The 72,089-nt window shown below is 45.7% G+C and overlaps 1 long non-coding RNA gene and 1 other non-coding gene across 3 annotated transcripts; one reads left to right on the forward strand and one right to left on the reverse strand.

Moving 5' to 3' along the window:
- The first annotated feature begins 9,846 nt into the window (after positions 1-9,846).
- On the forward strand, positions 9,847-9,912 carry LOC149456225 (small nucleolar RNA SNORD82). The gene has a single exon (XR_016313942.1). It is a non-coding gene; the product is annotated as a small nucleolar RNA SNORD82 (small nucleolar RNA).
- Positions 9,913-14,227: 4,315 nt separating this feature from the next.
- LOC149456226 (uncharacterized) lies at positions 14,228-56,703 on the reverse strand. Of its 2 annotated transcripts, XR_016313935.1 has the most exons (7): positions 56,651-56,700; positions 53,427-53,632; positions 45,468-45,585; positions 36,353-36,449; positions 20,071-20,147; positions 17,440-17,529; positions 14,228-14,767 (listed from the first exon to the last, which is right to left on the reverse strand). It is a non-coding gene; the product is annotated as an uncharacterized LOC149456226 (long non-coding RNA). The 2 variants fall into 2 exon arrangements; XR_016313936.1 differs by lacking the exon at positions 53,427-53,632 and having other exon boundaries at positions 56,651-56,703.
- Positions 56,704-72,089: the final 15,386 nt, after the last annotated feature.

The following is a 72,089-nucleotide window of genomic DNA, read 5'->3' on the forward strand; positions in this document are numbered from 1 at the left end:
ATATATTATTTTAAAGCAGACACCCTAGTGAATAAAACGGTGGGTACTACAATTTATTATGGCACATAGTACTCGCGCAGCGATTTTTCAAATGCAAATAAAAGAAAAATACACTTTTTTTACTGTTAATGCACAAAAACACAATATATTGGCCAATTCTTTGGTAAAATATAAAAGATAAAAAAATGGTATGCTGAGTAAACAGATACCAAACATGACATGCTTTAAAACTGCGCATGCCCCGTGCAATGGCGACAAACTGCAAACATTTTTAATATCCATAGGCAACACTTTAAATGCCTTTAAAAGCTACCATTTTAGATTTACAGAGGAGGTCTAGTGTTAGAATTACTGCCCTTGATCTGACGTTCACGGCAATACCTCACATGCATGGTGCAACTGCTGTTTACATACCGGCACAGGGTCAAGGCTTGTGCACACAGGTGTGCGCGCATGGGAAGGGCGATTTTTTTTTTTCTTAGTTATTTTGATTTTTTTTTTATTATTTTCACATTGTACCTTTCATTTTTTTTTTTAGCACTTTTAATGCTATAACAGGGAATGCAAATATCCTCTATAACTTCAATGGGCATTGCCATAGATTCTTTTTTCAGAAATCTGGGGTCTATCAGACTCTGGATATCTCCTCTGCCCTTACATTATCTAATCAAACCAAAATCGGTGTGATCAGATGCTTTCCCAATTTACAAATGGCGCTGTTTATATCCTGCGAAACGGAAGTGATGAAATGCTTGTAGCTTCCGAATTGTTAGACTATAGAGATGATTGGCACCATTCTGGTCTCCAATAAGCTCTATGGTCAGCTGGCAGAAACACCGGCTGCGTTCTCAGGTTCCCCCGATGGCACGGGACTGCCCGAGAAGGCCCTGGAAGGCAGCAGGGGAGGGGGGCATCATCTCCCGCTGCTTGTAAAAGCAATCCTGCAGCTAATTAGCCACTAGGATTGCTTTTACATGAAAGCCGATCGCCGGCTGAAAAAAACGATACCAAGATGATGCCTGCAGCTGTAGGCATCATCCTGGTATAACCATTCAAAGTCCAGTGATGTACCAGTACGTCGCTAGTCCTTGTTGGGTATATATACTATGTTCTTTTTTTTTTGTATGTAGCCTGTGGACTGAATGAAAAAATGAGAAGAAATCTCTGCCAGAAAAAGTGTGTGGTATGCCCACCATTAGAATATACCGCCCTGCATCCACCCACTTCTAATGGTGGGCACACATTAGGTCACACTTTGCCACAAGTGCCAGTTCCAAGATTGAACAAATGTCTAAATAGTGGCACGCTTAAAAAAAAATTGTCCACGTACTGTATAAGTGGTACCCCATATGGAAAAAGGATGACAACTATCTTGTCACTGCTCCCCATGTAGTCTGGGCATCCAGGGGGCTCCATGTGACTATCTTTTCCCTCGTAAATCCAAAACTTATAAGTATAGCCTGTCGCCCTCTCACAGGTCTTCTACATCTTGACCCCATATCTGGCACGCTTGCTGGGGAGAAATTGTTTGACTGCAAGGCGGCCAGAAAAATGAACGAGGGACTCATCAACGCAGATGTTTTGCTGGGGAGTATAGACATCTGCAAATTTTTGGTTAAGGTGATTTGCGAGGGGCTGAATTTTGTGGAGCCGGTCAAATTCAGGGTTACCCCGAGGATGACAGAGTGTATTGTCGCTGAAATGCATAAAACACATTATACTCTCATATCTATGCCTGGCCATGGCAGCAGAGAACACGGCATATGATGAATCGGGTCTGCGGACCAATACAACTGCAATTCATTTCTTTTAGTAATGCCCATGTTGGCTAGGCCCCAAAAAAATGTAAATTCAAAAACCGTAATGAGTTTCCATGCGAATGGTCTGGCAAGGTTTGAATTTGGGTTGGCATCGATAAATTGTTGTGCATATAAATTGCTTTGATCCACAATCAACGCATACAGATATTCTGTGAAAAACAGCTCCAAAAATCACGGAGGTATGTGAAAGACCAGGATGTACTAGACCGCTGGTACTCGCCAGTTCACCAATAGGTAGCGTGGCACTACGACTGGCACTCTGCTGCATATGAGAGTCATCAAAATTTACCGGCAAGTGCTAACAGAGATCAGGCCTGATTCTGCGAACACTGCGGTTTTGTGTGCAATGTATCAAGTGACAGTGACCTACTGACACTGCACTTGCTGGGGGAGAAGGGGGGGTAAGCGTAGGGGCTAAACGCAGGTGTTGGCAGGTGCCGGGGCTGATCCCGCTAACGCTGCGTTTTTGGGGACGCTATACTAATGTGAATGCTGGTATAATGCTGATCTAATCAAAGATATTGACCCGTTCAGACACTATACTAGCAATGGAGGTTTATTGTGCATGAGTGTGCTCCTGGCAATCAAGGGGTTAAATGTGATGACTGGTGTACTGATGGGCAATCTGACGCTACCTGGGAGGGGCGTGAAATCCACGGGAGCACGAATCACGTATATATATTTGTGATTTTGCGCACCCATGCCGCACTGTAGTAGTATTTCTGCTATAGGGCGGTCACAGAAGCTGTTTGTGTTACGTTGTTGTGTTATTTTAACTGACAATTGCGCAGTCATGCAACACTGCACCCAAATTAAATTTACATCCTTTTTTCCCCACAAATTGAGCTTTCTTTGGGTGGTATTTCATCGCCTGTGCGTTTTTTATTTTTTGCGCTATAAAAAAAAAGGCTGACAATTTTGAGAAAAAAAAACAATGTTTTGGACTTTTTGCTATAAAACATGTCCAGTAAAAAATGTAAAAATCAAATTTAGTCATAAATTTGTGCCAAAATGTATTCTGCGACATGTCTCTGCTAAAAAAAAGTCCCAATATGTGTAAATTAATTGGTTTACGTGAAAGTTATAGCGTCTACAAATGGCGGGAAAGATACTGGGATTTTTTTTTTATTATACTAATAATGGCGATCAGAGACTTATGGTGGTGATCAGCAATTTATGACAGTGATCAGCGACCTACGGCGGGATTGCGGGACTGCGGCGGACATTTTGACACTGAGGGGGAATTGACTTGGGGTCACTGACATCCCCAGTGACACCAATACAGTGATCAGGGGGGGGGTGTTAGGATGCTTCACAGGACACTGATCTGGAGAGATAAACTCTTCTCTCAGGATCAGCTGTGTGCTCGGAACTGACAGATAGCAGACTTGCAGTGTAAACACTGCAGCCATGCTCTCTGTCAGTGATTGCCTGTAATCGCCGAGACTCGGAGGGTTGTGACCCGCCGAAACCCGGTGATGGAAACCACAATCAGCGAGGCGGGTAGGGTGGGCACGCGCCTTGTGCGGGCCCCCTACCTGTTTTGCAGAGCGCTGTTTTTAACGTCGCTCTGCGCAGAGGTGCCGCCTTGCCGCAGTAAAAACACTGTGGCTGGTCGGCAACCAGTTAAACCACAGATCACGGGTATATGATTTAATGTTAGCAGCTTCTCATAACAGGATATATATTTAAGATTAGGAGCGCAGGAGGTTCACACCACCACTTTTTGTGATTTTATACTCATTTTGTATCAGTTTGGACACTATTTTGCACTTATCACTTTAAGTTTGGTATATAATTTGTGATAGGGGTTGTTTAATCATTTATTGCACATATTAGTATTTATTGGAGAGTGAAATATATGTGTATATTTGGTATATACACATAATTTGGTCACTTTTTTTTGCACGTATCACTTTAAGTGTGATTTATGAAATTTATTTATGAAAATGATTTGATTGGTTTTGTATGTATTTGTAGGTTTGACACTATATGTTGGCGCACATTGTTGCACTTTTTATTATAAGGTTATGGTATATAGCACTTCACTACTGTCCTCCCCATGTTATGCCCCCCTCTCATGTCGCTGTCCTCCCCATGCCACTGACCCCCCCCAAATGTCACTGTCCTCCCCAGGTCACGGCCCCCACATATCACTGTCCTCCCCATGTCACTTCCCCCTCTCATGTCACTGACCCCACCACATGTCACTGTCCTCCCAATGTCACGCCCCCCCTGTCCTCCCCCCACATGTCACTGTCCTACCCATGTCATGCCCCCGTCCTCCCCCCACATGTCACTGTCCTCCCCATGCCAATTCACCCCCCTCATGTCACTGGCCCCCCACATGTCACTGTCCTCCGCATGTCATGCTCCCCCCCATTTCACTGCCCCTCCACACATGTTATGGCCCACACATGTCACTGATCCCCTCCACATGTCATTCACTCCCCCCATGTCACTGTACTCCTCACATGTGACTGTACTCCCCATGTAACAACCCCCCTCCCCAATGTAACTGCCCTCTCTCCGATCCTTGATGCTCCCCAATACGCAGCTTAGAACCATCTTGCGGGAGCGTCGTCGGCGCCTAGTGATCCGAGGGATCAGCTTCAGCGATGCGTGTAAGTGTAATCCAGCCTAAAACGGGTTAACTGTGGCAGCTCCGTACTACAGACCGCGATCGGCTTCTTATGCCTAAAACCGGGACATGAGCAGTTGCTTCATGGGAGACAGATCTTGCCGCTACAGTGGCACTCAGGCAGCTGTTTGCAGCGGCAGAGGTGAGACTCCGGTGTGGTAGACAGTGAATAGGGCGGTGCCCCCTCACTGCCCCTCCATTCTGTGTACACAGAGCCTTCTCCTGGAGGAAGCAGCATGTTCCCAGTGAAGGCGGAGCTCCTCATGCAGGGTATACTCTGTGACCTCTCACTAATTCCTCTCCCTCTCTCTCTGTCTCTAGAGATGTGTCTGGGGCTCCCCCTTCCTCCGGAGACCCCTGTCCTCCTCCGCGTTCCTCCTACAAGCTGCGGACAGTCAGGGGAGTGCACCGTACCGCAGGGGCGGAGCCCTGACACCTATAACCACCAATCAGGATGAACCCTTTCCCCCGCCGGAGCTGGATTTGCGTTTTAGTCCTGATAGGTCAGATGAAACCTCCCGCCATGATGTGTTTCCTGAAAGCAAAGACCTCGGAGAACAAGATGGCGGCCGATCCAAGTTTCTGCGTCCCACGACATTAGCGCAAAGCTAAAATTTCCATGAAAAATACAGTGAAGTTCAGTTTAGGGCGCGTACATGCAGCAAATTAACCCGTTAACTTCTTCCCGTCCGGACCATGTCCATAAACGACCAGATGGGAGCGCTGCCGGGAGTGAGCGGCACTGCGATCGCTGTATGGGATCTCTGTGTGATCATGTGATCAGTGAGTGGCAAATCAGTGATCAAATGCAGAGTAGTAAGCAAGATGTCACTTCTGACATTATTGCTTACTACGTGTGAAATCTGTGATGTATCACAGAGGTCACATGGTACAGGGCCATTCACAACAGCCTTGTACCATGTGACAAGCTGTGACCAATCACAGCGCACACAGCATTTCTCAATGGCTGCAGGAATGCAGCCAGAGAGGAGAAATGATTGCTTTTACAGATTTATGGGAGTAAGAGCATTCAGTGTAAAAAAAACAAAAAAAAACATCTTCATCACCCCCCACAAGTAGTACAGTGTCACCATGGTGACCCTGTACTGCTAGGGTGACAGTATGTAAATAATAAAAACAAAAATTAATTGAGAAAAATTATAATTTTTGGTTATAAACTAATTTGGGTTATTTTTTTTTGTTTTACTAAAAAGATAACGGAAGAAATTTTGGCCAAGATTTATGATGAAATATTTAATTGCAACATTTTATAAGAAAAACACTTTTTTTCAAAATTTTTGGACTTTTTCATTTATAGAGCAAAAAAATTAAAATCCCAGTGGTGAATAAATACCACCAAAATAAAGTTTTATCTGTCTAAAAAAATGCTACAATATTCATATGGGTACAGTGTTGCATGACCACGCAATTGTCATTCCAAGTGTGACAGCACTGAAAGCTGAAGATTGGGGGGGGGGAGTGTCCGGACTAGAAGGGGGACAAAGTGTCCGGACTTGCAGGGGGTGAAAGTGTCCGGACTGGAAGGGTTGAAAGTGTCCGGACTGGAAGGGTTGAAAGTGTCCGGACTGGGAGGGGGTGAAAGTGTCCGGACTGGAAAGGGGTGAAAGTGTCCGGACTGGAAAGGGGTGAAAGTGTCTGGAATGGAAGGGGGGGGGAAGTGTCCGGACTGGAAGGGGGGGAAAGTGTCCAGAGTGGAAGGGTGGTGAAATTGCCGGGACTGGAAGGGGGGGAAAGTGTCCGGAGTGGAAGGGTGGGGAAAGTGTCCGGACTGGAAGGGGGGGAAAGTGTCCGGACTGGAAGGGGGGGAAAGTGCCCGGACTGGAAGGGGGGGTGAAAGTGTCCGGAGTGGAAGGGGGTGAAAGTGTCCGGAGTGGAAGGGGGTGAAAGTGACCGGAATGGAAGGGGGGGGAAGTGTCCGGACTGGAAGGGGGGGAAAGTGTCCGGACTGGAAGTGGTTAATGGTGTATGTAGAGCCTGACTCTCGTTCCCGGTGATGTCCAGAGATGAAGATGAGTATCTTTCTCCCTATTGCCAGGGTGGGGGGTGGTAGTGGAAGGCTCTCCCAGGTGGGGGGCAAGGGTGTTGTTGGTCAATGTCAGGCTTTCTCCACGAGAGGGACAAGGGGGTGGGGGGGTTGGTGTTGGTCGGTGTCCGTGGGTCGGATGATGTTAGTGTTGCCTAGGGCAGCACAAAACCTAAATACACCACTGGGTGGGTGGCCTTCTTCACCATCTTACTACCACATATAATGCCCCAGCGATTTGACGACAATTCACACTATCAGCCGATGTAAATGGAGGAGCTAACGACTATAAAGGTTTCCTGACACCAACAATGGGGTTATGTAACTAGGACAGGATGGTGCCACTTTCACACACCCACATCCTGCTCTTGGACAATCCACATTTCCATGTTCCATGGCAATCAGGGTGAGGTGACCTAAGTTGTGAATATAAATGCTGAGCATCTTTGTGAAACTCTTAGACAGACTTTCTCAAGAGTTTTACCCGAGGAATCCTTGAAATAATTTTCAGGTTTCAGGAAACCCTTGCTAAAATTAATTCATTGGTGGCCTGTTGGAAGAATGGCCCTGACATTGGTGGCCGGTGGGAAGAACGGCCCTCGCATTGGTGGCCGGTGGAAAGAACGGCCCTCGCATTGGTGGCCGGTGGAAAGAACGGCCCTCGCATTGGTGGCCGGTGGAAAGAACGGCCCTCGCATTGGTGGCCGGTGAGAAGAACGGCCCTCGCATTGGTGGCCGGTGAGAAGAACGGCCCTCGCATTGGTGGCCGGTGGAAAGAACGGCCCTCGCATTGGTGGCCGGTGGGAAGAACGGCCCTCGCATTGGTGGCCGGTGGGAAGAACGGCCCTCGCATTGGTGGCCGGTGAGAAGAACGGCCCTCGCATTGGTGGCCGGTGGGAAGAACGGCCCTCGCATTGGTGGCCGGTGGGAAGAATTTTGCCCCTTTTAGTGGTAATCATTTGAAAGAGTGGCCCTTGCATTGGTGGCCAGTGGGAAGAATTCGCACCCCCCTTTTAGTGGTAGTCATTTGGAAGATTGCCCCCTACAATGGTGGTCAGCAGGCCACTCTTACAGACTGTTAAAAAGATCTTTGGTGTCCTGCTGTTGGCTCTTCAAATAGGCATTGGGTCCAGAACTATTCAGGCACCATCAGATTCAGCCACAATTCAAAGGACTCTTAACCTCTGGAGGAGCCCCCAGGGTTCCATGGAACACTGGTTGAGAATGGAAGGTCTTGGAACCGAAGAAGTGGTTTTGTCGTGGCGGAGTATAATGAGGGTGGAGGAGGAGAGAGTAGTCTGAATTGGGTCGTGTAGTGCCACCACAGGCCATGGTGCAGTATAATGAGGGTGGGGGAGGGGAGAGTCATCTGAATTGGGCCGTGTGGCGCCCACACAGGCCGTGGCGGAGTATAATGAGGGTGGAGGAGGAGAGAGTAGTCTGAATTGGGTCGTGTAGTGCCACCACAGGCCGTGGTGCAGTATAATAAGGATGGGGGAGGGGAGAGTAGTTTGAATTGGGTTGTGTAGCACCCCCACAAGCCGTGGTGGAGTATAATGAGGGTGGGGGAGGGGAGAGTGGGCGTGGTGCAGTATAATGATGGTGGGGAGGGGAGAGTAGTCTGAATCGGGTTATGTGGTGCTCACACTGGCTGTGGCGGAGATTAATGAGGGTGGGGGAAGGGAGAGTAGCCTGAATTGGGTTCTGTAGCGCCCCCACAAGCCGTGGCGGAGTATAATGAGGGAGGGGAGAGTAGTCTGAATCGGGTCGTGTGGCACCCCCTCGGGCTGTGGCGGAGTATAATGAGGGTGGGGGAGGGGAGAGTAGTCTGAATCGGGTCGTGTGGCGCCCACACAAGCCGTGGCGGAGTGTAATGAGGGTGGGAGAGTAGTCTGAATCGGGTGGTGTAGCGCCCCCACATGCCGTGGCGGAGTGTAATGATGGTGTGGGAGGGGAGAGTAGTCTGAATCGGGTCATGTAGCGCCCCCACATGCCGTGATGAATAATGAGGGTGGGGGAGGGGAAGGTAGTCTGAATCGGGTCGTGCAGCACCCTCACATGCTGTGGTGAAGTAAAAGTTTGGTGAGGGAAGGGAGAGTAGTCTGAATCGGGTTCTGGTAGCGCCCACACGCACGCATTTCTTCACTCTTCAGTGGGGCGCCTCCATCTCACACCGCAGACTTGCTCTGCCAGGCAGCCAATCACCTCCACCACCCTCCAAGGTCCCACATGACAACATCTCTTCTTTTTCTTCTCTTTTCGTTTGTTGCTCTTCTCATGTCATGTGGTCTTGGTGGACTCACCAGTGATTGGTTCTGGACACCAATTGGTTCTGGACTCACCAGTGATTGGTTCTGGCCTCACACCCCCCCAAGGTGTGCACATAGCCTTGGTAGTAAGCCGTCCCTCAGCTGATTACCATGGTGTGTCCTGTTCTATATAAACCCTTCCAGGATCTGTGCGGGTCACATCATGGAGAGCCCGTCCATTTCATTCCCTTTATTCCTAGACGTGTCTGCTGTGATGTATGTGTGGATGTATTATTATGAATAATGTATACCTCTTACACCGAATACCGTACTCATACATTACACACAACCGCTCAGCCCCCATCCCCAGATCACACACCAACATACCCACAATCCTCTGCAACATTTATGCAAATGAGAGGGGCGGGGACTTTGCAACCTACCACTCAGAAAACGGGGGCGTGGCATCAGAGCATGGGGGCGGGGCGACAAAGCTTTGGGGCGGCATCTCTATGTCCTCCCATTGAACTTTTTAGAGGGGGTGGCTTTCACCTCCATAAATGTGGGGGCGTGGTACCTCTCTAAATGAGAGTGGGGAAAAGACCGAAACTCCGCCTGGGGGGAGGAGTATGGTGTAGAACTCTTCGAGGGGGCGGAGAAGAGGCGGGATCAGAATCCTCATCTGCCGTGATGGAAGGGGCGGGTCTCCACCTAGGGGGAGGAGAACAGGAGGCAAATCATAGAGAAAGAGGCGGCGCTCTGTGGGTTGAGGACACCTGAAGTGACAGGCTGCCCTCTTTTCTACTTCCGGGTCACCTCTGTTTCCATGGCCGCGCCCTGGGATTACAGGGGAAGGAGACATGGACATAGTGGATGGCTCCTCCCACTCTTACAATACTAGATATCTAATAGAGAGATGGTGTCACTGAAATTTGGTTTGGTGTGTTAATGGAATTCTATTCTTTACATGAATCTGAAGAAGAGAAAAAACCTGTTGCCAAGAAAGCTCCTGCCAAAATGCCTCAAGGGAAGAAACCTGGAAAGGAGGAGTCTGAAGAGGAGGGTAAGCTGCCTGCTGTCTTATGAATTGTTGGCACAAATGATGAACAATTTTGGGACTTAATACTGATCTTTGATGACTGATGTTTGCTGATGTGCCATAAATGTGATAACTTTGTTTTTAACATGCAATGGAGATCTCTTTTTACTGGAACTTTTATTTTTTTTTTACTTGTGTAATGAAAGAAAACCTTTTGTCAGATTTTTTTTTTTTTTTTTGCCGTCTGTGTCCCCGTTGTAGAGATTCAACATTTTGTTGCCACCAAAACATGAATGCAGGAGACCTTTTTCTAATGGGGGCACGTTTTCCTGTGACAACTGTCTGAGAGGATATCCTTCACATTGGAAAGATATCTCCTCTTCATGTTGAGGCAACATTGAAGGAAGTGAAGGGAATTCTCTGACACAGATGGTCAATAAATGTAACCCTCTCCTCTTCTATCCAACATATTTAAAAAGGGAAAAAAAAGCCTTTTTGCTCTACTTAACTGCATTGCCATATTTAACCACTTCAAGTCTGGACACTTTTACCCCCTTCCTGGTCCAGGCCAATCTTCAGCTTTCAGTGCTATCACACTTTGAATGACAATTGCGCGGTCATGCAACACTGTACCCATATGAATTTTTTAGCCTTTTTTTTAGACAGATAAAGCTTTATTTTGGTGGTATTTATTCACCACTGGGATTTTTATTTTTTTTGCTATGTAAATGAAAGTCCAAAAATTTTGAAAAAAAGTGTTTTTCTTATAAAATTTTGCAAATATATATTTCATCATAAATCTTGGCCAAAATGTATTCCGTTATCTTTCTTGTAAAAAAAAAATCCCAAATTAGTTTATAACCAAAATTATAATTTTTAAACATTTTTTTAACTATTTAATTTTTTTATATTTGTTTTTTTACATACTGTCACTCTAGGAGTGGAGTGTCACCATGGTGACACTACTTTTTTTTTTTTTTTTTTTATACTTTACCAGGAAATTGAGCATTTGTTTTCATTAGTTTTTTGCTGAAAAATATTTAAAAAAAAAAAAAAAAAAAGTTCATACATTAAAAAAATTTTTTTACCTTCTTAAAATATTTTCAGGGTTTCATGTGCATTTTTATGTACAAATGTGCGCAAAATGTTAAAAAAATTGGCTCTGGAAGTGATGTGTTTAGGAAACGTTATTCGGGGCGCTGGATGTATGCTGGACTCTTGGTTTTCTGGCACCTATAGACCTTTGTCGTGTACTATGCATATCCAGATGCAGAGATTATCGAAAATGTCAGGAAATCCATATTGGCTGTGTGCATTCCAGTTGAGAAAATTTGAGAATTCTCACCTGGCAATATAATGGCCCTTCTGGGGTACAAGTGTCAAGAAAATTTCAGTTGAGTTTTCTCTTGTCAGTAGTATTAAGTCTGCAAGTGTCAATTTCCTTTAGGTTTTCCAAAACATATGCGGTCAAACCTAAACTTTCAGTTTGTATGCAGTCAGGAAGGCTCTTGCGTGTCTTAGTTGAAGGTAAATCTAAAGGAAATTGAATAGGAAAGTTGTGTAATGTATGGCCAGCTTTAGCCTCTGTTCTGCAGTTGCCATGGTGCTGCGCGTGTGATTGGTTATAACACCAACCATTAAATGGCTTGACAGTTTAGTTGAAAGATGCAGGCAACTGTGACAGTTGTTGTCATGGGATGCTCTGAATGTCATTTATGTGAAACTGTTAAATCGGTGTGTGTATATCTCTGCTTTAAGTTGTGTTCGTATAGTAGCATAATAGCGTTCCCTTGGGTCTCTGGGACAGATAATGAAGCTGAAATTCCTGCTTTACATGCTAATTCTATTCAATGTTGGCCATCATTTCAAAGTTCATGCCATATTTGCTAATGTGTATTTGGTATTTCTGGTTAAAATCTTTTTTTCTTTTTTTTACTCCTTTTGTTAGATTTGTCAGTATTTGTTGCAAATCTGAATTCTGCAAAAGATTATGATGAACTTAAAAATGCTCTGAGGGAGTTTTTTCTGTAAGAAGAACTTGCCAGTGCAGGATGTTCAGATTGGAGCCTCCAAGTAAGTATTTCTTAAGATAACGTGCTGAATAGGCGCCCTGTGCTGCAGCTCCTTCACTTGCTCTGCAACTGCATGCTTCTGCTGGTTCACACCTATGCAGTTTGCGTTTCTGCAGTGCTTTTTGCGGTGTGTTTTTGTACATACGGTTTTTTTCTAGTTGCTAGGAAGATTAAACCAAAAAAATGCATTAAAAAAAATGCACTGCATGCTTTTCCGCATTGTCTCCATTGAAGACTATAGAACCGAAAACTCAACTTTGTGTTAAAAAAAAAAGTCCCTGACCCTTTCCAAAAATATATATACCTGTGCTTAAATCCCAATAGCTTGTACATGCATTTATCCATCAGGTGCTAAAAGGGATGTAACCACATATTAATATTAATTACACCCCTTTAGCACCTGATGGATAAATGCATGTACTAGCTATTGGGATTTCAGCACAGGTATATCTTGTTTGTTGTATTGTTGGGTCAGTAGCCAGACCTGAACCTTGTAGCTCTCCCCCATTGTGTCTTTTCCCCTATGCTAGCATTGTGTCCACAGTAGCATTTGCATCGGCAGAGCAGAGTAGGACTGGCCATAGAGGGATGAGGATGAAGAAGAGGATGAGGATGAAGAAGAAGAGAATGAGGATGAAGAAGAGGATGAGGATGAAGAAGAAGAAGAGGATGATGGTGAGGAAGAAGAAGAAGAAGAGGATGATGGTGAGGAAGAAGAAGAAGAAGAAGAAGAAGAAGAGGAGGATGAGGATGATGAAGAAGAAGAGGAGGATGAGGATGAAGAAGAAGAAGAAGAAGAGGATGATGGTGAGGAAGAAGAAGAAGAAGAGGATGATGGTGAGGAAGAAGAAGAAGAAGAAGAAGAGGAGGAGGATGAGGATGATGAAGAAGAAGAAGAAGAGGAGGATGAGGACGAAGAAGAAGAAGAAGAAGAAGAGGATGAGGATGAAGAAGAAGAGGATGAGGATGAAGAAGAGGATGAGGATGAAGAAGAAGAGAATGAGGATGAAGAAGAGGATGAGGATGAAGAAGAAGAGGATGAGGATGAAGAAGAAGAAGAAGAAGAAGAGGATGAGGATGAAGAAGAAGAAGAAGAAGAGGATGAGGATGAAGAAGAAGAAGAAGAAGAAGAAGAAGTAGGATGAAAATAAGAAGAATTCCAGTCCAGCAAAAAGTGTATCTGCAGAGAGCTCCGCTATTTCTGACAGTTCTCAGACAGTTCCTTCACATTTACAGCGGTTGAAACATTGTATCTATTTGTTTCCGAATAAAAACATCTGTATCCTAAATTGAAACAAATAGATACAATGTTTCAACCGCTGTAAATGTGAAGGAACTGTCAGAGAACTGTCAGAAATAGCGGAGCTCTCTGCAGGGACACTTTTTGCCGGCTGTAGAAGGGATGAAAATCGGCCGATCGGGGAAAATTCGATTCGTGCATCCGAAGTTTGCTAATATTCGGATTCGGCGCGAATCGAATTTTTCCTAATATTCGAAACAAATTCCACTTCGCCAGGTTCGATTCGCTCATCTTCGCCAGGTTCGATTCGCTACCGATACTTTGCTATGCCACTGGCGTCCATACAAAATGTAAGGACGCAAATTGCACTGCAAAGAATAGCATGCAATTTGAACAGGAATGCGATTCCTGTCCAAATCGCATGTGGTTTCCCCACTGCTCATGTGTGAACCCAGGCAGTCGTATCCTGAGTTCACACTGGAGCGGGGAGATTTCCCACAGTGGAGAATGGGAGAGTGGGCGTGTGGGGATGTATACTATGGTGGCAGATGGTAGGAGAGGAGAGGAAGCCGCGGAGATTTCAAATCTTCAGACCTGTGAAGCTGCTTTCTCTCCTCTCCTTGCAGGTATGACAATTCGGGCTAGAGAGATTTTGATTGGTCAGCACCGTTACCTGAACGATGCTGACCAATCAGATGGCGTCTAGCCCATACTGACATCCCTGCATAGAGAGGAGAGAAAGCAGCTTCACAGGTCTGAAGATTTGAAATCTCTGTGAGTTCCTCTCCTCTCCTTGCAGCGATGACAGTAGGGGCTAGACAGCATCCGATTGGTCAGCACCATTCATCTGAAAATATTCTTTATGGAGCATGGAGACAGCGCTGCAGTGGTAATTATGCATGGCCGTAAATTATGCTTTTTTTTTCAATCAACTAGCAGGCTGAACGAAAAAAATAACTGGATTCCCCTGTTAATACAGTTTGTGTTGATGGGGGATTCGCTCTCATGAAGCCAGTTTTATTCTGACAGTGGGGAGACTTTCCCACTGTCAGAATACAATGATCAGTGTTGCCCGTGTCACTGATCGAGCAAATGAAACACAACAGGCTGGTGGTACAGAAGTCAATCGAGTGACGACTTCTATACCACCAGCCAGCCCATACAGTAGATGGATCAAAATTCTGCTGGTCCATGCTGAACTTCGATCCATCTGTGGACAACTTATGGTTCACAGGTTTCCAATCTCTCTTCTAGAAACTTGAACGCAGATATAAAAACACCAAATAATGCAGTTATGTTATAATCAAAAGTAATTAAAATATGTTATAAATACTAGTAAAAGTACTGGCATTTTACTTGGCACCATCCTCCTGCAAACCCCTGTACAGTAGATCACAGGCTGGGAAAGTGAGGGGTAGCATTAGTGGCCAATCAGGAGTGTGCCGACAAAGGATCTTGCTGACAGAAGGCGAGAACAAAGAGATGAACTCATCGGCCTACCGTTGCCCTTCCTCTGTCCAATCACAGGCTTGCAGTGGAGAGGTGACAAAGCTGTATGGCTATGTTGTAGTACATGAATGTCAACACAACCTAACTCCACTGTCTGGCAGGGCTGCATAAACTTCTGCACCCGACAGATACAAATCATCTTTAGCAGTTTGTCTGGAGGACAAAAAAACAAAACAGAAAAAAAAAAAACTTTCAAGATAAAAAAAATGAAATGTTGCTGCAGTTTGCATGTCCATTACCTCTCTGCACACAAACCATAACCACTTGCCCTCCAGAGGATTTACCCCCCTTCCTGACCAGGCTATTTTTTGGGTTACTGTAACTGACAATTGCGCAGTCATGCAACGCTGCACCCAAATTACATTTTCCCCCATTAATAGAGCTTTCTTTCGGTGGTATTTGATCGCCTGTGCGTTTTTTATTTTTTGCGCTATAAAAAAAAGAAAAAAAAAAAACACAGACAATTTGGAGGAAAAAAACTTTTTGCTATGAAACATGTCTAGTAAAAAAATGTTTGAAAAAAAAATCAAATTTCATCATAAGTTTAGGCCAAAATGTCTTTGCTAAAATAAATTCCAATAAGTGCAAATTAATTGGTTTACATAAAAGTTATAGCGTTTACAAATGGCGGTATATATACATTGAGATTTGTTTTTTTCTTACTAGTGATGGCGGCGATCAGCAACTTATAGAGGGTCTGCGGGAGACATTCTGACACTGGGGGGAACTGACGTGATGTCATGGACATTCCCAGTGACACCAATACAGTGATCAGTACTAATAAATGCACTGACACTGTCCTAATGACACTGGGCAGGAAGGGGTTAACATCTGGGGCAATCAAAGGGTTAACTGTGTGCTGTTTCACTGTAAACTGTGTGTGTGCTTTCCACTGTAAGCACACTGCTTTGTATTGCTCTGCTATGTAGAGCCATACAAAGCAGTGTACAGGAGCTGACAGGGGAGAGAACTGTATTGTTTACATACAATACAGTTCTCTCCCCAGTCAGTAATGCTCGACAATCAATGGGTGCTGGCAAGTAATCACTGATCGGGACCCGGTGATTGACAGCCGAGGCTGCGAATAGTGGCGAGGGTAGGGGCGCACGTCCTCTACCTGGAAATGCAAAATCACACATACATATACACACACACTATATACAGTGGGGATCGAAGGTTTGGGCACCCCAGCTAAAAATTTGTATTATTGTGCATAAAGAAGCCAAGGAAAGATGGAAAAATCTCCAAAAGGCATCAAATTACAGATTAGACATTCTTATAATATGTCAACAAAAGTTAGATTTTATTTCCATCATTTACACTTTCAAAATAACAGAAAACAAAAAAATGGCGTCTGCAAAAGTTTGGGCACCCTGCAGAGTTAATATCTTGTACTGCCCCCTTTGGCAAGTATCACAGCTTGTAAACGCTTTTTGTAGCCAGCCAAGAGTCTTTCAATTCTTGTTTGAGGTATCTTTGCCCATTCTTCATTACAAAAGTCTTCCAGTTCTTTGAGATTTCTGGGCTGTCTGTCACGCACTGCTCTTTTAAGGTCTATCCATAGATTTTCAATTATGTTGAGGTCAGGAGATTGTGAAGGCCATGGCAAAACCTTCAGTTTACGCCTCTTGATGTAATCCCCCGTGGATTTCGAGGTGTGTTTAGGATCATTATCCATTTGTAGAAGCCATCCTCTCTTTAACTTCAGCTTTTTCACAGCTGCTACCAATCTGCCCAGTGAAGAGGGACAAAGAAAGGAGAGCCGCAGCTCTTATGCACAATGCTGGATCATGACGGGGATCAAGTAAGTATAAGGGAAGGTGATAGTCTGTTACACAAAAGGTTTTTTACCTTAAAGCGGAGCTCCACCCAAAATGACTGCTCCCCATTAAGGATTGGCACCTTTGGGGGGGGGGGCGGTACCCGAATTTCACAGGTACCAGTTCCCACTTCTAGGCGATCGGAAGCGGAAGGTGTCCTCCCTCCCTGTAGTCTTTTGGGACACATGACAGGTCCCAGAAGATTACAGGACCATTCATGAAGCGCAGTGCTACTCGCGCATGTGCAGAGGGTACCCTTCTGTGAAACCGCAGGCTATCACAGCTGGGTGCCCACACTGAAGATGCTGGCACCTGGAACACAGGACGGCTGGTGAAATGGGCTGCGGAGGACACACTGTGGGACCGAGGGACAGGTAAATGGCTGTTTTTTAAAAGTCAGCAGCTATAGTCTTTGTAGCTGCTGACTTATTTTTGGACAGGGTGAGTGGAACTCCGCTTTAATGCATACAATCCATTAAGTTAAAAACCCTTGAGGATTTAGAAGTACTTTAATGCCTGAACTCAGCTGCTGCAACTAGAAAATGAGACAGAACACTGCACATGCACGTAGATTGAACCTTGTAGCACCCATGCTACAACTGTGCGCCCACTAAAAACCTGGAAGCAGACTGGTTTCTATGCAGAAGTCAGCCTGATTTTGCACTCCCCAGCTTTAATAAATAAGCCCCACTGTAACCAGATCACATGGTACAAAAGTACCATGCAATCTGGTGCGGGCAAACGCACTGCATTTGCGACCGACACTTGGGATGTCATTACATTTCTATTGACACCCGCTGCAGATTGCAAAAGCTGTGTGTTTTGCATCTAGGTTTAATTGCAAAGGAAAGTACAGCACGCTCCTGCGTGATTCAGATGTGGGCATGTGAGAACCGGCCTTAATAGCCTGTTTTTGGTGTAAAATACGTATAAATTCTAGGTCAGCCGGACAGTAATGGTTATTACCTGTACAGAAAGGTCAGTAATAAATATAAGAAAACTCACAAATTCCACATTTTCCTTCAGTCTTCAGGGTGGCTCCCAGGCTGCTTTGCGGTAACGCACGTCTGATGTTACAGTTAGAGATGAGGGCTTCTCAAAAAAGGCAAAAGCAAAATTCACAAATATGGTGACATACAGGATCCTTAAAAAGTAAGCAATAATAGATAATAAAATAAATACAACTTTACAGCGGAGATGTGTTATTCATTGGAGGGATTAGATAAAAGTCAAATGTCCCCAGACATCCCAGGATGTAGAAAACACCTCCAGAGGCTTTGCTTCTGGTATTTCAAACTAAAATCCAAGGACAGGCAGAAGAGGCAGTTCTACCTTCAACCATGGACTGCACTACAGGGTTTTCAACTCCAGTTACTGGAAATATCACACTTTTTATCAAATAAAATAAGAGTTAAAAGGCAAACGTTACCTGTGTCTTTTGACAGATATACCCAGTAAATATTTTACCATTGCAGTACCTCTAGCATCTCCCCTGCAACCTTCATACAGTCTATAGCCCCTTTAGAGTCTCCCTGCCTGCCACCTACAGATTATAGCCCCTCTAGTATCTCCCTTCGTGCCACCTACACCCTCTATATACTCTCTAGCATCTCCCTCCATGCCCCATACACCCTCTATATTCTCTCTAGTATCTCCCTGCCAACCCACCACCTTCAGGGAAGTTTGCCTGTCATTCTAGAACCATGGCCACTCTGCACCTCCTTCCTACCACCACCTACAGGAGGTCACACAGAGGATGGCTCTCTGATCCAGTTTGCCGTTGTGTTTTGCACTGCAGACCCTATGCAAATCCAGGTCTGCCAGGATTGCCTCCATGTAACAGGATTTGAGAATGGTGACTCGCTCATGATAGCAAATAATGCATTGTGGGAAGGCAGGGGGTATAGCCATGTGTTTTTATACCTGGAAGTACTGGGATTTTCACTGGTGTGGATATGGGAGGTGGACAGGAACAAGGAAGGTAATTAATCACTTCCCGTGCGGCCCATGTATATAAACGGCCAGATGGGAGCAGTGCAGGGGTGGGTGGCCGATTATAAACGTCCTCCCCGCTCCCTGCTTGTGTGCGCACAGCACCGCGGTAGTTGTACGGGACGTCTGTGTGAGGTGCCGATCATGTGATCACTGAGTATACTTCTGACATCATTGCTTACTACGTGTGAAATCTGTTAATGATCACAGAGGTCACATAGCATAAGGCTATTCACAACAGCCTTGTACCATGTGACAAGCTGTGACCGATCACAGCTCACACAGTATTTCTCAATGGCTGCAAGAATGCAGCCAGAGAGAAGTAGAAATTATTGCTTTTACAGCCTTTATAGGTAAAAAAGCAATCAGTGTAAAAAAAAAAAATCTTCACCACCCCCCACAAGTAGTACAGTAGTACCATAGTGACACTGTACTACTTGGGAGGGTGATGAAGATGTTTTTTTTACTGCTCTGGTTACAGTATGTTGATAAAAAAACAAAAAAAAATTTAAAAGATATAAAAAAAAAAAGAAAAATGTAAAAAAAAGTTTTGAAAATTTATAATAATTTTTGGTTATAAACTAATTTTGGTTATTTTTTTTTTACTAAAAAGAAAACTGAATAAATTTTGGCCAAGATTTATAGAGAAAGATTATTTATTTTTTCAAAATTTTGGACTTTTTCATATATAGCAAAAAAAATAAAAATCCCAGTGGTGAATAAACACCACCAAAATAAAAAGTTTTATTTGTCTCCAAAAATGCTAAAAAATTCATATGGGTACAGTGTTGCATGACCGCGCAATTGTCATTCAAAGTGTGATAGCACTGAAAGCTGAAAATTGGCCTGGACAGGAAGGGGGTAAAAGTGTCCGGACTTGAAGTGGTTAAAAGGCATTTACCAGAATCTTTTTTTCACTATTTAACTATTTTAAACTAGGAAAAAGTGTTATTCCTGCCAAACCTTTTTTCCAAAGAAGGTGGGATGCAGTTAGGCTCTCTGTCTGTGCTCACTGCAGGGGAGATTCCTCCTCTCTACAAGTTCAAAGGAACAGGAAGTGAACGGAATCTCTCTAGGTACGCATCAGCAAATAAAACCACTTTATTCATAGAAGGGGAAGTGTTAGAACCTCTGTGATTTTTTTTCTTGCCCTTCATATAGTATAAACGTTAGCTGGGTATACACAGTCTTTTTTCAAGCAACCAGCTGGTTGAATGGGAAAAAAAACAAAAGAAAAACCAAAAACCAACTTCCCAAATCCCAGCATGCACACAAGTGAGGGATACACACGTACTGAGATATGGGCAGTTCCTGCTGGACAGGAGGAATTTCAATACGCATATACCCTGCTTTACTCTCCTCATTTCCTATGTGGGTTAAGTGAAATTTCCTTGATAAATGTCAATAGAAACTCAACAGATGTCCTAACACTTCCACTTGCAAAAACAATAGAAAAAATGATTTTGTTTGAAGATTCACCGAAAATCCGTCTCATTTATTACTGTGCCGGAACCCACAGCCCACAGAGGATGCCAGTGAATAATGGAGATGTGGACATGGAAGGATTGTGTACCATGTATTGCCTATAGCCAACACACAGCAAGTATTTATACAGCAATAAATGAAAAATAAAAGCTTACTTACTACTGGCACAGATCAGAATAATCCCAGCAATAGAGCTGCAGAGAATACAGATCAACACGATGGTCTATGGAGCGATTCTGCGAACAGAAAGAACACAGCCAGGTCATAAAATAAAGACTAACAAAGCATTCCCATTCCACCAATACAAAAGCAGTTACTCATACGCATTCTTATAACCACTCAATGCCGTCATCTTTCTCATCATCTTAAAATATGTAGGGATGGTTACCTGCAAAAGACACCTGGCAATTAGACCCCTGATGTCTCCCCTGCCCTTCACTGAAGCCAATGAAGCGCAGATCACGCAGTGCGAGTCTGAGGTTCAAAGGTGGAAAACTGGAACCCGGGAAACATAGTGGGAGGTGGTAGGGGAATTGGATGGTGCATTAACGGGGGCCCATGAAAGTGATCCATCAGCTGTACATCCACCAGATCGCTTCCACCTGAAATTCGACTTGTTAAAGATACATGCTACAGCACCTGGGAAACTGTGTAAAACCCTCTGCTGCTGCAGACATATGCCATACATCAGGGGAAGCAATAGGATTCAATAAAGTCCTAAAAGGCTACGTTCACCTTTCTGACCAGATTTCATATTCCAACTATATTTAACCACTTGCCCTCCTGAGGATTTACCCCCCTTCCTGACCAGGCCTCTTTTTGCTACTCGGCGCTGCACTAATCCAACTGATAAATGTGCGGTCATGCAATGCTGCACCCAAACGAAATCCTTCTTTTCACACGAATAGAGCTTTCTTTTGGTGGTATTCGATCACTTGTGCGCTTTTAATTTTTCACACTATAAACAAAAAAAGACCAAAACTTTTGAAGAAAAACTATATTTTTTACTTTCAGCTATAAAAAATATATAGTAATACGGTACATAAATTAAATTTACATCCTTTTTTTCCCACAAATTGAGCTTTCTTTCGGTGGTATTTGATTGCCTGTGCATTTTTTATTTTTTGCGCTATAAAAGAACAGCCTGACAATTTTGAGAAAAAAAAACAATATTTTGGACTTTTTGCTATAAAACATGTCCAGTAAAAAAAATATAAAACTCAAATTTAGTCATAAATTTCTGCCAAAATGTATTCTGCGACATGTCTTTGCTAAAAAAAAAATCCCAATACGTGTAAATTAATTGGTTTAATAATGGCGGCAATCAGAGACTTATGGCGGTGATCAGTGATTTATGACAGTGATCAGCGATTTATGACAGTGATCAGCGACTTATGGCGGAACTGCGGCGGACATTTTGACACTGGGGGGGAAACTGACTTGGGGTCACTGACATCATCAGTGACACCAATACAGTGATCAGTGCAAAAAAAAAAACACTGACACTGTACTAATGGCGCTGGGGAGGAAGGGGTTAACTTTTATTAGGTAAAGAAAGGGTTAACTGTGTGAGGGGAGTGTTTTACTAGGGGGCCGGGTGTGTACTTCACAGGAACACGCTGATCCCGAGAATAAAGTCTTCTCTCAGGTTTAGGGTGCTCTGAACTGACAGATAGCATGGCTGCATTGTTTACATTGCAGCTCTGCTATTTGTCAGTGATTACTTGTAATCGCCGACACCCAGCGGGAAATGATGGACGCCTCTCGCACGGCCCATACCTGTTTTGCACAGCGATGTTAAAAGACGGTGCTGTGCGCACAGGTGCCGCACTGCCGCAGTAACAACACTGCGGCGGGTCGGCAAGCTGTTAAGGTGTACCATAACACATGGTCACATTCTCCAACCCCCCCATCCTGCAACTGCACCCCACGTCACCGGAACCACAGGGTGCTTCTACCTGCACAAATAAAAACAAAGATACAAATATCCAGTGATTGTGTTTCCAAGCGCAATTAACACAATACTACAAACCTTACATTTCGGGGGGAGGGGCTCTAAGTTATTAAGGCAAAACATTTGTTTTTATACATTTTGGATAGGGTAAGGGAGGGTTATAATCCCTTTCAGATTGTTTTGCCATCATTGTCCAATTGGGGAGATTTCCCTTCACTCCCTGTCCCATAGCCAAAACAGGAATGAAAAGAAATATCTCCAAAATTAAGGGATTCCCTGGTTGCCACCAGAACTGGCTTCCCCTTTAAAATATGCCCCTCTACTATGTTCTGGGGACAACTCTTTCCCTTTCAGTGATAACCATAAACATGAGGAGAAATAGAAAGGGTAAACCCTCTTAATGTAGGCACAGATATCAGTAAAAACCTGACAGGTGTTCTAATCCCTAACCACTATAACGGGAAAAAAGGGGGTTTTAAATACTTTTTTAGTTATAATTTAAATAGCTTCTAAACAAATTGTTTTTTTTTTCAGTTTTCCTGAAAACCCATGGAGAGTCCTTTGGGTGATTAAAAGAAATAGACCAAGACTGCATGAGTGATGGTCAGTTTTACAGTCATTCATTTTACGGTATTTTAAAAAGTATCATTTTAGTTCATTATTAAAGTCCATTTTAGTGTAAAGTGATGGGAGGTAATGCAAACACTTAAGCTTAAGTTAAATATTTAAATACACTTAATTTAAATAGTCTTGTGACTTCAGCAGAGCTCTAGTTAAAGCACGTAGGAGTCACCATCGCGGCACAGCACCCTGGATTGACAGTACATTCAGTGTGCCCTCAGTTCAGAGCTCATGCGCTGGTGACGTCATTAGCTGCAGAAATTGTGAATATCTCCTTAACCACGTCAAGTCCGGACACTTTCACTTCCTTCCTGTCCAGGCCAATTGTCAGCTTTCAGTGCTGTCACACTTTGAATGACAATTGCGCGGTCGAGCAACACTGTACCCATATGAATTTTTTAGTATTGTTTTGAGACAGATAAAACTGTATTTTGATGGTATATATTCACCACTGGGATTTTTTTTTTTTTTTTGCTATATAAATGAAAAAAAGTGTTTTTCTTATGAAATTTTGCAAATAAATAATCTTTCTTCATAAATCTTGGCCAAAATTTATTCAGTTATCTTTTTAGTAAAAAACAAAATAACCCAAATTAGTTGCAGCCATTGAGAAATACTGTGTGAGCTGTGATTGGTCACAGCTTGTCACAGGGTACAAGGCTGTTCTGAATAGCCTTGTACCATGTGACCTCCAAGATCATTGACATATTTCACACGTAGTAAGCAATGATGTCAGAAGTGACATCTTGCTAACTACTATTCATGTGATCGCCGATTGGCCAATCAGTGATCACATGATCTGGACCTCACACAGAGGTCCTGTACAGCGATCAGTGCGATCCGGATAGAGCGGGCACCGTATCGTGGTGCCACGCGCTCCTGGGGAGCGTGCACAGGCTAAAATGGCGGGCGGCGTTTATGAACGGCAACTCACCCCTACACTGCTCCCGTCCGGCCCATGTATATAAACGGCTGGACGGGAAGTGGTTAATAGTGCATGTTTAGGAGAAATTCATTGTGCCTACAGGCAGGGGAGGACTGACCATTTGGAAACTCGGGCACTGCCTGAGGGTCCGGGGTCAGTAGGGGGCCCCATGAGATGCCCCTGGTTCCTTCTTTCATAGGCTTTTTTGAGTTTGGGCAAGCACACAGGGGCCCCATGATCCCCTATTGCCCGGGGGCCCCATGAGTTGTCAGTCCGCCCCTGCCTACAGGTAAGATCTATTATAAGCATACCTGTAGGTACAATTGACCAAGCGGAGTTTACTACAACTTTATCATTTGATTTAGGAATGAATGTCATTTATCAAATGTAAACTACACATAAGTGGAAATTTGTTTGTTCAAGACAAATTATCCATCTTATTCCTTAAAAAGTTGTTCATGGCTATAGTGGACAACAAATGTTGATTTCACCTCACTAAATTTTAGAAAATCGAGTAAAAGTCACTGCTCTTTTCACATTGTCCCTTACAATGTGATTCCTAGAAAACTCAAATAAAGAAAAAAGAGTTGTTCTTTTCTTTACGCTTCCATCAGGAATGATAAAGACAGCAATGTGATACTTACAGTCAATGTGAGTTTCCTTTCAGCACAACACTCCATAGATAAGACAGGTAACCACAAGCAGCAATACATTGCGCACTGAGCTGTGTGGGAGCATCTTGTTGCACTGACCACTGACACATGGACCTGTAGACAAGGCTACGTTGTCATATATAGTTCAGTACACATTGGATTCCAGTTCTCCCCTCCGCCTTCTAAGAGGCGGAATACAAGTTGCAGCACTGAAAGGAAATTCTTTAAAGTAAAATAAAAACTGAATCAGAAAATTCTCCGCTGTTTACGTCACATTCAGATTCCCTTCTCAATGAATAATGACACTGAACCCTGGCTCACACTGATGCAGTGCAGAATTTGCTGCGTTTTCTGTGAGAATTCCGCACCGCTTCAGAAACGCACCCTGTTCATGCGAACAGCTGCATGTGTGTATGTTAACAACAGCCCGAAAGCGGTCTGAAAAATGCGGTGCAATGTGCAGAATCGGATCGCATAGGTGTGAATACTCATGTGATCTGATTCTATTGTGGACCCAGAAAAAGGGTCCTGCACCTTTCTGGTGTGGTGCGATTACAGCCATACAAAATGTATGGCTCCAATCGCACCGCACACAAATCGTATGTGATTTGCACAGGAATGCGGTGCGGTTCCTGTGTGAATCACATGCAATATACCGCACCGCATGTATGTGAACCCAGGCTCAAAAATGCTCATTAGTCCAGAATGACTGTTCTAGTTTCCTTTTCTATGTACATTTAGTGCTGGTTCACACCACCAAACGAAGTGCTTTTCCCACATTGGATTGCATGGTACTTTTGTAACGTGATCAGGTTACAGTGCGGGAATGAATGGGCATGAAATTGCACTACACTGAACAACCGTATGTGAATCGCACAGGAAAGCAACACGCATTCCTGTGTGATTCATCTCTGGACATGGTGTGAATTGTATTGTCAGTTTCTTTATGTTGACCTTGACCATTGTGGATGGCTACTTAGACAAGAATATCTCTTATGTGTACAACAAAGTGATTGTCTCTATTTCTGTCTACAAACAGAAGAAAAATGTAGGCCAGTGGTGGGTACTGTACTAGATATAGAGGTCCTTAGGGGTGGCCTTGACCACCAAAGAGTCGCATTCATCGTTTTGATTCCTGTAAGTTGTTTTTGTTGTGGTATCAAACTGCATTAGCTTATTATTGTTTTGTAGTTTGGAGTGCCCCCTTACATGGATTGATCCCATCAGAGCGCCCCCTTACATGCATTGTTCCTATCGGTTTGCCCCTCTGCATGGACTGTTCTCATCGGAGTGCCCCCTTACATGGATTGATCCCATGAGAGTGCCCCCTTACATGGACTGATCCCATCAGAGTGTCCTCTCACATGGACTGATCCCATCGGAGTGTCCCCTCACACGGACTGATCCCATCGGAGTGCCCCCTCACATGGACTGATTCCATTGGAATGTCCCGTTACATGGACTGATCCCATCAGAGTGTCCCCTCACACGGACTGATCCCATCGGAGTGCCCCCTCACATGGACTGATTCCATTGGAATGTCCCGTTACATGGACTGATCCCATCAGAGTGTCCCCTTACATGGTGTAAGGGACCGCCTGGCGGCACCACTAGCACTCCACTGATCAGGCGTCCCCAGAGCATGGAATCTAAGCCCCAGAGTACTTGTTCACCAGGGCCCCTGATGGTGGGGATGGACTTGGAGCACCCTGTGACCAGGTCGTGACTACTGAGTATACCTGTCAGTGGTAAGGGTGTTCGCAAGGGGCTCCCCCAGGGGAGAGCCTGATAAGAGGAGGTCGGGCGACCTCTACTGGATGGATGGATGGCTGAGCAGGTGCGAGGTCAGACAAGCCGGGTCGGTAGCCGTGGGGACGGTGCGGTAGAAAGCAGCGGGCAGAGAATAGTCGGGTCACACGCCAGGTCAGTAACAGAAGATCAGATCCAATAGGGGGCATCTGGGAGAGAGGTCAGGCAAGCCAAGGGTCAGAGCAGGAGAATACAGCGTGGTCAGGTACAATCCGGGTCAGCAACTTACAGGAGACAGGTTCACAGGTTCAGGAATGCAGGTAAGACCAGAAGGCACTCAATGACAGTTCAAGGCCGTTTAAATATCGTGCCCTGCGCTGTCATTGGTGCCAGGCGCGCGCCCGCGGCTCCTAGTGCGCATGCGCGAGTTCGGACGCCGCGGCCGGCCTGGACCTAGTGCCTGCGTCCCTGCACAAGGCGGCGCACTGTGCCTGCGCCGGGACCAGCGCCGTGGTGATCCCTGACATTGCCCCCCCCTACGGGCAACCTCCGGATGCCCACCCGATCTCTCCACCACGGGTGATCACGAAGAAACCCCCGGACAAGCCTAGGTGCATGAACATTTTGGGCCGGTTCCCAGGAATTGTCCTCCGGACCATAGCCCTTCCAATTAATTAGGAACTGGGTCTGACCCCCCCTCCTTCGGCACTTCAGGATTGCTTCTACCTCAAATTCTTCTTGCTCTTCAACAGTTATGGCCTCCAGAGGTCTGGACTCTCGATCTGGAAAGGGATCTGGGACCACTGGTTTCAGCAGGGACACGTGGAATACTGGGTGGATCTTGAACGTCTCAGGGAGGATGAGCTCGTATGCCACTTTGTTAATCATTCGCTTCACACAGAAAGGGCCTACAAACTTCGGTCCCAATTTCCTTGAAGGACACAACATTTTCAAATTTGTTGTCGCCAACCAGACCTTATCCCAAGGTTGCAGCACCAGGTCCCCCCTTCGCTTCTTATCAAAAACCTTCTTGTTATCCTCCTGGGCCCGAGAGATGGCCTCCTGAAGTAATTTGTTGTTGGTGGAGAAAAAAGTAAGCGCGTCTTGTGTGGCCGGAACTGGACACTCGGGGACCAGATCAGGAAGGAAAACAGGGTGAAATCCATAGTTTGAAAAAAAACGGGGATTGCCCCGTTGCTGAATGATTTCAATTGTTGTAGGCAAATTCTGCCAAGGGTAAGAGCGTCAGCCAATTATCCTGTAGGAAGGACGTGTAGCATCGCAGGTATTGCTCCAGGGTCTGGTTAGTCCTCTCTGTTTGCCCATTGGTCTGTGGGTGGAACGTGGAGGAGAGGGACAGTTTGATATCCAATGCCTTGCATACAGCCCTCCAAAATTGAGAAGTGAATTGGACTCCTCGATCCGAGACGATGTCTTCTGGAACTCCGTGTAATCTTACTATTTCCTGAATGAAGATTCGTGCAGTCTCGGATGCCGACGGAGTATTCTTCAAGGGTAAGAAGTGGGCCATCTTAGATAGTCGATCGATGACCACAAGGATCGCGGTGTGGCCCTGGGACGGAGGGAGCTCGACTATAAAGTCCATTGCGATCCTTTGCCATGGTCGTTCAGGTATCGGCAGTGGGTGCAGCAGTCCCCAAGCCTTGTTTCTTGAAGGTTTGTTTCTTTGACAGACGGCGCAGGATTTAACGTAATGTTTGCAGTCCTTAGCCATGCTCGGCCACCAAAATGAGCGTTGGAGAAGATCCAGGGTTTTTGTTAGGACAAAGTGTCTTGCCATCGGGTGATTATAACAATGTACCAAGACTAAAGTTCGGACTTCTTCAGGTACCGCGATCAACCCCTCCTTCCATAGGAGTCCTCCCTTGTTCTGCAGGGACACCCCAGATGGGGCTGACATTGCCGTAGATGCGTCCAGGAGTTTCGACCGAAGCTCTGTTTGGAGGGCCAAGAAGTTCCCTGAAGACAGAATGGTATCGGGTACTGGTTCTTCCTTGGGGTCCTCAAACATGCGTGACAGTGCGTCGGGCTTCGTGTTCTTGGAACCAGGTCTGTATGTTATATGAAAGGAGAACCTGGAGAAAAAGAGTGCCCATCTCGCCTGTCACGGGCGTAACCGTTTGGCCGTTCTCAGATACTCTAGGTTTTTATGATCGGTGAAGATCAAGATTGGATGCGTGGCTCCTTCCAGCAGGTACCTCCATTCCTCTAATGCCGTTTTAATGGCCAACAGTTCTCGATCGCCAATATCATAGTTCTTCTCGGCCGGAGTAAGCTTCCTTGAAAAGAATGCTACAGGGTGTAGGAGTTCCTTGGTGCCTTTTCGCTGGGACAGGATGGATCCTACCGCATTCTCAGACGCATCTACTTCCAGTATGTAAGGCAGGGATGCGTCTGGATGGCCGAGAATGGGTGCTGTGGTGAACAATTTATTCAGGGCCTCAAAGGCTTCCTGGGCCTCTGGTGTCCATCTGAAGCGGGTTCCTTGTTTGGTCAACTGAGTTATGGGGGAGACCAGACCTGAGAAGTTCCTAATAAACTTTCTGCAAAAGTTCGAAAACCCAATAAAACGTTGGATGCCCTTTTTATCTGTGGGAACTGGCCAATCCAGAATTGCTGAGACCTTCTGAGGGTCCATCGCGACCCCCGTGGTGGAGATAATCAGACCCAAAAAAGTAATACTGGGCTGCTCAAAGCTTCACTTGTCAGCTTTGGCATATAGCCCATGCAGGCGCAACCGCCCTAAAACCTTTGCCACATGAATCCTGTGAGCCTTAAGTGAGGGTGAAAAGATCAGTATGTCATCCAAGTAGACGATTACAAAAACATCAAGGTAGTCCCTGAATAGATAGCTCACAAAATGCTGGAACGTGGCTGGGGCATTGCACAGCCAAAATGGCATGACCAGATATTCAAAGTGCCCAAAACGAGTACGGAACACTGTCTTCCACTCGTCCCCCTCTCCTAGGCTCAGTCATGGCCCTCTGGTACTGTAAGGGACCGCCTGGCGGCACCACTAGCACTCCACTGATAAGGCATCCCCAGAGCACGGAATCTAAGCCCCAGAGTACTTGTTCACCAGGGCCCCTGATGGTGGGGATGGACTTGGAGCACCCTGAGACCAGGTCGTGACTACTGAGTATACCTGTCAGTGGTAGGGGTGTTCGCCAGGGGCTCCCACAGGGGAGAGCCTGATATGAAGAGGTCGGGCAACCCCGACGGGATGGATGGATGGATGGCTGATCAGGTGCGAGGTCAGACAAGCCGGGTCAGTAGCCGTGGGGACGGTGCGGTACAAAGCAGAAAATAGTCGGGTCACACGCCAGGTCAGTAACAGAAGATCAGATGCAATAGGGGGCATCCAGAAGAGAGGTCAGGCAAGCCAAGGGTAAGAGTAGGAGAATACAGCGTGGTCAGGTACAATCCGGGTCAGCAACTTACAGGATACAAGTTCACAGGTTCAGGAATGCAGGTAAGACCAGAAGGCACTCAATGACAGTTCAGGGTCGTTTAAATATCGCGCCCTGCACTGTCATTGGTGCCAGGCGCGCGCCCGCGGCTCCTAGTGCGCATGTGCGAGTTCGGACGCCGCGGCCGGCCTGGACCTAGTGCCCACGTCCCTGCACAAGGCGGCGCAATGCGCCTGCGCAGGGACCAGCGCCGTGGTGATCCCTGACACATGGACTGATCCCATCAGAGTGTCCCCTTACATAGACTGATCCCATCGGAATGTCCTCTCACATGGACTGATCCCATCAGAGTGTCCCCTCACATGGACTGATCCCATCGGAGTGTCCCCTCACATGGACTGATCCCATCGGAGTGTCCCCTCACATGGACTAATCCCATCGGAGTGTCCCCTCACATGGACTGATCCCATCAGAGTGCCCCCTCACATGGACTGATCCCATCGGAGTGTCCCCTCACATGGACCGATCCCATCGGAGTGCCCCCTCACATGGACTGATCCCATCAGAGTGTCCCCTCACATGGACCGATCCCATCGGAGTGTCCCCTCACATGGACTGATCCCATCGGAGTGTCCCCTCACATGGACCGATCCCATCGGAGTGTCCCCTCACATGGACTGATCCCATCGGAGTGCCCCCTCACATGGACCGATCCCATCGGAGTGTCCTCTCACATGGACTGATCCCATCGGAGTGCCCCCTCACATGGACCGATCCCATCGGAGTGTCCTCTCACATGGACTGATCCCATCGGAGTGTCCCCTCACATGGACTGATCCCATCGGAGTGCCCCCTAACATGGACTGATCCCATCGGAATGTCCCGTTACATGGACTGATCCCATCAGAGTGCCCCCTTACATGGACTGATCTCATCAGAGTGTCCCCTCACATGGACTGATCCCATCGGAGTGTCCCCTCACATGGACTGATCCCATCGGAGTGCCCCCTTACATGGACTGTTCCCATCGGAGTGTCCCCTTACATGGACTGATCCCTTCGGAGTGCCCCCTTACATGGACTGATCCCATCGGAGTGTCCCCTTACATGGACTGATCCCATCGGAGTGTCCCCTTACATGGACTGATCCCATCAGAGTGTCCCCTTACATGGACTGATCCCATCAGAGTGTCCCCTTACATGGACTGATCCCATCAGAGTGTCCCCTTACATGGACTGATCCCATCAGAGTGCCCCCTTACATGGACTGATCCCATCGGAATGTACTCTCACATGGACTGATCCCATCGGAGTGCCCCCTCACATGGACTGATCCCATCGGAGTGTCCTCCCACATGGACTGATCCCATCGGAGTGCCCCCTCACATGGACTGATCCCATCGGAGTGTCCCCTCACATGGACTGATCCCATCGGAGTGTCCCCTCACATGGACTGATCCCATCGGAGTGTCCTCTCACATGGACTGATCCCATCGGAGTGTCCTCTCACATGGACTGATCCCATCGGAGTGCCCCCTCACATGGATTGATCCCTTCGGAATGCCCCCTTACATGGACTGATCCCATCGGAGTGCCCCCTCTGTAACACTAAACTGATGACCTGTAGAGGCTTTTGAAGTGTCGCCTATAGAAAATATAAGGTACTGACGTTTGTCGCCATTTCACAGGTACATGTAAATTTAATGTTTGACATGCTAGGTATCTATATACTCAGCGCACCCTCGTCTTTTATATTTTACAAAAAAATTTGTTTGTAATTTGTTGCATTTGTTTGCCTTAAAATTCAGTTTAGTGAGTTTCTTCATGAAATTTTGCATTTCCTAGACCTTTGTGGTAATATTGTGCGACATAACAAATTGGAACTACCCCTATTTCATTCTTTAGGGTGTCTGCTTTCAAAAAATGTATAATGTTTGGGGGTTTTGTGTAATCTTCAGGCCTAAAATGATTTTGTAAACGTGTGCAAAAATATGCAAAAACGGTTCTGGCAGTGAAAGGGCTAAAATTGTTCAGAATAGCTTGCAGTCTGCCCAAAGACCAAACATCTAAATAGTAAGATCTTTTTTTTTTTAAACAAGAGTTTTAGATTTGCTTTGTAATTGGGAACCCATAGTAAACATATAGTGGGGGTTTCACAAATTTGACTGCAAATGTAGAACATGCTGCAGATAAGTAAATTACACATTTTAGACCAATTTTAAGTATATAGGAGACATAAACAGATGAGTAAAGCCTGTAGAAATGACTGAAGATGCCATAACCCATAAGGTCAGTCCACCCAAGGGTGATATTGTTGTTGTGGGTTGAGCCTTGTTGCATGAATCAGCCCCTGGCCTCGTATATTTATTTTATGGGTGTTCCTGCTCCTTCTGTTACATTTCCCATAGTATAAAATAGAAAAGTGGAGACCCCTCATAATGGGCACTGCAGGGGTATAGACCCAGGACTTCAGAGGTCTCATCTTTAGAGCCCTTAAAGTAGAAATAAAGGCAAAGCTTTTTTTTTTTAATTTCCAATAGGGTAAAGGAGGGTTTAACACTTGTCAGTTTTATTTTGGTCATCTGTGTCCCATTGGGGAGATTTCCTTTCATTTCCTATCCCATGGCCAAAAAAGGAAGTGAAAGGAAACCCATCCAAAGTGAAGGAATCCCTGGCTGTCATCAAAACTAGTGCCCCCTTGGAAGATTTCCTCTCTATTCCTGTTCTGGTCACAAAACTAAATTTGTGATTTTCTTTTACTTTCGGTGATAATAGTAAACCGGGCAAATAGAGAGGGTAAATCTCCCTAAAGGGGACACCAGGGGTGGACTGACAACTCATGGTGTCCCCGGGCAATAGGGGATCATGGGGCCCCTGTGTCCTTGCCCAAACTCAAAAAAGCCTATGAAAAAGGTACCAGAGGCATCTCAGGGGGCCCCCTACTGACCCCGGGCCCTCTGGCAGTGCTCGAGTTTCCAAATGGTCAGTCTGCCCATGGGGGACACAGAGAGCAATAAAAACCTGACAGGTGTTCTAAACCCTCTCCACTCAATTCAAAACTACAAAGTTTTGCCTGTAGGTATACTTTAAGAGATACACAGAACCGCCAGGTGATCTCTCTTTAGTATAAACCCAAACTTTACGGATGGACCGATCTTTCAATAACACATGTGAATAAATAGGATCGATAATAATAAATAAAGCTTTAGACTTCGTTCACACAGGCGTACTGCCGCTTTTAGCCACAGGTGTTCATGCATCTCCATGCCGGCAGTCCCATTCATGTCAATTGGGACACAGAGCTGCATGGACACAGCCACTGCTCTCATTCTGACAGCTGTGTGGGTGTACAGCCCCAAACGCACACTTCTGCATTTCGGACTGCACCCCCGCATCTGCATGGCACCCACCTGAACACCTGGGCATCCCCCTGTGGTCCTACATGGCCCTCTCACAGGTATACACTGCAGCACACCCATGTGATCGAGGCATAGAAAGTAAAAAGATTTTTTGTTACAACATCCAAGTGAAAGATAGAACACCAACAGGTCAGAAAAAGAATTGACAAAGTCAAAAACAGAATCACCGAGTTGGAAAAAGGATCACCCGCTTGTGTCAGTGTTTTGTTAAATCAATCTTTGCTTTAACCACTTGCCTTCCGGAAGATTTACCCCCCTTCCTAAGCAGGCCATTTTTTACGATACAGCGCCGTGTTATTTTAACTGGCAATTGTGCAGTCATAAATATAAAGGGTAGGTAAGTGAGCGCAAACAGGTCAGGTGAGCAGCTAACATACAGGGTAAACCTCAAAACCTTGGAATAAAGACTTATAAATGGGGTATGTAGCGCTAGATAACAGATGACAGGCACAGTGGATGTTACAGTATGAAGTAACCATACAGTAGTTCATATACTGATTCATATATCACTGTCAGAAGCACAACGGAGATGATCCAATGCTACTCCATGCTTATGCAAGGTGGCGTTCTTGGATTTGAAAGCCTGAGAGGGCCTGGATAGCGTTGTACCTGTGACCCAGATGTTCGGATATGACCAGAGGGTGCCCAGGCTATTGACCAGACCATGATGCCCGGTTGCTGTTGAATTGCATACAATGCGCATATTATGTGCACTTGTGGTAAGCGCACAATCTCACTATTTTCCTTTATCTCACCTAATGTGATCTGGAGTAGCATTGGATCATCTCCGTTGTGCTTCTGACAGTGATATATGAATCAGTATATGAACTACTGTATGGTTACTTCATACTGTAACAGCCACTGTGCCTGTCATCTGTTATCTAGCGTTACATACCCCATTTATAAGTAATTGTGCAGTCATGCAACGCTGAACATAAATGAAATTTATGTCATTTTGTTTCCCCACAAATAGGTATTTGATCACCTCTGTGGTTTTTATATTTTATGCTATAAAGAAAACAAAATACCGACAATTTTGAAAAAGCAAAACAACAATATTTTTGACTTTTTGCTATAAAACATATTAATTACAAAAAAATAAATACATTTCATCATAAATTTAGGCAAAAATGTATTCTGCTAAATGTCTTGCTAAAAAAAAATCCCAATAAGTGTATATTAATTGGTTTACGTGAAAGTTATAGCATCTACAAAATGGCGGCACATACGTATAATGAATTTTTTTTATATATATACTAGTAATGGCGGTGATCAGCGACTTATAGCGGAACTGTGGGACTGCAGTGGGCAATCTAACACTGGGGGAGACTAACTGCCACTGACCAGTGACATTAATACAGTGATCAGGGCTAATCAAAAGCACTGACACTGTACTAATGACACTGGGCAGGAAGGGGTTAACATCTGGGGCGATCAAAGGGTTAACTGTGGGTTAGGGGGTGATTTTTTTGTGTACTGTGTTGTGTTTTACTAAGCAAAGCTGCTGCTTTCTAGATCTCTGCTGTGCAGCATGTCAATGCTGACAGGAGAGAGATCTGTGTTGTTTACACACAGGTCTCTCCCCTCTCAGCTTTGCAGATGATCACCTAGTCCTGGCCAAAAATCACCAGCCAGGACCTGGTGATTGACATCCTCAGGAGCAAATAGCAGAACGGGTAGGGCACCGCACACGAAAACCCCCTACCTGGAACTACAAAATCACATATATTTACATGATTTTGCAAAGCTGCCCTGAGAAGTATATCTGCTATGGGGCGGCAGGCAAGCGGTTAATTAAAGCCATTAGTCTGTTGGGATAGGTCTCCACTAACTTTGCACATCTAGACTTGGCAATATTTGCCCGCTCTTCTTTGCAGAACTGCTCAAGTTCACTTTAAATTGATTGTGACTGTTTGTGGACTGCAGTCTTAAATCATTCCACAGAGTTTCAAAGGGGTTTAAGTCTGGGCTCTGACTAGGCCATGCAAGGACGTTCACCTTTTTCTCCTCCAACCACTGTATGGCCATTTTTGCTGTGTGCTTTGGGTCATTATCATGTTGGAAGGTAAACCTTCTCACTGACAACTTTCTGGCAGAAGGCAGCACATTTTCCTCAAGAATTTGATGGTTTTTCACCCCATCCATCTTTCCTTCTATCCTGACAAGTGCTCCAATCCCTGCTGCACAGAAGCCCCCCAGAACAGGATATTACCACCTCCATGCTTTACTGTAGGAACGGTAGTATTTGGATGGTGAGATGTATTGGATTTCCGTCAGACACATTTTATCCTTCTAGTCAAGTAAAAACTGAGGCAAAGGCTCTGCGGTGCCAGGTAGGGCTACACAGTGAAGATCCCGAAGTAGGGCTGAAGGAGGTTCACATTGGTAGCAAAACTGAGCATGTACCATAAATCATCCTCCCTTCACGTAACCTTTTGCCAACCATGTAGCCCATATCTGCAATAGCAAGAAAAAGTAGGCCTCAGCACCCCGCGTCGGCACATATACACCCACAACAGCAATGAGCAAGCTCACTGCACATTAACTGAGCCGTCAAAGACAGCTCTCAGTCACAGCTTTTGACAAGCAGCCTGTGGGATGGGTTCCCAATCATGTATCCACTGTGACAACCAACTTTAGTGGGCTCATGATAGTGAAGCTGTGCCACCTCCCAGCCATTAACCAAAAAGTGCCATTAACCACCTCCCATCCGGCTGTTGTATATAAACGGCCGGACAGTGGCAGTGCAGGGTCGGGTGGCCATTTATAAACAGCCTTCCTGCACCCTGCTTGTGCGCGCTCCCTGGGAGCACGCAGCACCGCAATCCGCCTCCGGACACAGTGAAACACCGATCGTCGGACAGGACCTCTGTGTGACGTCCCGATCATGTGATCACTGATTGGCCAATCAGTGATCACATGCAGAGTAGTAAGCAAGATGTCACTTTTGACATTGCTTACTACCTGTGAAATCTGTTAATGATCACAGAGATCACATGGTACAAGGCTATTCACAACAGCCTTGTACCCTGTGACAAGCTGTGACCAATCACAGCTCACACAGTAGTTCTCAATGGCTGCAAGAATGCAGCTAGTGAGAAGGAGAAATCATTGCTTTTACAGTCTTTACGGGTGTAAAAGCAATCAGTGTAAAAAAAAAAAAAAAATCTTCATCACCCCTCACATGTAGTACAGTGTCACCATGGTGACACTGTACTGCTAGGGTGACAATATGTAAAAAAAAAAAATGTTTAAAACTTATAATTTTTGGTTATAAACTAATTTGGGTTATTTTATTTTACTAAAAAGATAACAGAATACATTTTGGCCAAGATTTATACTGAAATACTATTTATTTCCAAACTTTTATAAGAAAAACACTTTTTTTCTAAATTTTTGGACTTTTTCATTTACATAGCAAAAAAAATAAAAATCCCAGTGGTGAATAAATACCACCAAAATAAAGCTTTATCTGTCTAAAAAAAAATGCTAAAAAATTCATATGGGTACAGTGTTGCATGACTGCGCAATTGTCATTCAAACTGTGATAGCACTGAAAGCTGAAAATTGGCCTGGACAGGACGAGGGTAAAAAAGTGTCCGGACTGGAAGTGGGTAAGGGAGTTCAAGTTCTCCTTTAGGCATGCATGATGACGTGGATCATATTTAAACATCAGAAATCACAATTTACCTTGTGCTCACTCTTCTGGCCAACAGGACGTTTCAACCATTCACTTTCATCCCCCATGTTGATTTCCCTTTCTCTGTTTAGGTGCTAAAGTGGTGAGCTAGAAAAACAAGATAAATAGCAGGTGAATGTGTTATTACAGATGTGGATCTCCAAGATAAAATGAATGATCAAAAAAGTGAAAAAAAAAACAAGGAGAAAATCATTAGAGGCACAAATAGTCAGCAGATCTTCACCCAACCCAGCTTTACATCTATATCAATGTCCCAACCACTCCAGACTCTGGCTGAAAGTTTTCAGAGAAGGAAATCCATTCATGCATTCAATTCCAAAGTAAGCGACTGCCTTTATTCTGAATGTCCTGTTTTAGGATAGGGAGGGGTAACATTCACAAGTCTTACACCAATAGAACATATCCAAAACATCCAACTACCATTAAAAACATTGTTGCAAATTTTATTTCGGGGATAGTACAATTTTTTAAAATATATTTTTATAAACACACACACGTACACATACACTTATTTACACACACTGCTGTGCAAACATTTTAGGCCGGTGTAAAAAATGCTGTAAATTAAATATGTAAGCCCAACATTGCATACTCCTGACATACAACTGTTGTACCACGTGCTTGTACCAAAAAAAAAAAAGTATCCTGTTCTCCTTGAATTGCTTGCTTTGTGTGAAATTGTTGGTGTTCCTGCCAGTTCCTGTGCTTTCCTATTAAAAACTGACCACACCAGGCATGAGAGCACAGTGTGGCCAGTTTTCTGGTTCTGCTGACAACTCAGCCTGTTCTCCTCCATGGATTAAACTGTGCTGACATGCTTCCTTCACAGTCTTTCACTGGGAAGACCAGTGTGCTGCTGTTTCTCCTCCCTGAGTTCCATATGAAGCTGAGAACAGAAGATATATTTTCACTTTTTCTATATGTATTGTGTCAGTGTGACGATCTGTCACCCAGGATTCTCAACTAGGCAGGTTGAGGGGCTCCAGGGTAAGTGTTTGATACGGAGGAAAGTGGCTTTTCACTTTCCTCCTTTGTTTGTAAGGTCTGTTTTGGGATCGGGAGCCTGGAGATTTCAAAGAGATCTGGGAGGGATGAAATCTCCAATCCTGGGACCAGGTTTTGGGATAGGCCAGGAGACTGATTGCACAGGTGTGTGCAGGCCTTTAGAGAGAGTCAGGACCAGGGTTCTGGGCTCCACCCCGGCAGCTAGGAGTCAGCAGGGATCCACCCCGGCAGCTAGGAGTCAGCAGGGCTCCACCCCAGCAGATAGGAGTCAGATGGGAGGTCTCTGCCTTGGAGTCAGGTGGAAGCCAGACTAGCTGTGTGCTAGTGGCTATAATTTGGGAAGAGTCTACAGGAGACTGACATTGAACTGTGTGTAAGCCAGGAGGCTGATTTTGTTGGTGGATACCCCTGCGTGGGAAGCATTATGTTTGAACTTTCATTTAAAAAAAAGTGGGCTAAAAAGGCCCTTGAAAAAGAAAGCGAGTAGCTGTTTGCGTTTAAAAGCTCTACCACGTTGAAGCGAGTTCCCACAGTATACATAAATGTTTTGCCTTTCATTTCTATTTCAAACTGAATGGGCTGTTTTACAAGATGAGGGTTTACTTATACTATGGATTCTTTCAGGCATAGAAGTGTTAATAGTTTATTTTTATCAAATAACAAAATGGAAGGTAAATGAACCAAAGAGAAATCCAAATTAAATCAATATTTGGTGTGACCATCCTTTGCCTTCAAAACAGCATCAATTCTAGGTACACTTGTACAGTTTTTGAAGGAACTCGGCAGGTAGGTTGTTCCAAACAGATTGGAGAACTAACCACATATCTTCTGTGGATGTAGGCTGCCCTTTATCCTTCTGACTCTTCATGTAATCCCAAACAGACTTGATGAGGTTGAGATCAGGGCTCTGTGGGGGCCAAACCATCACTTCCAGGACTCCTTGTTCTTCTTTACAGTAAAGATGGTTATAATGACATTGGATGTATGTTTGGGGTCATTGCCCTTCTGCAGAATAAATTTGGATATATATCCTGAAGTTTAGGCGCTAAGGCTGGGCAGTGAGGTATACATAGAATGATTGTCTAAAGTGGCTGCTAGTCCTCAGCTGCTTCGCATGAAAATCACCAAGAGTGGTGAAAAAAGCAAACATGAAACCAAATGTCCCAAAAGCGATTCGAGGAAAGTGACTTGTATAAAGGAGTCCCCATGTCAAATCAAAAATCAGAACAACAATTCTGTCACTGTGGCACTAAACGTTTATAACAAGGCACAAGCATATTTATGGCAGATAAAACACGTGCTCTCTTGCTTGATCAATGGTAATATACCAGTCAGAACAAGAGAGGATGAACTTCAATAAAAACAGCAACATTGCACATTAAAGGAAAGCCTTCCAGGGAGATAGAAGCTCACAGAGCTTCAGGAGTGTCAGCGGTGAGCCCATGTCAGCAAACAGGACTGTTTTATAACCACTAGCGACTCCGCTAGTAAGGATCCACCATCAATGGGTCCACTAGGATTCTGGGAGTCACTCGGTAACCTGCGTGGGCTCGGATGCGGTGCACCAGAAGTGACGTCAACAAAGGAAGTTAACTGGATCCGGGGATCAAGGTGGAGTGCAAGCTGGACCAAACAAGATGGAGGCTTCCACTGTCACCATGACAACGCATTTCGAGCGTGGCCCTTTCCCTGCTCACAGTAACTGGTGACAGGGGTCTAAAAGACCCGACATCTCACCTGCCTGCAGTGAAACTAATAGAGTGTGAGTGCCCTCCATTCCTGTCTTCCCCAGCCATACTCACAGACAACTATCAGGAGCAGAAAAACACAAACTGGATCCCAGGAGGGAAATACACACTGCCAAGACAAGGCAACCAAATCATGAATCAGCCATATAGTAAGAGGCCCCTAATGCCCCTCCAACCCCCAGAAACACCAACATCTGTTACGGCATCATTAACCCTCTCACTGCCGGGGGGGGGGGTACACACCAGGAGCTGGGAGTGTGTTGTATGTAACAATGTATCACTAGTTGTCTGTCGGCTTGCTGCTGAAATAGACTCCTGATGTGTGAAGAAGCAGCACCTGTCACAAAGGCATTACATCACATAGGAGACGGTGTCCTCTCTGTGATATCAATAAAAAGTGTCAACAAATAAACGTACACCCAAGCACTTAAACCTCCAAAAGGTCCCCCCCCCCCCTATGTACATACCAACCTGAGCACACCGGTCATGGCACCCACATATGAAAACATTGCTGGTGCTACACGTGTTGTGCATTGCTGCACATGCCAGAGTGACAGCAATCATTTTAGGGCTGTTATACAGAGTTACTTCCAACCTAATGACCTGGAGGGGCTTTTAATGTGTCCCCTTGGAGAAAATATAGGGTGCTGAAGTACATGTCTGTATTATGGGCACGCTCAGTTTTAAAGCTTCACATATTGGGCATCTATTTACCTGGTGCAACTTCATCTTTTATATTTTACCAAACATTTGGGGAATATATTGTGTTTGTGTGCCCTAAAATGAACTCTAGTGACATTTTTTACTAAAAATTTGAGCTTGAAAAACCATTGCACACATATTATGTGACATAAATTGTCTAATTTTTGATATAATTTTTGATATTTGAATTGCCAGGGTCTCTGCTGCAAGAAAATATATCATGTTTGGGGGTTTTCTGTAATCTTCAGCAATCACCTTAAATTCATTTTTAAAATATGTGTAAAAAAAACCCTAAAAACGTCTCTGGCAGAAAAAGGGTTAAACACACCCAGTCTAAATGTATGGTAATATTAATGTGTGTGTCTATAGAACAATATTTCTGGTAGTATTTGGGGTAAAATAAGGTTTATGTGTTAAACAAATGGGCTAACAGGTGAATTTCTAAGCATCAGGTCGGTTGAGGAGGGGGGGGGGAGGGGGGGGGGGATTTGAGTAAACAACCTCACACCAAAAGTGACAGTTGATCGCTGCTGATAGCTGTACTGCTGAGGACACAGACACCTGTAGCTCCAGGATTTCTGTGGATTTCTGTGGATTTCAGCAAGTTTTCAGCGTTTCTGCTTTTATGATGGCCAAAGACTTCGACTGGGGATCAGCGGACCCTCTTCTGCTTCTGGGATTCGCATCCTCGGACTGCACCGGGAAGGACAGAGAGGAGGACATCATGGCCGCTGTCACTTACCTGCAGGGAGGAAAGCCTGAGAAGACTGAGGCCCTGGGACAGCTTCTGGACATGGCTACTACCTGCACCATGGCTCCCATCTTCCACTATCCAGTGAGGTTCCCAAAGACATCTGGGAAGAGGGCTGAAGATGGAAAGGCCCTCAAGGTGAAGAGGAGGGACATCACCACCAGCTTGGCATCCCAGGAGCCTACAACCAGCACCCAGCGATGCTCTTCCCGAGCAAGCAAAGGGGCTAAATACAAAGAGCTGGTAGCTGAAGGTCTCCTGGATGCCCTGAATGCCAAAGAGCCCAAAAGAAAGGCAGCGTACAGCAAGCCTCAAGGAGCCAAAAGACCCAGGGCCGAATGAGGTAAGTAACATCAGGTAAGGGCCGAATGAGGTAAGTAACATCAGGCAATTATGGGTTTTTTATGTTTACAGCCCATCTCTCTTACCTCCCCCTAATTACTGGCTTAAAGGGGAAAAAAAGTCCATTTTTTAGCCATAGCTCTCTCTATACTGTGTGTTTCTGATTCTGACATCTTCCCTGTCTCCTGAATCTGTCCTTTTCTTCTCACTTTGTTTGGAAAAAAAAAAAATTACAAAAAAAAAAAAAAAAAAATACAAAAAAAAAAAAAAATAGATTTTAGTTTTTAACATAGATAAAATAGTGGTAAGTTAATGTAAGATATTATGGTGTGTTTCTGACTTCATGTAACATCCTCTTTAACCCTTGAACCTCTCCTTTTCTTCTCATTTCTGTTTAAAAAAGAAAATGTTATATATAATATTATATTTTATGTATACAAACTGCAAAACCCACCACCTGTCACCCACAGCTGGCAGTTAGATTACAAAAAATGGAGATCTGGATCAGAAAAAGTCACTTTTTTGGGTTATTGTATACATTTTTAAAACATCTTAACGTTAACATCTTACAAAAAAGGAGAGGATTGGCTGGCTATAGGGGTGGAGGAGGCCAGATTTTTTTATTTTTGTGACACTAAACAATATCCCTATTATTCAGAAAAAAAACCCAAACACATCCGCTAGTTACTGTTCCTGTAATCTATTTTTCTGGAAATAATTTCTTACTGTGTTTTTCTACTTCTTTGTAACATCCTCCATGAGATTCCACACCTTCCCTCCAACTTCTTTTTGAAAATAAAACTCCTTGTGACATCCTACATTAACTCCCAAACCTCTCCTTTTCCCCACTTCTCTTTGTTTGAAAACAGCAGTGAATATTAGTTGTAGCCATGTACACTGCTCTATACACACTGCACGCCCCATCACCCATCGCCCAGGGCCCATATCAGGAAGTTGGATCACAAATTAAAAAAAGTAAAAATGGAGATTTGGAGGGTCTGAGAGCACCAATGACTTTTTTTTGGCTTAAAAAACACATATTTGAATTGGATATATTTTTTAAACCAGAGTTTAGTGTCACTTCTTTAACATCTTACTAAAAAGGAGAGGATTGGTCGGCTGTAAGGGGAAGGAGGAGGCCGGATTTTTTCGTGACACTAAACAATATCCTTATCATTCAGAAAAAATCCAATACACATCCTCTAGTTCATAAAACACACAGTGCCGCGCTTTTAGTATGTGATAGCAAACAAATTATGTTATAATACAGTGAACATATGTGAATAAAAGTCTCCAAGTATAATGTTTTTCTTCAACTTGAAACAAACTTCACAATTTCATATCTTCATGCAATATCAATCCTCCACCACAAACGCCAGATGTGCCCTCAACAGGGTTTTTGATCTCACATATAGTTTGGTCAAAAAACGCATGTGTCCCTCGAGGTGGACATAAATGGTCAGATGTATCCTGAAAATGGAATCTTCCTCCAAAGATCACCGATCCCTTTAATCTTTCCTCCTCCATTCAGCATACATGATAAAAAAACGAGTAAAACACAATAGTGCGTTATCCTTTAAAACACATTACTTTACTAAAAGCATAAAAAGTGGCCAGTCACATAATACAGGTACTAGATCACACCAGATATATGCGCAATTAAAACCTGTAATACTCTTGTATGAGCAATCAAAGGAAACTCCACTCCTCAAATGTAACAATGTGGTTGTAACGATGAACAGCGAGCTTCATGACGTCACCAAGCCCCCCACTTCATCGTTACAACCACATTGTTACATTTCAGGAGTGGAGTTTCCTTTGATTGCTCATACAAGAGTATTACAGGTTTTAATTGCGCATATATCTGGTGCGATCTAGCACCTGTACCATGTGACTGGCCACTTTTTATGCTTTTAGTAAAGTAATGTGTTTTAAAGGATAACGCACTATTGTGTTTTACTCGTTTTTTGACATGTATGCTAAATGGAAGAGGAAAGATCACCGATCCCTTTAATCTTTGGAGGAAGATACCTTTTTCAGGATACATCTGACCATTTATGTCCACCTCAAGGAACACAAGCGTTTTTTGAACAAACTATATGTGAGGTCAAAAACCCCTGGTGAGGGCACATCTGGAATTTGTGGTGGAGGATTTATATTGCATGAAGATATGAAATTGTGAAGTTTGTTTCAAGTTGAAGAAAAACTTTATACTTAGAGACTTTTTTCACATATGTTCAGTGTTTTATAACATAATTTGTTTGCTCTCACATACTAAAAGAGAGCGCGGCACTGCGTGTTTTATGTATTAGAATCCACGCACATCATGAGTATGTGTTAGTGTGAGCTGCTTTCTGATATATAGTTTTGTATTTGACACAAGAAGGGAATATTTTTAGTAGCATTTGTGACTGTGTGAGAATTTGTTGTTTATAATTGTACACATCCACTAATTAATGGCCCTGTAATAAACTATTTTTCATTAAACAATTTATTACTGTGTCTTTCTGCATCCTTGTAACATCCTTCATGAGCTCCCACACCTATGCTTTCCCCCCACTTGTTTGTTTGAAATGAGCACACTAGTTGTGATCATACGCCTGTTCTATGCACACTGGAGTGTCACTTTAACATCTTGCAAGAAAAGAACGTGATAGCCTGGCTATTAGGGGAGGAGGCCAGATATTTTTTTTTCTGAAACTAAATGATATCTTGATTTAACAAAAAAAAAAAAAACAATTATTTTTCAAGAAATTGTGTCTTACTGTGTATCATTGTGATATCCGCCATTGACTCCCAAATGTCTCCTATCCCCCTCACTTCTGTTTATTTGGAAAGAGCAGTGAATATAAGTTATGGCCATGTACACTGCTCTACATACACTGCACAGCCCACTCACAAAAAAAAAAAAAATTGGGATTTGAAGCAGTAAAAACTACTTTTTGGGTTAACAACACATTTTTTAAACCAAAGTTTAGTGTCACTTCTTTAACATCTAACAAAAAAGGAGAGGATTGGCTGGCTATAAGGGGAAGGAGGAGGCCAGATTTTTTTTGTGACACTAAACAATATCCTTATTCAGAAAAAAATCCAATACACATCAGCTAGTTAATGTAATAATCTATTTTTCATAAAATCATTTCTTACTGTGTTTTTCTGCTTCCTTGTAACATCCTTCATGAGCTATAACAATCAATAAGTGTAGCGCTCTGGTGAAAACTAACTGAATCTCAACATAAACAACATGTGACATAATGGTGTCAGGGTCCCTGAGGAAGTCACGTGAGAGGTGATGCAAGGCATAGGTGACGTCATTTTTGGCACGGACGCCATCTTTGGACTCCCTAAAGAACCCATGCAAGTACACCCATACATCAGGTTCAAAATGCTGTATACAAGAAGATGTATCATGTGAGTGTCCTGTGTATATTATTTTAATTACTGTGTTAATAAATGATAAAACACTATGGAGGCTTTTCTCTTTGTGGACCATGTGGGAGATGATTTTTCTGAATAACAGCCATTTAGGATATTCCTAGAGGATACGCTTTAACCCAAGGGGGATCCAGGAGTGATCCATAAGGCATTTAGGCCCTTTTAGGGTTGCAGCAAGGAGGTGATGAGCCAATCTAGCTGTGTGTGGAGTCATCACCAGAGCCTACAAACGTACAAGATTCACCTGCATGATTGCATTTATTGTTGTGAACACTGGTGGCACGTTTTGTTTATGAGATATTACTTTCAGTGATGTGTTCATTTATATTCACTTGCTGTATATATATATATATTTTTTCTGATTTCAGCGGTTTATTTATGGTATGAATAAAGTGTGTTGACACAGAGCACTTGTTTTATAGGGTATATCCCTGTATTAGGGGGCTTAATATTAGTCATGTCCACCATATGCACAATATCGTGTGATGTTGCACTGTTTTAGCATTCATTCTCATTAAGATTCACGGTTTGTTCCACCATTATGTCACATGTTGTTTATGTTGAGATTTAGTTAGTTTTCACCAGAGCGCTACACTTATTGTTTGTTATATTTTGGTTTTTCACTTTCGGTAATAAGGTGCAGGTGTAGCAGCTTATTATTAGTTTAGTAGGATTGAGCGCAGGAGGTTTTCCCCAATCCTTCATGAGCTCCCACACCTATGCTTTTCCTCCTCACCTGTTTCTTTGAAACAAGCATGCGCACTAGTTGTGATCATACGCACTGTTCTATGCACACTGCAAATCCCACAGCCTATTTCAGCTTCTGGTGCAGGAAAAAAAGAGAAAATGCTGCATTTTGTTCTAAACAGAACCATACTGGAACATGGCAAACTGCATTAAAACTGCACCGCAACAGAGTGTGGTGTGAACTGTAAGCAAAAACGTATCCGGAATGCATCCAGAGTGCGTTTTGTGGTGTGAACTGGCCCTACATGAGATCTTTATCTTTCAGAAATAAGAAATACACATCCACTAGTTAACACTCCAGTCATCTATTTTTTGTGCAGCATTTGCTTTCAGTTCTGCGGTCTCAGATTTGTGCATGAAAGAATAAAGCCGTACCGTCTGGATTATTGGCGGTTGTCAGCAGCATCAGGAGTGAGGTAAGTGAGTCAGGTAGATTGTGAAAATATCTCATCCACTCGATGTCCAGTCTGGAATCTTGCAAGCAACCCAGAACCTAGAAATAACGATCATAAAATGATTTAGATGGTGCAACCATTGTACACAGCAAATGTCAAAATGTCAGCATTATAAATAAAGGTGTGAGAAAACTATTCTAGCCAATAAACACCCACCACCAGGGACACAATTCCAACATTTGAATTCCGGGCTCTAAATGCTGATGGATCTAATCTACTGGCCACATTGTCTAACATTCATCAGATACAACACTGTCATATCCTAACTAGGGATGCAAGTGTGATATCGATACTGTCGCTCAAGTACTCGCCGTTACCAATTACCGATACTTTGCTATGCCATTGGCGTCCATACAAAATGTATGGACGCAAATTGCACCGCAAAGAATAGCATGCATTTTGAACAGGAATGCGATTGACTTTTTCAGGACTGCGTTATTGGTAGACAGTACTCCATTTTATAGGCTGAAGGTCTGCCAATCAGACCGCTGGGCGGCACAACCACTGCCATACTAGTGTAGTCCGAATGGTAACTAGGCAACCCTACCGTCGGACTCGCAGTGAAAAGAAGCCTGTTTTCCACAGACCCTATAGATCACAGGGCAGTACTTCTTAATGGCACTATATAGTATATATCCCTTAATGGCTCCCAACATCATTATTGGACAGTATAAATTGGACAGCCTCAAAAAACCTTTAATAATCTAAATAATTATAAATTTGATAAAAATACACTAGATAAAAAATAAAAAAACTCACCCCCTAATCCTCAAAAAAAACGGGTGATACCAACCTGATGCAATTAATATAAAAATTAGTATACAGAATTATATGTATATAAAAAATAAGTACATGTATATAAAAAATATTTTAATATACAAAACCCTTAATCAAATACTGTATACTAATAATCTCATATTGCCAATCCATAATATATGTGAATAAACCAAAATAAAATTACCTTTTATTAATATAATTAATAAATAATGCTCATAATAGTGTATTAGCACAGGTTTTTTTTTAGGCGGAGTGTAGACACTCTGTGCCTGAAGGAATGGAGTGAGGCTACCTCTCGGGGAAGCTCTGAAACTGTGGCAGGACAGGAATGTTGGTGGCTCATAGCTCTGAGGAAGTCTCGGCCTTCCTGTTGGGTTCACGAAGTTCAGGATTGATTGCACCTCCTCCCAGTTGGGTGTGGTCTGGTGGGATAACTGGGGTGTTGTGCATGGCCTGATAGGTGGAATATGGGTGGGGTGTCCTCCTTCAGGGGGTGACCACAGTACCCTGAGGGTTGTCATTCCCCCTGTTGCTGCCATGGGCTCTATTTAGATGTTTTGGAATTGTAATTCTAAAAAAAACCTAATTTATTTATTTAACATCCAATTATTTATTGTAACACACTATTGTGAGCATTTGTCTATGTCAGTAAAACTGAGGACTGGTAGGATGAGGAGGGCGACAAAGGCAGTTCTCTGTGAACAAACTTCACGACAATTAAATCGCTTTAGACCTTTCAGACTGAAGGCATCTATGTGGAAGAGAGCTCTGCATTGATTAAAGAAGGGAAATGTGTCGGGACATTACAGGTGATCATTGCTGACCACTGCATCACCCACCATAAGATAACAGCAACAACCATTTCAAATCTGTTCTCTGTTTTGTGAATGAAAAGGGTTGTTCTTATGTAGATCTTAGTAAACAAGTCTGGAGAGGAAGATGGAAGGTTCTAGGATGAGGCTTATTACAATCAGGCATCTAACAGTAAAAATACGATGACTAGCATGGAGTAGGTTAGCGTAGTGTAGTTTAGTGTAGGTCCTGCCCTGAAAGAGTCTACCTTGTCGTGGTGGGCAGGCTTGTCATCTTTTGGTTACAAATGTCAAAACTGGAGAAAGAATGTATTGTCTCTGGGCAGTTTCATTTTTGACCATGGGATTCAACTAAAAGACTCCTAAGATTTCATATAGGCAGATCAGAAAAAAGTGTGACCAGGGGTCTGACGAAGAGCGGCAAAAACAGCAAATCCCCAAAATTAAGCAAGTGCAGCACCACCCATAAATGAACATAATTAACAATGTGTCTCATTTATAAAATCATGCAACAATAAAGTTCTGTGACTATTTGTAAAACTGTAATGCAACAATGTGAATAAATGCAATAAAAAAATAGAAAAAAATTACTAAAAATGAAAATAAAAATAATAATTAAAAAATATATTATTAATATATATTTTTTTAAGTTTTTTTATCATTTTAATCTTAATTTATTTTTTTCCTTTATTGCATGTATTTATATTGTCATGTTACATTGTTACGAATAGTCATAGAACCTAAGGCCTTGTTCGTGCCATTTTTTTCTGTATACCTTTCTGAGTTTTTCTGCATACGTTCTGCAAGGGTACAAAGAAAACAATAGTTCTCAATGTGCCCTATTCCCTGTATAAAACTCACTGATATGCGTATGAAAACAGATGTAAATTTGTGCTCTGCGAGTGAAATCTTTTCCATCAGTTTTTCTGCACGTATAGTGTGAACGAGGCCTAACTTGTATGATTTTATTAATGAGACACATTGTTAATTATGCTGATTTATGGGTAGCACTGATTTTAGCTTTAATAACTGTTGATCCTTCAGTTGAGAGGAGATACACGTTTTTTGGTGTAAGCAGCTTCCTTAATTAGGATACCTATACCACATAATAGGCACGGGATACCTATTGCTCGCCCGCCCGGCAGTGTCATTCAGTCACAGAATTCTGTGAATGGGAAACTACACTCTCGGCTTGTAGTCCTCAGTGAATTACCACAGCACTGTTGAGCACTGTGATAGTTCATTGTCTCTTCCCGTCAGTGTGTATCTCCTTGCCCGTACGGAGTAAAAGCACACATACACTGACAAGTCTGCAGAAGTCCTGCATAGCACCTGCGATCTGCTGATTGCAGGAGCGATGCTTTCTAATAAATGCACATTTTCTTACCTACAAAAAGATGTGCATGTATTATTTATTTATTTATTTTTTTAAAGGTGAACTTATCCTCTAAAACTAGCTATAAAATGGGGCAGTTGCCATTTTTGTAAACGTAAGAAACAGGCACAACAATGTGTCACATAGAGGCATGGTGAGGCGTGCAGCAATGAGGCCACAGTGTACAAACTGTGGACACCCTGTCCTCAGTCCATACTGAGCTCCTGAGCCGCACAGTGCCATTGGTTGGTAAGATGCTGTTAGGCGTGCAGTAGGCAGTGCCTTAGCAAATAATTACGCATCCCTCGCCCCATTCAGCTGATGATTGGAATGTTCCCCAGCCTACAATTGAATGTAAACAAAGGGTTGGGGTGCTGGGGATGCTGACTGATGTCATTGTTCAAAAAGTGCCATATTTAGTTTATTACATCAGCCGGCATTCTTAGCCCCTTCATTTACAATCAGCTGTCACCTGGAGAATCTCCTGGTTGTCAGCTGAATGGAGCCAGAGATGCATCCTTGGTTGCTAGGATAGCAGCAGCCTCCAGCATTCTAGCAACCAGCAAGCCCTAAGGAGGAAGCGTAACATCCACAACAGCTTTGCAGCGCAAACATGGTCTGGCCTGTCTCTGTACACCAAATTGGAGGTGGTTTTAATTACCTCCTGTTACGTTATCTACAAACTGTCAGTAATTCTTACATTTGAAAATTCCCAAAATAGGAACTACCCAAGTCTGTTGCATGTTTTGGAACTTTACGAGCAAGGCTTTCCTTAATTATGTGCAGATGATTTAAAGGCAATCTGGATCTCCCCAATGTGCCTAACATTGATGTCAGTGGGAAAATAATTCCTCATACATTGATGTCAGTTAAAATATAATGCCTGCTTGTACATTTGACTTACATCGATGTCACTGGGAATATAATGCTCTCAAGTTGCTGTAGATGGGAAAATAATTCCTGTTTCACTGGTGTCAGTGTGTTGCTACATAAGTGTACAGACGGTGGGAAGGGGTTTATTTGGCGTGGATGGGAAACCTCACATTGGAAGGAAGACCACATGAAATCACCACACACTGACAGCGCAGCAATGAAGAACTCCCTTTAACACGTGTGTGTGCGTGTGCGTGCGTGTATATAACAAGTTTACTGCTACTTTAAATTGGTAAAGATTGTAAAATAATGCCCTTTATACTGGTGTCAATGGGAAAACTATTCCCCACCAACATACCAGTGACAGTGTGCAAAAAAAAAAAATAATTACATTGGTGTCAGTGGGAAAATAATTCCCCTTATGTGAGCATCCCTTTGGTAATATTTTTCACATACGTGGATGTCAGTGGAAAAATTACCAGTAAGGCTACGTTCACACTAGCGTTGTGTGCAGGCGGAAGAGAGGCGTTTGGGAAGCGTTTTTACCGCTTCCCAAACGCCTCGGACAATTCTGCACATTGCAGCACATGGTGCTGTTCTAACGGGAGCATTAGCATCGAGGCAAAACGGACACCTCTGGTCGAGTCAGGAGGCGTTGAAGCCTCCTATTCTAGTCTATGGTGCCGCTCCGCAAACGCGCGACTGGCGTTTGCGGTGGGGTTGCGGGGTGTTTGCGGAGCGGTAATACCATTCAAACTTCATTATAGGCGTTTGTGGGGCATTTTTAATGCTCGGAAAACACCTAGCAACCTCCGCTAAACCGCGCATGCGGCATTTTCCAAGCGTTAAAAAACGCTCCGCAAACGCCGGACCAACACATGCCAAACGCTATAGGGGCATTTGGCAAGCATTGGTAAAACAGTCAAGTGTGAACGAGCCTTAAATTGGAGTCAAAAATAATTTCCATTACACTGGTGTCATTAGGAAAATGATTTCTCTTTTCTTTTGTTAGTTCATCCTGGGACAAATCGGTTCAATCTCGGGACAAACTGATGCACCTGTCACCAAACACCAGGTTTTCTCTGGCCTGGTGGATCATCATTCAAGCTTTGTTGGGAAAATCCTTCCTATTGATCTCTTAAAAGATCCTCACAATGGAAGCAAGTCATGGGTTAGATTCCCTATGAAATTGTTATTGCGATCTGTGTTCCCCCTGGGGAGATTCACCTTCTATGTCCTGGTAACAGTAAGTGACATATAATGAGGGATTAAATGGAGTTAACTGTATCTATAGCCAAATCGTTTTCACTTTTGGATAGAGTAGAACAAATGTCTGCATTGGAGGACTTCTCTATTCCTTTTCTGGGAACAGCTTTTACAATTTTACATTTCTCATAATGTTCTGCTTCAGTGACAACAGCCATCAAGAAAAATAGAGACTCTCCCCAGTGCGAAAAAAAACCAATAAAACACAACAGGGGCGCCGATCCTTCCCACTTAACCAAGAACAGAAAAAAAAGTTTTGGCTATGCATACAGGTTACGTGTTCTGGTGAGGAATGTCTACGAGGGAATTTCCTGGCAAAGGCTCCAGGAGGGTTAATGTTCTGATTTTGGTTGCAGGGATGGGACTGTGTTAGTGTTGGGGGGTAGTGAGGAGGCAGGGGTGTATCTGCCATGAGGCAAACAAGGCGTTTGTCTAGGGTGGCAGTTTACAGGGGGCGGCACGCCCCCCAGGCAGAAAGGACACTGTGTGTGTCAACAACAGTGCTGCCATGGATGAGTGTACAGCCAAGCCGACACACAAGGAGGGTCACCCGGGCTAAGGGACTGGCTGCAGAGGAGAGAAGAGTGGTGGGCGGATCCCTGGTGTGCGCTCGGAGCGCGTGAGGGCGGGGCCCACTGTCAGTGTGCGCTGGGACGTGCAGGATGGCTAGAAGGTGCCAGCGGAGGAGGAAAAAGAAAAGAACGAGGTCAGGGTGTAGGAGCCCCCCGCTCTTTTGCAGCCGCCGCCGGAGATCCTGAGGGATATGGGACACAAGCGTCCCTCCTGGAGTGATCCTGACACTGTCTGGAGGAGCCCCTGCTGGACAGGTAAGAGCTTGGAGGACTGGTGCTTCCCCACCCCTGTCCCTCCGACACACAGCCCCCCACATGTCCCACTTCCCTCCCCCGTACCACTGCCCCCTCTCCGTCACACTGCCCCCGGTCACGCTGCCCCCTCCTGTCACCCTTTCCCACACCTGTTCCACTTCCCCCCTCCTGTCCCCCCACATTGTCCCACTACTCCCCATCTGTCCCCACTGCCCCTCACCTGTCCCTCTGTGCTCCTCCTGTCCCACTACCCCTCACCTGTCCCTCTGCGCTCCTCCTGTCCCACTGCCCCGATGCTGTCCCATGCCTCCTGTCACGCTGCCCCCCACCTGTCCCTCTGCACTCCTCCTGTCCCGCTGCCCCGATCCTGTCCCATTCCCCCTGTCACGCTGCCCCCCACCTGTCCCTCTGAGCTCCTCTTGTCCCACTGCCACTCACCTTTCCCTCTGCGCTCCTCCTTTCCCACTGCCCCTCACCTGTCCCTCTGCGCTCCTCCTGTCGCGCTGCCCCGATCCTGTCCCATGCCCCGTCATGCTGCCCCTCACCTGTCCCTCTGTGCTCCTCCTGTCCCACTGCCACTCACCTGTCCCTCTGCGCTCCTCCTGTCCCGCTGCCCCGATCCTGTTCCATGCCCCGTATCACGCTGGCCCCCACCTCTCCTTTTGAGCTCCTCCTGTCCCACTACCCCTCACCTGTCCTTCTGCGCTCCTCCTGTCCCTCTGCACTCCTCCTCCTGTCCCGATCCTGTCCCATGCCCCCCGTCACGCTGCCCCCCACCTGTCCCTCTGCGCTCCTCCTGTCTCACTGCCCCGATCCTGTCCCATGCCCCCCACCTGTCCCTCTGTGCTCCTCCTCCTGTCCCACTGCACTTCTCCTGTCCCTCTGCCCCCACCTGTCTCCCCACCCATCATGCTACCCCCCATCATGCTGCCCTCCCCCTGTCATGATGCCTCCCTCTTGTCCTGCTACCCTCCTACCTGTCTCGATGGCCTACTCCCCCTTCCTGCTGCCCCCCTCCTCTCCTGCTGCCCCCTTCCTGTCCTGCTGCCCCCCATCACGCTGACCCCCTCCTGTCCCACGACCCCCCCCTGCCATGTCACACTGCCCTCCATCAGGCTCCTGTACTGAAGAGGTGGATCTTAAACAGCAAGGGGAGAGATAAATGTAGATGGTGGGTGCTCAATTTTAGTCTTGCCTAGGGCAGCAAAAAAGTAAATTACACTACTGTGCGGAGGGTCGATGCTGGGACTGCAGGGATAGGTCAGTATGTGGGGACTGCAGGGATGGGTCAGTATGTGGGGATTGCAGGGATGGGTCAGTATGTGGAGATTGCAGGGATGGGTCAGTATGTGGGGATTGCAGGGATGGGTCAGTATGTGGGGACTGCAGGGATGGGTCAGTATGTGGGGATTGCAGGGATGGGTCAGTATGTGGGGATAGCAGGGATGGGTCAGTATGTGGGGACTGCAGTGATGGGTCAGTATGTGGGGACTGCAGGGATGGGTCAGTATGTGGGGACTGCAGGGATGGGTCAGTATGTGGTGGATGGGAGGATGGGTCAGTATGTGGGGATTGCAGGGATGGGTCAGTATGTAGGGATTGCAGGGAAGGGTCAGTATGTGGGGATTGCAGGGATGGGTCAGTATGTGGGGATTGCAGGGATGGGTCAGTATGTGGGGATTGCAGGGATGGGTCAGTATGTGGGGATTGCAGGGATGGGTCAGTATGTGGGGATTGCAGGGAAGGGTCAGTATGTGGGGATTGCAGGGATGGGTCAGTATGTGGTGGATGGAAGGATGGGTCAGTGTTGTCTGTGATGGATACTACCAGCACTGATCTCCTGCCACTTCCAGCTCATACATGGGTATGGGGAGCCCTCTCTGTATATGGGTGACACACCATTCCTTCCCCCAGTGAGGACCCCTTTGCTCCCATCCTCACCCACCTACCTGTCTTCTGGATGAAGTACTGACAGCGCCTGCTGCTCACTGCACCCATCATCTGATACTTCATGTCCGTCTCCTCGCCCTTCACTTGCCGACATCGTTCCACCACCTTTACGCATTTGGTGTCCATGTTGGCGGCTCACGGCTCTTCCACTATGAGGCTGACGGTACTTCACGTCCAATCAGATTCCCAGTATGGGGGAGGGGCTCTGTAAGACATAAACAGTGAGTTGTATGAGGATCCGCCATCGTTAGCGCCCACCCAAGCAATCATGTGACCATCATGGTGTGGGGCGAAAGTCAGAAATGATTGAAGAGCGATCTCCACCAATCTGATCTGACAATGTGTGCTGTGCTCATACAATCCTCCACAATTTGACCTTTCTATTACATCCTGGACCACCTAGTAATGGTGGCTGTATTGTAGGCAGGTTCCCTTAATGGGACCTGGGGGGTCAGAGGTCACTGGCAATCTGCACAGGCCGGCTCCCTGCTTTGAATCTGCAGCATAGAGGAGACCCCTCTGATAAAGAACACAGACTGCCCGGACCGTCAGCCATTTGTTATCTGATTGACCGATATGAAGCCGCCCCTACCCCTTACATGCACTGTTCCCATCGGAGTGCCCCATTACATGCATTGTTCCCATCGGTTTGCTCCTTTGCATGGACTGTTCTCATCGGAGAGCCCCCTTACATGGACTGTTCCCATCGGAGTGCCCCCTTTACATGGACTGTTCCCATCGGAGTGCCCCGTTACATGCATTGATCCCATCGGAGTGCCCCTTTACATGGACTGTTCCCATCGGAGTGCCCTTCTACATGGACTGTTCCCATCGGAGTGTCCCCTTACATTCACTGATCCCATCGGAGTGCCCCTTTACATTGACTGTTCCCATCGGAGTGCCCCTTTACATGGACTGTTCACATCGGAGTGCCCCCTTTACATGGACTGTTCCCATCGGAGTGCCCCCTTACATGCACTGATCCCATCAGAGTGCCCACTTTACATGGACTGTTCCCATGGGAGTGCCCCCTTACATGGACTGTTCCCATCGGAGTGCCCCCTTTACATGGACAGTTCCCATCGGAGTGCCCCGTTACATGCATTGATCCCATCGGAGTGCCCCTTTACATGGACTGTTCCCATCGGAGTGCCCTTCTACATGGACTGTTCCCATCGGAGTGTCCCCTTACATTCACTGATCCCATCGGAGTGCCCCTTTACATTGACTGTTCCCATCGGAGTGCCCCTTTACATGGACTGTTCACATCGGAGTGCCCCCTTTACATGGACTGTTCCCATCGGAGTGCCCCCTTACATGCACTGATCCCATCAGAGTGCCCACTTTACATGGACTGTTCCCATGGGAGTGCCCCCTTACATGGACTGTTCCCATCGGAGTGCCCCCTTACATGGACTGTTCCCATCGGAGTGCCCCCTTACATGCACTGATCCCATCGGAGTGCCCCTTTACATGGACTGTTCCCATCGGAGTGTCCCTTTACATGGACTGTTCCCATCGGAGTGCCCCCTTTACATGGACTGTTCCCATCGGAGTGTCCCCTCACATGCACTGATCCCATCGGAGTGCCCCATTACATGGACTGTTCCCATCGGAGTGTCCCCTTACGTGGACTGCTCCCATCGGAGTGCCCCCTTACGTGCACTGATCCCATCGGAGTGCCCCCTTACATGAACTGTTCCCATCAGAGTGCCCCCTTACATGCACTGATCCCATCGGAGTGCCTCTTTACATGGACTGTTCCCATCGGAGTGCCCCCTTACATGCACTGATCCCATCGGAGTGCCCCCCTTACATGGACTGTTCCCATCGGAGTGCCCCCTTACATGCACTGATCCCATCGGAGTGCCCCTTTACACGGACTGTTCCCATCGGAGTGCCCCCTTTACACGGACTGTTCCCATCGGAGTGCCCCCTTTACATGCACTGATCCCATCGGAGTGTCCCATTACATGGACTGTTCCCATCGGAGTGTCCCATTACATGGACTGTTCCCATCGGAGTGCCCCCTTACATGCACTGATCCCATCGGAGTGCCCCCTTACATGGACTGTTCCCATCGGAGTGCCCCCTTACATGCACTGATCCCATCGGAGTGCCCCCCTTACATGGACTGTTCCCATCGGAGTGCCCCCTTACATGCACTGATCCCATCGGAGTGCCCCTTTACACGGACTGTTCCCATCGGAGTGCCCCCTTTACATGGACTGTTCCCATCGGAGTGCCCCCTTTACATGCACTGATCCCATCGGAGTGTCCCATTACATGGACTGTTCCCATCGGAGTGTCCCATTACATGGACTGTTCCCATCGGAGTGCCCCCTTACATGCACTGATCCCATCGGAGTGCCCCCTTACATGGACTGTTCCCATCGGAGTGCCCCCTTACATGCACTGATCCCATCGGAGTGCCCCATTACATGCACTGATCCCATCGGAGTGCCCCCTTACATGCACTGATCCCATCGGAGTGTCCCATTACATGGACTGTTCCCATCGGAGTGCCCCATTACATGGACTGTTCCCATCGGAGTGCCCCCTTACATGGACTGTTCCCATCGGAGTGCCCCATTACATGCACTGTTCCCATCGGAGTGCCCCCTTACATGGACTGTTCCCATCGGAGTGCCCCCTTACATGGACTGATCCCATCGGAGTGCCCCCTTACATGCACTGATCCCATCGGAGTGTCCCATTACATGGACTGTTCCCATCGGAGTGTCCCATTACATGGACTGTTCCCATGGGAGTGCCCCCTTACATGGACTGTTCCCATCGGAGTGCCCCCTTACATGCACTGATCCCATCGGAGTGTCCCATTACATGGACTGATCCCATCGGAGTGCCCCCTTACATGCACTGTTCCCATCGGAGTGCCCTTTACATGGACTGATCCCATCGGAGTGTCCCATTACATGGACTGTTCCCATCGGAGTGCCCCTTACATGGACTGATCCCATCGGAGTGCCCCATTACATGGACTGTTCCCATCGGAGTGCCCCCTTTACATGCACTGATCCCATCGGAGTGCCCCTTACATGGACTGATCCCATCGGAGTGCCCCCTTACATGGACTGTTCCCATCGGAGTGCCCCCTTACATGGACTGATCCCATCACCATCAGCACCGTGCAGGCAGCTGCTCCAAGCACAGCGCCGGTCTCCTAGCAACCGATGTAAACACTACAGAACAGATCACATACATTTCTTTTTCACGCTCCTCAGCTCCGCCTCCTAGCTGCTCAAAGTTGCTCCGTCCCTTCCTTACTGCATCATCGGAGGGAGGAGTCTAGACTGAGGCGGGGCTCTATTCAGACAAGCTGGCTGCAGAATTTGAGAAGAAACACATGACCTCCACTCCGCCCCTTTTTTAATGAACTTTAATGAACTAACAAATATTCAGAGGCTACAGAGTGGAGCTCCACTTGACAGGAAACGTGACCTCCAAAATGGAGTTCCATTCTGCAGCCAGACTTCTCAGTTTCTGTACAAATCTACACAGGAAATATGTGACATCCACTTCATTGAGCTGCGATTGTTGGTTGTTTATTGAATTAAAGTTCAATAAACAAAAAGAAAAAAAAAGGAGACCTGAACTAAAGATGGAGTGCAGGCCACATGTCCTATCTAGAGTGGAGCTCCATTTTGCTGCTAGGCCACTCCCCTCGACTCATCTCCTGGAAGGCACAGCGCCGGTCTCCTAGCAACCTAAGTAGTCTACGATCCTACTCGCGCGCTCCTCAGCCCCGCCTCCTGGCTAATCGTACCGCACCGCCCCCTTTGGACGTATCCAAAGGGGGAGGAGTCTAGACTGTGAGGAAGCTCTGCTCAGAAAGCAAGGACACTCTGGAGAGGACCGTCCAATCATCTCTGGGACAGACTGGGGGGGGGGGGGGGGGAGCAGGTGACATAAAGGGACACTCCGATGAGAACAATACATGCATAGGGCACTCCAATGAGAACAGTCCATGTAAAGGGGGCACTCCGATGGGATCAGTCCATGTGAGGGGGCACTCCGATGGGGACAGTCCATGTGAGGGGGCACTCCAATGGGATCAGTCCATGTAAGGGGGCACTTTGATGGGAACAGTCCATGTAAGGGGGCACTCCGATGGGAACAGTCCATGTAAGGGGGCACTCCGATGGGATCAGTCCATGTAAGGGGGCACTCCGATGGGAACACTGCATGTAAGGGGACACTCCGATGAGAACACTGCATGTTAGGGGGCACTCCGATGGGAACAGTTCATGTAAGGGGGCACTCCGATGGGAACAGTCCATGTAAGGGGGCACTCCGATGGGAACACTGCATGTAAGGGGACACTCCGATGAGAACACTGCATGTTAGGGGGCACTCCGATGGGAACAGTTCATGTAAGGGGGCACTCCGATGGGAACAGTCCATGTAAGGGGGCACTCCGATGGGAACACTGCATGTAAGGGGGCACTCCGATGGGAACAGTCCATGTAAGGGGGCACTTTGATGGGAACAGTCCATGTAAGGGGGCACTCCGATGAGAACACTGCATGTAAGGGGGCACTCCAATGGGAACAGTCCATGTAAGGGGGCACTCCGATGGGAACAGTCCATGTAAGGGGGCACTCCGATGGGAACGTTCCATGTAAGGGGGCACTCCGATGGGATCAGTCCATGTAAGGGGGCACTCCGATGGGAACACTGCATGTAAGGGGACACTCCGATGAGAACACTGCATGTTAGGGGGCACTCCGATGGGAACAGTTCATGTAAGGGGGCACTCCGATGGGAACAGTCCATGTAAGGGGGCACTCCGATGGGAACACTGCATGTAAGGGGACACTCCGATGAGAACACTGCATGTTAGGGGGCACTCCGATGGGAACAGTTCATGTAAGGGGGCACTCCGATGGGAACAGTCCATGTAAGGGGGCACTCCGATGGGAACACTGCATGTAAGGGGGCACTCCAATGGGAACAGTCCATGTAAGGGGGCACTTTGATGGGAACAGTCCATGTAAGGGGCACTCCGATGAGAACACTGCATGTAAGGGGGCACTCCAATGGGAACAGTCCATGTAAGGAGGCACTCCGATGGGAACAGTCCATGTAAGGGGGCACTCCGATGGGAACGTTCCATGTAAGGGGGCTCTCCGATGGGAACAGTGCATGTAAGGGGGCTCTCCGATGGGAACAGTCCATGTAAGGGGGCACTCCGATGGGAACAGTCCATGTAAGGGGGCACTCCGATGGGAACAGTCCAAGTAAGGGGGCACTCCGATGGGAACAGTCCTTGTAAGGGGGCATTCTGATGGGAACAGTCCATGTAAGGGGGCACCCAGATGGGAATAGTCCATGTAAGGGGGCACTCCGATGGGATCAGTCCATGTAAGGGAGCACTCTGATGGTATCAGTCCATGTAAGGGGGCATTCCGATGGGATCAGTCCATGTAAGGGGTGACTCCGATGGGAACACTGCATGTAAGGGGGCACTCCTATGAGAACACTGCATGTTAGGGGGCACTCCGATGGGAACATTTCATGTAAGGGGGCACTCCGATGGGATCAGTCCATGTAAGGGGGCACTCCAATGAGAACAGTCCATGTAAAGGGGGCACTCCGATGGGATCAGTCCATGTGAGGGGGCACTCCGATGGGAACATTCCATGTGAGGGGGCACTCCGATGGGATCAGTCCATGTGAGGGGGCACTCCGATGGGAACAGTCCATGTGAGGGGGCACTCCGATGGGAACAGTACATGTTTGGGGGAACTCCGATGGGATCAGTCCATGTAAGGGGGCACTCCGATGGGATCAGTCCATGTAAGGGGGCACTCCGATGGGAACACTGCATGTAAGGGGGCACTCCGATGGGAACAGTCTTTGTAAGGGGGCACTCCGATGGGAACAGTCCATGTAAGGGGGCACTCCGATGGGAACAGTCTTTGTAAGGGGGCACTCCGATGGGAACAGTCCATGTAAGGGGGCACTCCGATGGGAACAGTCTTTGTAAGGGGGCACTCCGATGGGAACAGTCCATGTAAGGGGGCACCCAGATGGGAACAGTCCATGTAAGGGGGCACTCCGATGGGAACAGTCCATGTAAGAGGGCACCCAGATGGGAACAGTCCATGTAAGGGGGCACTCCGATGGGAACAGTCCATGTAAGGGGGCACTCCGATGGGAACAGTCCATGTAAGGGGGCACTCCGATGGGATCAGTCCATGTAAGGGGGCACTCCGATGGGATCAGTTCATGTAAGGGGGCACTCCGATGGGAACAGTCCATGTAAGGGGGCACTCCGATGGGATCAGTCCATGTAAGGGGGCACTCCGATGGGAACACTGCATGTAAGGGGACACTCCGATGAGAACACTGCATGTTAGGGGGCACTCCGATGGGAACAGTTCATGTAAGGGGGCACTCCGATGGGAACAGTCCATGTAAGGGGGCACTCCGATGGGAACACTGCATGTAAGGGGGCACTCGATGGGAACAGTCCATGTAAGGGGGCACTTTGATGGGAACAGTCCATGTAAGGGGGCACTCCGATGAGAACACTGCATGTAAGGGGGCACTCCAATGGGAACAGTCCATGTAAGGGGGCACTCCGATGGGAACAGTCCATGTAAGGTGGCACTCCGATGGGAACAGTCCATGTAAGGGGGCACTCCGATGGGAACGTTCCATGTAAGGGGGCTCTCTGATGGGAACAGTGCATGTAAGGGGGCTCTCCGATGGTAACAGTCCATGTAAGGGGGCACTCCGATGGGAACAGTCCATGTAAGGGGGCACTCCGATGGGAACAGTCCAAGTAAGGGGGCACTCCGATGGGAACAGTCCTTGTAAGGGGGCATTCTGATGGGAACAGTCCATGTAAGGGGGCACCCAGATGGGAATAGTCCATGTAAGGGGGCACTCCGATGGGATCAGTCCATGTAAGGGAGCACTCTGATGGTATCAGTCCATGTAAGGGGGCATTCCGATGGGATCAGTCCATGTAAGGGGTGACTCCGATGGGAACACTGCATGTAAGGGGGCACTCCGATGAGAACACTGCATGTTAGGGGGCACTCCGATGGGAACAGTTCATGTAAGGGGGCACTCCGATGGGAACAGTCTATGTAAGGGGGCACTTTGATGGGAACAGTCCATGTAAGGGGGCACTCCGATGGGAACAGTCCATGTAAGGGGGCACTCCGATGGGAACAGTCCATGTAAGGGGGCACTCCGATGGGAACAGTCCATGTAAGGGGGCTCTCCGATGGGAACAGTCCATGTAAGGGGGCTCTCCGATGGGAATAGTCCATGTAAGGGGGCACTCTGATGGGAACAGGTCATGTAAGGGGGCACTCCGATGGGAACAGTCCACGTAAGGGGCACTCTGATGGGAACAGTCCATTAAAGGGGTCTCTCTGATGGGAACAGTTCATGTAAGGGGGCACTCTGATGGGAACAATCCATGTAAAGGGGTTCTCTGATGGGAACAGTCCATGTGAGTGGGTACTGAGATTAGGATAGTCCATATAAGGGGGCACTCTGATGAGGACAACTGATGTAAGGAGGAACTGTATTGGGGACTCTGATATAAAAGGGCACTCTGATGGGGTTAATCCATGTAAGGGAGACTCTGTAGGGACATCTGGTGTAAGAGGAACTTTGATGAGGACTCCTGATATAAGGAACCACCATGATGGGGACAGTCCATGTAAAGGGGCACTCCAAAAGGAACAGACCTTGTAAGGGGGCACTCGGATGGAGACAGCCCATGTAAAGGGGCACTCCACTAAGGACAGTCCATGAAATGGGAATTCTGATGAGGACAACTGATTTAAGGGGACACTTGGAGAATCTGATATAAAGAGGGCCTTTGTGGATTACTCCTGATAAAAGACGGAACTCCGATGGGGACAATGCATGTAAGGGGGACTGTGATAAGGATGTCTGATGTAAGGGGGACCTTAATGAGGACTTCTGATATAATGGGGCGCAGTGATGGGGAGTCCTGATATAAGGGGCACAGTGATGGGGAGACCTGATATAATGGGACACAGTGATGAGGAGACCCGATGTAATGGGGCACAGTGATGGGGAGACCTGATATAATGGTGCGCAGTGATGAGGAGACCCGATATAATGGGACACAGTCATGAGGAGACCTGATATAATGGGGCACAGTGATGGGGAGACCCGATATAATGGGACACAGTGATGAGAAGACCCGATATAATGGGACACAGTGATGAGGAGACCCGATATAATGGGACACAGTGATGAAGAGACCTGATATAATGGGACACAGTGATGAGGAGACCTGATATAAAGGGGCACAGTGATGGGGAGACCTGATATAAAGGGCACAGTGATGGGGAGACCTGATATAATGGGGCACAGTGATGAGGAGACCCGATATAATGGGACGCAGTGATGGGGAGACCTGATATAATGGTGCGCAGTGATGGGGAGACCTGATATAATGGGGCGTAGTGATGGGGAGACCTGATATAATGGGGCGTAGTGATGAGGAGACCTGATATAAGGGGGCACAGTGATGGGGAGACCTGATATAAGGGGGCACAGTGATGGGGAGACCTGATATAATGGGGCACAGTGATGGGGAGACCTGATATAATGGTGCGCAGTGATGAGGAGACCCGATATAATGGGACACAGTCATGAGGAGACCTGATATAATGGGGCACAGTGATGGGGAGACCCGATATAATGGGACACAGTGATGAGAAGACCCGATATAATGGGACACAGTGATGAAGAGACCTGATATAATGGGACACAGTGATGAGGAGACCCGATATAATGGGACACAGTGATGAGGAGACCCGATATAATGGGACACAGTGATGAAGAGACCTGATATAATGGGACACAGTGATGAGGAGACCTGATATAAAGGGGCACAGTGATGGGGAGACCTGATATAAAGGGCACAGTGATGGGGAGACCTGATATAATGGGGCACAGTGATGAGGAGACCCGATATAATGGGACGCAGTGATGGGGAGACCTGATATAATGGTGCGCAGTGATGGGGAGACCTGATATAATGGGGCGTAGTGATGGGGAGACCTGATATAATGGGGCGTAGTGATGAGGAGACCTGATATAAGGGGGCACAGTGATGGGGAGACCTGATATAAGGGGGCACAGTGATGGGGAGACCTGATATAATGGGGCACAGTGATGGGGAGACCTGATATAATGGGGCACAGTGATGGGGAGACCTGATATAATGGGGCGTAGTGATGAGGAGACCTGATATAAGGGGGCACAGTGATGGGGAGACCTGATATAATGGGGCACAGTGATTTGGGAGACCTGATATAATGGGGCGCAGTGATGGGGAGACCTGATATAAGGGGTGCTGGTTCTGTTTATTCATCCTAATGACAGTCTAATACAGACTAGTGGATCCCGGGTCATGTCTGGTGGGACAGAAGTGTGAAGAGGGAATACTGGTTCTCTGTGTCTCTAGTGCACAGTGTGAACAGCTGTCAGTCACTCACACACAATGGTGACATCATGGCCCCTCTGGCTTTTTTTAATCTTTTATCATCTACAGAAATAGTACATATCATACATAACTATATGATACAGCCTGTCACCAACATTACCAGAGCCCCCCGTAATATCAATGTATAAATCTGTGTCCCCCTATAACATTGTTTTCTTATCAGAAGGCTGATGTCTGGAAGATGTTGGAACTAAGTATCCGATATGTGAAGGGGGAACTTTCTGGCCACGATTCTTCAGATTATAATCCAAACGAGTCCACCGAAATCATTATCAACACATTAGTGAAAGTGTCTCGGTGAATTCATAAGGAAATCTGTAGCATCATAAAATGTAATACAACAAAATAAAACCGAGGGGTGACTCTATTATACATCAATAGACTGTCCAGTTTGCAATTGCAGTTGCTCCACAGCTTACTAAATACGGGGAAGCACTGCTGACATCCATCACCCCATTAAGTGCGAGAACAAATGTTGTTCTTTTTCATGTTCATGCATGTGATTGGGTATTCTTTACCAGCTGCAGCTTTATTTCATTTACTAAGCTCTGGAGCAATAGAACTTGCAAAGTGCACATGCTATTTAACTTTAGTAAATCAACCCCAAAGTGTCCGTGTTTTGTTCAGTTCTTCTCCTTCACGTTGTATTTTAGAGAAGAAACATTGATCAAAGAAAAGGAGATATATAGAGACATTACAGGTGATCATTGCTGACCACTGCATCACCCACCATAAGATAACAGCAACAACCATTTCAAGGCTGTTCTCTGTTTTGTGAATGAAAAGGGTTGTTCTTATGTAGATCTTAGTAAACAAGTCTGGAGAGGAAGATGGAAGGTTCTAGGATGAGGCTTATTACAATCAGGCATCTAACACTAAGAATACGATGACTAGCATGGAGTAGGTTAGCGTAGTGTAGTTCAGTGTAGGTCCTGCCCTGAAAGAGTCTACCTTGTCGTGGTGGGCAGGCTTGTCATCTTTTGGTTACAAATGTCAAAACTGGAGAAAGAATGTATTGTCTCTGGGCAGTTTCATTTTTGACCATGGGATTCAACTAAAAGACTCCTAGATTTCATATAGACAGACCAGAAAAAAATAGTTATATGTCTATATAGAAAAAAAGATGCAGACAGTAATCTGTACAAAGTATTTTAAAGTGGCTTTGTATGTTATCAGCATTTTTATTGTTACACGTTTATTCCTTCCATTTCATGCCGGCAACATTTCTCTGATCTAATGTTTACAGGGGTATACTCTCTGGCCACGACACGACTCTGGAGATTTCTCTGCTGACCCACGGATGTTGATCAGGTGTCCAGGTAGGGTGGCGGCTTTCTCTTTGGGTCCTCATGCTGTTTGGTCTGCTGTCATAGGACTGCCTTGGTCATTCTTCTCCTCTGATCAGTCCTCAGTGTTGCCAACATAGAAATAATGCTTGTAATAGTGTATTAGCACAGGTTTTTTTAAGCGGAGAGTAGACACTCTTCATCTGAAGGAATGGAGTGAGGCTAATTCTTGGGGAGCTCTGAAACTGTGGCAGGACAGGAATGTTGGTGGCGCATAGCTCTGAGGAAGTCTCGGCCTTCCTGTAGGGTTCACGAAGTTCAGGATTGATTGCACCTCCTCCCAGTTGGGTGTGGTCTGGTGGGATAACTGGGGTGTTGTGCATGGCCTGATAGGTGGAATATGGGTGGGGTGTCCTCCTTCAGGGGGTGACCACAGTACCCTGAGGGTTGTCATTCCCCCTGTTGCTGCCATGGGCTCTGTTCAGATGTTTTGGAATTTTAATTCTAAAAAAACCTTTTTTTTATTTAACATCCAATTATTTATTGTAATACACTATTGTGAGCATTTTTCTATGTCAGTAAAACTGGGGACTGGTAGGATGAGGAGGGCGACAAAGGCAGTTCTCTGTGAACAAACTTCACTATAATTAACCACTTGCCCTCCTGAGGATTTACCCCCCTTCCGGTCAGCAGGCCTCTTTTTGCTACTCGGCGCTGCACTAATTCAACTGATAATTGCGTGGTCATGCAATGCTGCTCCCAAACGAAATTTGCGTCCTTTTTTCCACACAAATAGAGCTTTCTTTTGGTGGTATTTGATCACCTGTGCGCTTTTTATTTTTCACGCTATAAACAAAAATAGACCAAAAATTTTGAAGAAAAACAATGTTTTTTACTTTCAGCTATAAAAAATATATAGTAAACTCAAAGTTAGTTATAAATTTAGGCCAAAATGTATTCTGCTTCATGTTTTTGGTAAAAAAATCCCAATAAGTGTATATTGATTGCTTTGTGTGAAAGTTATAGCGTCTACAAACTATGGTATAGATACTGCAATTAACGCCATTTTTTGCTATACAGCGCTGTGCTGGTTTAACGGACAATTGCACGGTCATGCAATACGGTATATAAATGAAATTTACATCTTTTTTTTCCCACAAATTGATCGGTGGTATTTTATCCCCTGTATGTTTTTTATTTTTTGCGCTATAAAAAAAAAAAGGGTGACTATTTTGACAAAAAAAAAAACAATATTTTGGACTTTTTGCTATAAAACATGTCCAGTAAAAAAAATGTAAAAATAAAATTTAGTCATAAATTTCTGCCAAAATGTATTCTGTGACATGTCTTTGCTTAAAAAAAATCCCAATACGTGTAAATTAATTGGTTTACGTGAAAATTATAGCGTCTACAAATGGCGGGAAAGATACTGGGATTTTTTTTTATTATACTAATAATGGCGGCCATCAGCGACTTGTGGTGATCAGCGATTTATGACAGTGATCAGCGACTTATGGCGGGACTGCGGCGAACATTTTGACACTGGGGGGGAACTGACTAGGGTCACTGACATCCCCAGTGACACCAAAAAAAAAAAACACTGACACTGTACTAATGGCACTGGGGAGGAAGGGGTTAACTTTTATTAGGTAAAGAAAGGGTTAAATGTGTGAGGGGAGTGTTTTACTAGGGGGCGGGGGTGTGTACTTCACAGGAACACGCTGATCCTGAGAGATAAAGTCTTCTCTCAGGTTGAGGTGCTGGGAACTGACAGATAGCAGAGCTGCAATGTAAACACTGCAGCCGTGCTATCTGTAAGTGATTACTTGTAATCGCCGGCACCCGGCAGGAAATGACCCATTAGGAGCCGGTGATGGACACCCGCTGCCACGATCGGTGGGACGGGTAGGGCGGGCACGTGCCTCGCGCGCTACCCCTACCTGTTTTGCACAGTGACGTTAAAAGACGGCACTGTGCGTACAGGTGCCGCCCTGCCGCAGTAAAAACACTGCGGGGGGTCGGCAAGCGGTTAAACTGCTTTAGACCTTTCAGACTGAAGGTCAATTATTTTCAATTACTGTTTTGTACAGACATCGATGCTTGGTCAGAGAGTGAAGTGTGGTTCATTACACAATGGTGTGTACATTAAAACGTGAAGGAAAAAGTGGACTCTTTGTTTTATTCTATTTCAGTATGCTAGAGATATGAATATGTGTGGGAGATTGGGGACAATACCCCTAGTGTCTTTCCAAGTCTAATCAGGTAATAGACACATCTTGGGGAGTCTCCCATCTTGTACACTTCACCTGCCTTATTGCGGGCTAATGTGGATGTATGTATGTGGAAGAGAGCTCAGAATTGATCAAAGAAGGGGAAATGTGCCATTACAGGTGACCATTGCTGACCACTGCATCACCCGTCATATAATACCAGCAACAGCCATTTTAAATTTGTTCTCCGTTTTGTGAATGAAAAGGGTTGTTCTTTTGTAGATCTTGGTAAACAAGTCTGGAAAGGAAGAAGGCAGGTTCTAGGTTGAGGCATATTACATACAGGCATCTAACACTAAAAATACGATGACTAGCATGGAGTAGGTTAGAGTAGTGTAGTTTAGTGTAGGTCCTGCCCTAAAAGAGTCTACGTTGTCGTGGTGGGCAGGCTTGTCATCTTTTGGTTAAGACCAGACCAGAACAGACCAGAAAAAAATAGTTATATGTCTATATTTATAGAAAAAAAGATACAGACAGCTATAGTTCTGAAGAAGTCCCCGAAGTGGGCGGGACAAAATGCGTAAGCTGACACGTGCCTACCCACTCTCTCTGACATCCACATGCCATCTCCACATGCTGTGGTTCATATGTAGACCTTTCACAGCCATACATCTATTCTTGAGCCGTTTGCTAGGCTTGAACTTGAGGACTGGCCACCATCCACGGGAGTGCAGGCAGATTTTTTGCTGGACTTGGAGGTTCCATTGTTATTTCAGCCTTTATCATCACAGGACCCAGGGGTCCTATCAGACTGTGAGTTATAGCGATTTGTGATGCTACTTTAATCATATCAGTTGTACAGATCACGGGCTGGACTGGTCATACGAGTTCATGTTGCTTATTTACTCCTACAATATCCTCTATCACATAGGCTGGCTACTGTGTACTATAGTACTGAACTCCCAGTTACAAGCTGACCATCCTCACTCCATGGCTGTCATTGCTTCTCTGGCTATTAGCTGATTGATTTCAGCAGGCTGCACCAGTTTCATCCATTTTTCTCATGCAATACCTTCCATTGCCTTACCTTCATTACGGCCTCCATCCATCTGGTTCTGGTCACACAAGAGTTTATTTATACCATGTATTGCATGGACGTTGAGGCTTTTGCCCTGTACAGTGACTTTATACCTTGTGATCCTCTTTGGCCAACAGCCATGTCCACACTGGCCTTTGCATATTGCTATATATTCTAATGCTATATGTTTATGCATTGATGTTTGTTGTTTAGCTGTGTAATATATCTATATGGTTGGCACTTCCAGGAACCCCCGGTGTGTGCAGTAGGCTTACTCTCCATCTAGTGGGTTTTGGGGGGTTGGGGGTGTCAGTGGGCTGGTACTATCTCCCTCAGCTCCTTCTCTCTCCTTTGTGAGTGGGATGGTGGGATGTGAGGGTCCTCTATCTAGGGGAGGAGTTCCTTGTGCGGGTATTTGGGGGTTGGTTAGGATTGGTGGGGTGGTTTGGGCCAGGGGTTGGGTGTTGGAGGGTTGGGTCAGGTTAGTCCCAGTGGACCAACTCCATCCTTGGTCCATCCCTGATGGTTCCCTCTTGATATCTCGGGAGGTAGAGTCCTCTGTCATGCAGGATTATCATGTCTCCGATGGCCTATTACTGTTTATGGTGCATAATAAATTTTATTTGAGGTTAGTTTTTTAGGTGTGCGGCCTTTTTTCTTCTCCTTTTTTTTGCAGGTTCTAGGTTGAGGCTTATTACAAACAGGCATCTAGCACTAAAATTACGATGACTAGCATTGAGTAGGTTAGCGTAGTGTAACACAGCTGATCACATGACAGAGCCGACGTTATCTGCTCTTTACAGTGATCGGTGATCCACTGTGTCCATCTCGAGGGCGTGCATGCGCAAGTAGAGTGGGAGGACGTCACCCTATTGAGCATCTGTGGGGCATCCTCAAATGGAAGGTGGAGGAGTGCAAGGTCTCTAACATCCACCAGCTTGGTGATGTCGTCATGGAGGAGTGGAAGAGGACTCCAGTGGCAACCTGTGAAGCTCTGCTTAACTCCTTATCCAAAAGGGTTAAGGCAGTGCTGTGAAATAATGGTGGCCACACAAAATATTGACACTTTGGGCCCAATTTGGACATTTTCACTTAGGGGTGTACTCACTTTTGTTGCCAGCAGTTTAGACATTAATGGCTATGTGCTGAGTTATTTTGAGGGGAGGGCAAATTTACACTGTTATACAAGCTGTACACTTACATTGTAGCAAAGTGTCACTTCTTCAGTGTTGTCACATGAAAAAGATATAAAAAATATTTACAAAATGCGAGGGGTGTATATTTTTTTTTACAAAGTCCATACTTCTCTTTTAAAATAGTTAATTTGATTTCTTCAAAGGTTACACAAAAGTTACTACATTTTACTTTTGCTCACCACTTTCTCCAAAAGTTCTCTGTATATTTTGATGACACATTTACCTAAATGTCATATTACTTCAATCAGTTTTAGAAAAACGGGACTTTAATGGTATCTATCAGGTGTGTAACTGCAGATCATGGTGCCCCAATGCAGAATTTTGATGTTGCACCCTGGTGGCCTCCCTGCTATTGTTGATCTTAAAGTTGTTCTAAAGGCTTAAGGTTTTTTACCTTCTTGTGTTGTATGCATGAAGCTAAAAACCCTTCAGTGTGCAGCAGCCTCCCAGCTCCCCTAACATTCACCTGAGCCTGATCTCTGTATAGCAATGTGCATAGGAGACTCAGCTTTCCTGGGCCTCTCCATCCTCATTGGCTGAGACACAGCAGTGGGAGCCATTGTCAATCACAGCTTGTGAGGAGGGAGCGGGGGGTTCGGCTGAGTCCCGCTCTGCTGTGTCTGATGTAGCGCCCTCTAGGTAGCTAGGTTATTTCTGTAAGACAGAGGCTGGGTAGCAGCCTGGGATGAATCAGCCTGGGAGTGAGGTAGTGAGTTCACCTCAGGACAGGCTGGGAGGTATTACAGGTCAGGGCTTCTGGAGCCCTCCCACCATTCCAGAAACTTATAGAATTTTCTGGAAGAGGGGTGGAGGAGGCCTAGGTCTGCATGTTTAGGGGAACTTGGCTAATCCCCTGGCAGAAGGCCAGGCAAAGTGACCATGGACAACCCTTAAATGTGGCAGAGTTTGTGCAGCAGTAGTGTGTTTGATGGATGGAGAGGAAGGTGGGAGTGTGAATCCTGGGAGGGGGCCCCAGGGAGGGGAGCCTACCTATAGGCCATTTGCTGGACAAAAGTATTTCCACTCCACCATCTCCGAGGGAGGACAACCTGTCAGCTGGGAAGCAGCCAGCCCAGGGTAAGGCCTGAAAGCAGCTTTAACTCATCAAACTGACAGGACAGTGTGAGTACTTTTATACCCCCTGGGCTAGATAAAGGGAGAGAGTGGTCAGGTGCAAGACCCAACTAGTTAGCTAGTTTATTTATTTATTGCAAGTACTTATATAGCACCACCAATGTACGCAGCGCTTTACATATATATGTATATATATATTGTACACTCACATCAGTCTCTAACCCTCAAGGAGTGTACAATCTAAAATCCCTGAGATTCATACTTACACATACTAAGGCCAATTTAGACAGGAGCCAATTAACCTACCAGCATGTCTTTGGAGTGTGGCAGGAAACTGGAGTACCCAGAGTAAACCCACACAGGCACAGGGAGAACATGCAAACTCCAGGCAGGTGGTGCCGTGGTTTGGATTTGAACCAATGACCCTAGTACTGCCAGGCAGAAGTTCTAACCATTTAGCCACATTTTTGTGGTGTTACTCAGTAGGCAGCTTGTGCATGCATTTTAGAGGTACATCAGTTAATTTCTAAAGGGCTCATGTTGTGTCTCCACACACTAAAAAATGCACCATAACACATACACCACTGAACACCTGCGTTGCATTGGGAAAATAAAGGTCAGCAGCATTTTTCAGTGTGTAGATGCTCTTTAAGGATCCAGAGGAAATAGGTGGGCACAAGCAGAGACAGGAGCCAATTAACCTACCAGCATGTCTTTGGAGTGTGGCAGGAAACTGGAATACCCAGAGGAAACCCACGCAGGCACAGGCAGAACATGAAAACTCCAGGCAGGTGGTGCCATGGTTGGGATTTGGCCCCAACGACCCTAATACTGCCAGGCGGAAGTACTAACCATTTACCCACTGTGCTGCTAGATCTTGGAATCTTGCCCAGGGATACCCTCAGTGGAGCTGGGTCAAGAGGGGGACTCATTTGGGGTCTGAGGAGGTACACCAAGGGGACTTCAGTGCTCCTTAACAGAGACAGTGCTATTTTTGGATGCACAGCTTTTGTACAGTGTACACGTTGTTAAGACATTTGTCCTCAAGTTTGCAGTTCCTTGGGCATCCAATATACCCCTAGACCCCATCCAAGTTGTTCAGTCCTTAATAAAAAACAATTAAAAACAAGCTCAAAGACTGAATTACTAACTCTGTGCATGTGAAGATGTGGGAAAAATGCATGTTGCCTGACCGTGCAAAGCTTACGGGACCCAAAACTCAGCATCCCCTGAGGATGTAGTGCTACACTCATGAACGCAGAGAGTGGGACTGGGGAGCGAGCTTGTACCAGAGCCCCTATAGCAAACAGCTTGCTGTGGTGGCACTTCTCAGGTGGGGAGAGCCAGAAGTGCCGACAGGGAACCCAGGAAGAGGAGGATCAGAGCTGCTCTGTGCAAAACCACTGAGTAGAGCATGTAAGTATTTTATTAAATATATACTGTATGTACAAAAAAAACAAGCCTTTAGTTTCACTTTAAAATAAAGCATGTCTATATTGAAGGGAGGTAGTAGGACTAGGGACCAGTTCTGTGGACAGAAGTTGTCAGGTAAGAGGGGTATCAGTACATAAAATTAAAGAGGTCCTTCAGTCCCAGACCAAAAAAAATAAATGTCATCAATTACAAATATTGTAGCTGCTGACTTTAAGTAAGTCCCTGGCTTATTAACCCTGGCTGGTTCTTCACCAGTCTTTGGGCCCCAGGCACCTCCATGCTAACTGTGGGAAGCCGGGTGTGACTCTGCAGCTTTGCAGGCAGCTCCCCACTACACATGCTTGTGCCATGCTATGCCCTAGAAATGGTCCTGCAGCCTTTTGGGACCTGTGACGTATTCCAAAAGGTTGCATGCAGAGAGGGTGGGAAGCTGAAGCGGGAAGTGTTAAAAGTCCCCACAGCCCCTAAAAAAAGGAAAGTGTCTGAAAGGTGAGGAGGGCAGGAGGAGGCATAAAAGTGGAACTTCTTTTTTGGAGTTAAGTTCTGCTTTAACTTTTAACTTTCATTTTTCAGCCAACTATCCTGAATGCAGCAGCTCACTAGTCTTTTTCAGTATCTCAGATCTCAGGGCCTCAGTGTAAATTTTAAGCCCTTGTAACCCTTCCACCACCACAACAAGCAAGTGCTGAAAGAGAAGGCCTACTAGTAAGTAAAAAAAAAATCTAAAAAACAAGATTTGTAGTAGCAACACTAATGACCATTATATTATTCTATATTATGGAATAATTGTTGGTATTAAATCACACTACACACATTTGCAAATACTGTATATGTGAAAGCCACAGTGCCTTGCAA

This window comes from Staurois parvus, unplaced genomic scaffold (genome assembly GCF_062004578.1).
Source record: "Staurois parvus isolate SC_StPar_1 unplaced genomic scaffold, SC_StPar_1.0 ptg000368l, whole genome shotgun sequence".
Classification (NCBI taxonomy): Eukaryota; Metazoa; Chordata; class Amphibia; order Anura; family Ranidae; genus Staurois; species Staurois parvus.